General features: G+C 51.0%; 5 protein-coding genes and 1 pseudogene across 9 annotated transcripts in view; 4 read left to right on the top strand and 2 right to left on the bottom strand.

Moving 5' to 3' along the window:
- The window catches only part of LOC121167582 (patr class I histocompatibility antigen, B-2 alpha chain-like), a 7,072-nt gene extending 6,467 nt beyond the window's left edge, over positions 1-605 (top strand). Inside the window, exon 8 of the mRNA XM_040997082.1 lies at positions 582-605. The gene's annotated coding sequence lies outside the window, so the exon portion shown is untranslated. The remainder of the gene's footprint in view (positions 1-581) is intronic.
- A 19,783-nt stretch (positions 606-20,388) lies between these two features.
- On the bottom strand, positions 20,389-24,100 carry LOC121167686 (annotated as a pseudogene).
- A 16,875-nt stretch (positions 24,101-40,975) lies between these two features.
- POU5F1 (POU class 5 homeobox 1) lies at positions 40,976-46,091 on the top strand. Its single transcript, XM_040997232.1, has 5 exons — positions 40,976-41,380; positions 44,568-44,688; positions 44,910-45,040; positions 45,232-45,390; positions 45,572-46,091. The coding sequence occupies exons 1-5, from the start codon at positions 40,976-40,978 to the stop codon at positions 45,836-45,838; spliced, it is 1,083 nt and encodes a 360-aa protein (XP_040853166.1). The 3' UTR covers positions 45,839-46,091.
- Positions 46,092-46,844: 753 nt separating this feature from the next.
- Positions 46,845-49,986, bottom strand: TCF19 (transcription factor 19). Of its 2 annotated transcripts, XM_040997216.1 has the most exons (4): positions 49,902-49,986; positions 49,056-49,569; positions 47,922-48,474; positions 46,845-47,593 (listed from the first exon to the last, which is right to left on the bottom strand). In XM_040997216.1, exons 2-4 carry the CDS (start codon positions 49,291-49,293, stop codon positions 47,353-47,355), a joined length of 1,032 nt encoding a protein of 343 aa, XP_040853150.1. In that variant the 5' UTR covers positions 49,294-49,569; positions 49,902-49,986; the 3' UTR covers positions 46,845-47,352. The 2 variants fall into 2 exon arrangements, with proteins under 2 accessions (XP_040853150.1, XP_040853157.1); XM_040997223.1 differs by lacking the exon at positions 49,902-49,986 and having other exon boundaries at positions 49,056-49,782.
- Positions 49,987-50,972: 986 nt separating this feature from the next.
- On the top strand, positions 50,973-64,656 carry CCHCR1 (coiled-coil alpha-helical rod protein 1). 4 transcript variants are annotated; one of them, XM_040997042.1, is made up of 18 exons: positions 50,973-51,185; positions 51,472-51,538; positions 51,623-51,830; positions 54,389-54,692; positions 56,792-56,955; positions 57,062-57,197; positions 57,353-57,463; positions 57,653-57,802; positions 58,264-58,374; positions 58,480-58,586; positions 61,517-61,629; positions 61,759-61,804; positions 61,950-62,098; positions 62,239-62,427; positions 62,520-62,621; positions 63,625-63,776; positions 63,954-64,083; positions 64,306-64,656. In XM_040997042.1, exons 1-18 carry the CDS (start codon positions 50,973-50,975, stop codon positions 64,428-64,430), a joined length of 2,577 nt encoding a protein of 858 aa, XP_040852976.1. In that variant the 3' UTR covers positions 64,431-64,656. The 4 variants fall into 4 exon arrangements, with proteins under 4 accessions (XP_040852976.1, XP_040852968.1, XP_040852984.1 ...); XM_040997034.1 differs by having other exon boundaries at positions 63,912-64,083; XM_040997050.1 differs by having other exon boundaries at positions 51,472-51,547; positions 51,734-51,830; positions 63,912-64,083.
- Positions 64,657-67,326: 2,670 nt separating this feature from the next.
- Positions 67,327-68,217, top strand: PSORS1C2 (psoriasis susceptibility 1 candidate 2). Its single transcript, XM_040997203.1, has 2 exons — positions 67,327-67,378; positions 67,859-68,217. The coding sequence occupies exons 1-2, from the start codon at positions 67,327-67,329 to the stop codon at positions 68,215-68,217; spliced, it is 411 nt and encodes a 136-aa protein (XP_040853137.1).
- The last annotated feature ends 469 nt before the right edge of the window (positions 68,218-68,686 follow it).

Raw genomic sequence — 68,686 nt, 5'->3', positions numbered from 1 at the left:
GGATTGTCTCAGCACTGGCCGTTATAGCCACTTGGGGAGTGAGCCAGCAGATGGAAGATCTTTCTCACTGTATCTCCTTCTCTCTGTAAATCTGCCTTTCCAATAAAAAAAAAATTCTTTTTAATCACATCAATGAAAGAAGTAGAAGAGACAAAACAATGGAAAATGTATTCCAATATCCAGGCTTAGGAGAGGTAATATGATTAAATCATCCATGGTGCTCCAAGCAACTTACATATTCAATTTGATCCCAGTAAATTTATCAAGGACTTTGTCCACAAGGAAACAAGCTCAAACAAAACTTCAGATTAGCAGATGAGAAATAAGAGGCAGAGCCACATAAGTGAAAGCGAAACTAAGAGAAGTGTGAAATATTAACCAAAACAAAAAATGGCTTGAGAAAAATAAGATAGTCAAATATTTAACCAGGCTAACAAACAGTGTTATAAAAACTCTGATAAGTAAAATTACAAATTAGGGCCCAGTGTCGTGGACTAGTGGCTAAAGTTCTAGCCTTGAACACCCCGCCAGGATCCCATATGGGTGACGGTTCTACTCCCAGCGGCCCGCTTCCCATCCAGCTCCCTGCTTGTGGCCTGGGAAAGCAGTCGAGGACAGCCCAAAGCTTTGGGACCCTGAAGCCACATGGGAGACCCGGAGGAGGTTGCTGGTTCCTGGCTTCGAATCGGCGCAGCACCAGCTGTTGCGGTCACTTGGAGAGCGAATCATCGGGCAGAGGATCTTTCTCTCTGTCTCTCCTCCTCGCTGTATATCTGACTTTGTCATAAAAAATAATTAAATATTATTATTATTATTACCCTCCTCCAAAGCAGGGTCCCAAGGCTGTGGGCCATCCTCTACTGCCTTCCCTGGCACAATCAGGGAGCTGGATGGGAAGTGGAGCTGCCAGGTTTAGAACCAGTGCCGATATGGGATCCCGGCTCATATAAGGTGAGAACTTTGGCCACTAGGCCACCGTGCCGGGCCCAAAAACAAATCTTAAAACAAAAAAACCCAGAAGATCCTGGTGCTGTACCCTAGCGGCTAATGTCAGAAATCCCACACCCACTGGTTCACTCCCCAGATGGTCACTGAGCCAGGGCTGCGCCAGGCCAAAATAGGATCCACCAGCTTCCTCCTTCTGCCTGATGGCTGCAGGATCCCAGCAGTCAGGCCAGCTTCTGCTGCTCTTCCAGGCACAAGGGCAGGGAGCTGACTGAGAAGTGGAGCACACAGGACTCTGTTCAACAGCCACATGGGACACTGGCATTGCTGGCAGCAGCTTTCCATGTTACACCACAATGCCAGCCTCTCATAAGAAATCTTGAAAAACAATTAACTTCTTCTACTTGTAAGTTTGATGCAAATAAAAATAAAGCCCCCAAGTCTGAGAAGGTTTATGGCTGATGACACCTGAGTACTGTAAGTGATATTTGAAGGTCAATCAAACTTGGGGTATCAAAGCATCTAACAGACCTGCAGCAATGTGAGAGAGACAACACTGAGTAATACAGGACAGCACACCAGCAGGTGCACCTTGCAGGTGCCTGAACAAACTCTCCTCCTACCTGCTTCCTGATTGTAAGGACCCAGGGAGACCCCCAAGGGTCCCTTGTCCTCTCCTGCTCCCAGGCAGGCCCTGGTCCACTCTTGCTGCAGGCTCAGCTCCTCTCCCAGCTCAGGCTGCATCACAGGAGCTCTCTGCCACCACTGCCTGAACTGGGAGGGGCTTGTCCCTAAGCAGCATCCAAAAGAAGCCAGGAGCAACTAGGACCAGCAGGAAAGGACAGTGACCCCTCCCGCCCACACAGGTTGACCCAGAGGCGGCAGCTGCTAGATTGCTTCCTGTGTGTCCACCTCATTCATTCCTCACTCATTCAGTCCCGCCTCCCATCAGGGCACCTCCCAGGAGCACTGACCCTGCTCTTCAGCACCAGCATCCCAGGCCCTGTCCCCACCTCACAGGTCACCCCAGCTCTGTTCCAACACAGGAGCTGTCTTGGGGTGGGCGACTCTGGAACACAAGTCCTAAACCACACCCAGATATCCCTGCAACAGCACCAGCCCCTCCTGCTCTGTAGGACCCTGTAGCCCTTGTCGCTGGGGCCTGCACAGACTCCTGCACCTGTGTCACCATGGAAATGGACCCTGCCTCTGCCCCATCCTCACGCCTGTCCCTCCGGACAAAATGGTAAGATGCCTGCCAACACAAACATTTCCCCATCATACACAGGGATACACACGTCATGGATAATCCACATGGCACAGCTGCACTCACTCATGATTGTGACTTCTTTAATCCACACTGACACATGGAGAAATACAATTCCTTCATTTTGTTGCCTTGATTTCTTTATTTTGGTTGTAAAAGGGATACCTTCATAATAAGAACAATCTTAACACACTATATCTCAGGCTGGCATCTTTTTTTTTTTTTGCTTTTTAAGATTTTTAAATAAACATTTATTATTTTTAATAAACATTTATTAAAGGCAGATTTGCAACCAGAAAAGGACAGATGGAGAGATTCTTCCACTTGCTAGTTCACTCAGCAAGAGGCCTCAATGGCCAGAGCTGAGCCGATCTGAAGCCAGGTGCCAGGATCTTCATCAGGATCTCCCATGTGGGTTCAGGGGCTCCAGGACTTGGGCCATCATCTGCTGCTTTCCCAGTTCGTAACACGGAGCCAGACTGGAAGTGCAGTAGCCAGAATACTAACCGGCACCCATATGGGATCCTGGCATTACAGGAAACAATTTTACCCAAAGTGCCATAATGGCTTCCCCCATTTTTTTTTTCAGTTAGGAAATAAGGAACTTGAAGTGCTCAGGATTTGTTGATGAGATCACAGCATGAGGGGCATCAGGCCTCTCTCTGCAGATGGTAGGCTACCTCAAGTGGAACCAGGGGATACAGTAGACAGCATGGCCTGCCAGCTCGGATTTCTCTTGGCATGGTCTCATGGCGCCACCTGCTGGTCAATTGGGACAATGGCTCACAGACTGCAGGACAGAGCACCAATGTTCCAGGGAGGCATTTTATCCACTCTGGACCTCCCCCTCCCTCAGCTACTCAAAACTCACATCCAGAACTCCTGGGGAGGACGCTGACATCACACAAGAGCTTGTATCAACCCCTTTGTCAGCCCTGGCTACTCTCATGCAGCACTGTCCACATGGAACCCTGCCATTACTGTCACAACAGAGCAAAGGAGCTGAGGGCCACAGGGTGGAGGACAAGACCCAAGAGCAACCCCCCACATGTCCACAGGGCCTTGAACATGTAATCCTGGTCCACAGAGGGTCACACTCACTCCTTCTGCTGGAGCCCCTTCAACAGGCCAGGCCATCTCCCTACTGCGATGCCCCCTCGCTGCACTCAGTCTCTTCTCCCTCCCCAACCCTGAGCCAGCCTCCCCCTCCAACAGAGCTCAGCAGGAGGCCAGGCCATCACATGCCCAGAGCAGCAACCCTGGGCTGCCTGAGATGGCCCTGCCCTGCCTTGGAAACCCCAGGATAAGGAGGTTGCCAAGCTCCACCATGCCACCTTCCAGGCTGCACTGCATCCACCTACCCCTGCAGACAGGTGCACCCACAGGATGCTGCAGGCCTGAGGCTCCACAGCTGTCCTGCCCTGCCCTAGCACAGACCCAGCCAGCCCACAACCCTCAGTGGATTCTCTTTCCCGTGGAGACTGGGGGATTCTGCCTGCTTTCCACACCCTCAATCTGCCATGGCCACCCTCAGCACAGACACCCTCCCAGACAGAGATTTCCATACTGAGTTCCTGATCCATTTCTTCTGCTCACAACCTTGGTGATGGAGAACACCCTAGGTGACCTGTCCCCTGAGAGAGGGCCTTGCAAAGGCCACCAGCATTAGAGCAGGAATCCTGAGCAATCCCTACCTCATTGCACACTTTTCCATGGGGAACCAGAAGTGACACGTCCTCCATGGGAGAGGCCACAGAGAAAACAGGAACCACCTCACACCTGCCCTGACCTTCCGGAGGTGTTATCCGGACAAGGATCACTGGCTGTGACACAGAGGCTGTGTCCTGTGGTACCTAGGCCACCTTGCTGCCTGATCATGGAGATGGGGTCATGGATGAGAGAGTGTAGGGGGCAGCCCACGCTGGAGGAGACCCCCACACAAACCCAGGCCCATGGCCCTGACCCATGCCCAGCCATTCCCCACACTGGATATACACTGGCACAAACCTTCCTAGAACTTGCCAATCTTATCCCTCAGCCAGTCTCTTTTTTAATTTTTTTAATTTTATTTTTGAATTTTATAGTACCTTTATGTATAGTCTGGGATTCCCCTCCCCCAAATTTCCATCCCCTGACTGATTTTTCCCATAGTGTCACAACAGTGCATTTCTTCATAAGGAGTTACAATTCCATCAGCCTTCTATTTAAGTGTGCCCCAACATTGCTGGTAGACAGACAATGTCAGACAGTCCATTATCCCATTGTCTAAATATGTCCAACACTTTCATGGGGAGTCCATCTTTTGTTTGGAAGTAGAGATGCATGTTGCATTGTGTCTTCACATTTAGATATGGTAGTCTCCTTTACTCCATCACTATACATTCCAATTTGCATGATGGCTTCCTTAAATTAGAGAGAACAATATGGTATTTGTCTTTGGGGGATTGACTTATTTCACTAAGCATAATGGTCTCTAGTTGGGACCATCTAGTTGCAAATGGTAAAATCTCTTTCTTTTTAATGGCTGAATAATATTCCATAGAGTAGATGTGCCACAGTTTCTTTAGTCACTCATCTTTGAATGGGCATCTGGGTTGTTTCCATGTCTTTGCTATTGTAGACTGTGCTGCTGCTGAAAATATAAGATTACAGATCCCTGTCTGATATATAGTTTTAATTTATTTTGTGTATATTCCTAGCAGCTGGATAGCTGGATCATATGACAGATTTATTTGCAATTCTCTAAGCACTCTGCATACTAATTTCCACAGTGGTTGTACTAGCCTGCACTCCCACCAGCACTGAAGAGGGATACCTTTCTCCCCACATCTGCACCAGCAGGTGTTGTTAGTTGAGTTCTGAATGTAGGCCAGTCTCACTGGAGGTAGGTGGTAACTCAGTGTGATTTTCATTTTATCTCTGGGATGTTTCGGGAGCCTGAACAGCTTTTCATAGGTCTGTCAGTCAATTGAATCTGTTCTTCCGAAAAATGTCCATTTCCGTTGCCCAATTTTATTACAGATTTTTTTTTTTTTTACTCTCCCTGGGTTTCTGAAGCTTTTTGTAGATCCTGGATATTAGTCCCCTATCACTTGTGTAGAGTGCAACAATTTTCTCCCATTCCATTGCTTGCTTCTTGACTTTGTTGATTGTTTCCTTTGCTGTTCAGAAGCTTCTTAGTTTGATGTAGTCCCATGTGTTCATTTTGGCTTTGACTGCCTGTACTTTTAGCATCTTTTCTAAGAAGACTTTCCCCATTCCTATTTCTTGGAGAGTATTTCCTGTGTTTTTGTTTAATAGTTTGATGGTTTCTGGGTGCAGAATTAGGTCTTTGGTCCATTTAGAGCTGATTTTCATATACTGTGACAGGTGAGGGTCCTGATTCTTTATTCTGCAAACTGCTCTCCAATTGTCCCAACAGTTTCTGTTGAATAGACCAGGCTTTTTCCCTGGATTGCTTTCAGTTTTCTTTCAAAGATTAGTTGTCGGAATCAAGATGGTGGAGTAGGGTAAGGACGTGTTTAATCGGATGGAAAAACATTTAATCAGGATGAAGCAAAGAGAATACATTCCAGGAAATAGGAGAGGACAGAGCAAGAGAGGGGTACCTGGAGACTGACACACACAGGAGAGCAGTGGACACAACAGTGTGGTGCTGCAGTGACTGATACTCCAGCAACATTCAGCCAAAAGCGATCTGAACTCCACCAACAACCAGATGGGAAGGGACTTTCACTGGGAGCTTGAGAGGTAAACCCAGACAAAGAACTGTCCGTCCTGCTGGTTCATTTGATTTGACCAGAAGCAGAGACAGAGCAGCAGATCATAGAAGGGCAGTGTGAGAACAGCGTGCATTTCACAGCCCTGTCAGCCCCTTAGAGCTGAATTTGGTGCCATTTTACTTAAGGAGGAAAGTGCAAGGGAAAGGACTGAGCATGCACTAAGCTGGGAGTGAGCTCATTACTGACTCAGTGAACTGCATCAACGTGGCATTCTACAGGTTCCACCCAAGAGAGGTCTGGGTAGCCCTCAGATCTGACAACCAGCAGATCAAGAACTATAGTGGTGGTACATCAGGTGCCATTTTTGTGCACTGTGGCAATAGCTTTGGGACTGCAGGGGAGAACAGTGAACTGCACATGTGCTGAGCTCGTGAGAACTCACTGAGTTCAGTGAATTGCACTGGTCCTGCAGGAAAATAATATCAGCTGTGGCATCCTACCGGTCAAAATAGGTCCGTGTGACACCCAGACCTAACATCCAACAGGTTCCAGCAAGATCAGCGCCACCAACAACCTAATTATATAGGACACCTGGTGTCTCGCTAATCCTGGGACCTGCTCCAACCAGAAGTGGGAGAAAGGTTGCAGAGACAACGGTGCAGCCTCAACACTGTATCACAGGAGGTGGAGAGTGGTAAGCCAGGGGCTGGGGCTGTGGAGGCCACGGTGGAAATCTGACATAAGAACCCAGACCTGGAACTCGCTGGACATTGTGGCACAAGTTACTGCAAACAAAGAGTTATGTACCAACTGCAATAAGTAAAATCAAACTGTAGACCTGCAGAGCTTAGAAACCTGCCCCAAGGAGAAGAATATGCTAACCAGAAGTGCAATGACTAAGAGCAAAAGAAGAGACAAAGGCACAACGAATATTACTGAAAACTCCCCTGCAAAGGAGCAAAACCCTATGCCAACCTCAGAGTTAACTAAGGAAAACATTGAGAAATTGGGGGACAGAATTCAGAAAACTCATTATAAAGCTTCTTATCAACAACAAGAAGCTCATGCAAGAATTCAAAGAATTTAAGGAAGCAGTAAAACAAATCAAGGCTGATATAGCAGAAATTAATAACACAGTAGAGCAAATTAAAAGTACAGTGGAGAGTCTCCAAAGCAAGCAAGCAGAAGCAAGCAGAAGAAAGAATCTCAGACTTGGAAGATATTTCCTGTCACCAGGGGGAAGCAAACAAAAAGCTGGAAGCAGAGCTGGATCAGGCCAAAAAAAGTATTCAAGAATTGAAAGACACTATTAAGAGGCCAAATAGAAGAGTTATGGGAGTCCCAGAAGGTACAGAAAGAGAAACTGGTTTTACAAATATATTTAATGAAATAATAAAGGAAAATTTCCCTAATCTAGAGAAAAAATTGGGAAACAAGATCCAGGAGGGGCACAGAGCTCCCAACAGGCATGATCAAAAGCGATCTTCACCAAGACTCATGATCATCAAGCTCTCTTCAATTGAACATAAGGAAAAGATCCTTAAATGTGCACGTGAAAAAAAAATAAATTGACATATAAAGGAATGCCAATTAAACTCACAGGAGATCTCTCTCAGGAAGCTACAGGCTAGAAGAGAATGGAGTGACATATTCCAGATTCTACAAAAAAAAAAATTGTCAGCCTAGGATAACATATCCAGCAAAGCTTTCTTTTGTCTTTGAAAATGAAATAAAATTCTTCCACAGTAAAGAAAAGTTAAAAGAATTTGCCTCTTCCAAACCTGCCCTATAAATGATACTTCAAGATGTTCTCTTGATAAAGAGGGATAGCACCCAACAAAACCAAAGGCAAATGGGAAGAACATCCCAGTAGAATGACAAAAGAAGACTAAACCAATGAACAACCCATTGCTAAATTGACAGGACCAAAGTATCATCCATACATACTGAATTCTGAATGTAAATGGTTTAAGCTTAATCAAACCTCAAGAATTAGTAGACTGGATTTAAAAATAAAACCCATCTGTTTATTGTCGGGAGGAGACACACTTCAACAAAGATCAGCGGAAACTATATCACATGGGTTTTGTTATTTTCTGTTGGTTTCATCTCTTCAAAACACCTTCTTCTGATTAAATCATTCAATGACTTGTAGATCATGCAGTAGCATCATATTCTTCAAGAAGGTTCTTGATTTTCATTTCTTCAGCTACACATTAGTCATTTAGTAGCTTGTTATTTAATTTCTTGGTGTTATTAATTTCTTTTTTCTCCCTGATGTTGATTTTGTTTTGTGGCTCTTCATTTAAGGGGATGTATAGTAGCTGTGTAGTGGAGAATGTCATACCTAGTAACATGTCATTTAACTTCATGACATTGAAAATTTCTATTTTTCTTCCTATTGTTGATTTTGTATTATGACTTTTCATTTAAGGGGATGTACAGTAACTGTGAAATGGAGACTAACATCCAGATGTGAGGATACAATGTAGTATGCATTTCTACTTCCAGACAAAGATGGACTTACAACGAAACTGTTTACTATATCTTGAAAATAAGATGCTGGACTCTCTGCCATTGTCCATGTCCGCAATGATGGACATATGACTGTGTATGAAGAACTATATGCTAGTAATGATATAGAGGAACTAGATGGGGGGAGGGAATTGGGAAGGGGATAAGGGAACGTGGAACTGTATCATAAAATGATAATAATAATAAAATATTAAAAAAAACCCACATTCAACTAGAAAAAAAACTTATGGAACACAATGGAAGCAGTATTAAGAGGAAAGTTCATCTCAATGTTTATGTTAAAAAACTAGAAAAGCATCAAGTAAATCGGCTAACCTTACAGTTGAAGGAACTAGAAAAACAACAGGACCTTGTGTTTGTCACCCATGTGGGAAACGTAAGAGAATCTCCTGGCACCTGACTCCTAACTGACTCTTCTCTAGCCATTGTGGCCGTTTGGGGAGTGAGCCATTGCGTGAAAAATCTCTGTCTCTTCCCTCCTTGTAACTCTTTCAGGTAAAAATAAATCTTTAAAAGAAAAATAGTGTGCCCAATAGCACTATTCTTTAGATGCAAGGAAAGATAAAGACTTTTTTTTAGATAACTGTGAGCCATGCTGACCTTGCCTCTAAGGGACATGCAGGAAGCCACTCCCCGCTAAGACACCCACAGAGATTGTTGGTTGTCATTTTCTCCACTGCAGAGTAAGAACAGGGAACTACTAGGGAGCACATCATTTACCCCATCTAAGGATACTTCCCTCCTGAGTCTGTGACCCCTGAAAGCTTCAGGAAGGTCTCCCAGCTCAGTTCCTGGACCCCCTGCCAGAGCAGAAGCAGCCAAACTCCCTCCCAGCCCCACATCAAATGGTTTTTATTTTAAAATCACAACTCTTCTCAGTATTTTTTCTTTCAGAAATTTTTAAAAGATTTATGTATTCTGTCATCAGAAAGGCAGCATTATGGAGAAGGAGAGAGAGATCTTCCATCTTCCATCTCTTGGTTCACTCCCTAAATGGCAACAATAGGCAGAGCTGATCTGTTCAAACCAGGAGCTAGGAGTTTCTTCAAGATGTCCCACATGTGTATAAGGGGCCAAGGTCACGGGTCATCCCCATTGCTTTACCTGGTATAATAGCAGGGACTGGACCAAATGGGGCATCTTGGACTCAAACCAGTGCCCATATGGGACGCCAGTGTTTCAGGTAATGGCTAAAGCTGCTGTGCCAAAGCACTGGCTCTGAAATGTCCTGTTTTTAAGATATTTAACAATCTTATTTTAAAGTCATAGTGACAGAGTGATAAGGGGAGAAACAGAGATCTCCCACCTGCTGGTTCCCTCTGGAACTGTCCACATTGTCAGTCTCAACCTGCACACATGTGGAAGTTCAGGAAGAGTCTCCTGACTTCAGATGACTCTGCTCTGCCCTTACAACAATCTTGGATGTGAACTAGTAGATGGAAGATGTTTCTCTCTTTACCTCACCATGAATCTCTCTTTCAAATAAAAATTTATTTAAAAAAATTGTTTGCGGATCCGGTGTGGTAGCCTAATGGCTAAAGACCTTGCCTTGCATATGCCAGAATCCCATATGGGTGCTGGTTCATATCCCAGTTGCTCTACTGTCCATCCAGCTCCCTGCTTGTGGCCTGGGAAAGCAATCAAGGTTGTCCCAAAGCCTTGGAACCCTGCACTCATGTGAAGAAGCTCCTGGCTCATGGCTTCACATCAGCTCAGCTCCAGCATGGTAGTCACTTGGAGAGTGGACCAGCAGATAGATGATGTTTCTCTCTGTCTCTCCTCTCTTTAAATATGACTTTCTGGGCCCAGCCACATGGCCTAGTGGCTAAAGTACTCGTCTTGAATGCACCGGGATCCCATATGGGCACTGGTTCTAATCCCGGCAGCTCCACTCCCCATCCAGCTCCCTGCTTGTGGCCTGGGAAAGCAATCAAGGACGGCCCAAGGCTTTGGGACCCTGCACCCACGTGGGATACCCAGAGGAAGTTCCTGGCTCCTGGCTTTGGATCAGCATAGCATCAGCTGCTGCGGTCACTTTGGGAGTGAATAATCAGACAGAAAATCTTCCTCTCTGTCTCTCCTCCTCTCTGTATATCTAACTTTCCAATAAATAAATAAATCTTTTAAAAATAAATAAATAAATAAATATGACTTTCCAATATAAATAAGTAAATTTTTTAAAATTTATTTAATACTTTTTATTTTTACAATCTTTACATAGTTAATTTGGGTAAAAAGGTTCAAGGCTACAGGAAAGTGGGTAAGACTATTATTTTTCCCATATTGCTTCCTTCATGTATCTGAGGTAAGTGGGGATATTAAGGAAGAATCCCCACCCAGTTTCCCACCCACCCAAGTCCCATATGTGGGCTTGCTCTGAGATACTCGCTCAAGTGGTTTCGACAGTTATGATTTGCTGCCAATCTGCCACTCCAAGCACTATGAGGTCCCTGGAAAATCCACTGATTGACATAATCCATCATAGAGTCTCCGTTTGCCCCGTATTTCATTGCCAACATATAGCTGAGATGGTTGATCGACTTGTTCCGTCTTCTGTCCTTTCATGGTTAAGGTTCTGAGTCCGGCAGTTCGACTGGGGAGATCCCCAAAAAAACTTCATCTGAGGTGTTCCCAGATCAGAATCTTGTATGCATCAGCAAGTACAGGGCCCAGCACAGTCCATCGCCCCGATCAGCTGGTGGTGGTTGCAGTTGCTGGGTTGGTTCTGTTTTCAGCCCCGCCTTCCACTGGAAACAACGGGTGTTGCAGTCCAGCCTGGTTCTGCCCACACACACTTGGCCCTCACATAAACCAGTGGGAGCTGCAGCCTAGTTGGAGCGACCCACAATAACCCCCACCAGGCCCGCCCCCTAACCTGGTTTGCCAGTATGTGTAGCAGACCAGTCCAGTCTGTCCCACATCCCCTTTGGCTCTCATACATGTCAATGGGTATTGAAGCTTAGATCCATCTAACCAGCTCAACAATCAAGCCCTCACGGGTGTTGTTGAGTGCCTCTCTGTCTACCACCCCAGCCCCTGTCCTAGTCTTCATGCCCTCCTGTGGTAGTGGTAACCCAAGAGGGATAAGCCCACTATTTCCCTCCCAGGCCTCTCCCACTTCAGGATTATGCACTCTCCAGATAGTTCTGTGGTTTGACTTGACAGAACTAGCCCCCTGTGCCAGTCTCTGCCAGCTGATGCTACAGCTAAGCCTAAACAACCCTCACCCACTCTAATTTATGCTTGCACCAGTAGGAATAATCAGCCCAACCTGGCTTTTCCCTGTTCTAGCTCACATGAGACGCACAGGTGTTATAGCCCTGCCTAGTCTGGTCTGCCCTCATCCCAGCTCATGCTCTCCAGTGGGAGTAGCTGTCCAGCAAAGGAACCACCCCTATTCCCCTGCTGGCTCTGCACCCTCCCTTCCTGGTTCTCACGTGTACTAGACAGGCACTGTAGACATATCTGGTACAGGCAACCTCACATTGGCATTCTGTATTGTGCACTAGTTTTATTGTGACCAAATCCGGCTCGACCCACACTGTTCTGGTGCTTGAATTTGCCAGTGGATGATGTGAACTGATTCAGCCTGGTCTGCCCCCGACCCCTACCAATTGTATGCCAGTGGGTAACTTTCCATGGCCTGTTCTGGGCTGTTTCCATTCATACTTCTTACGCTTACCTGCCAGGTCTGTGTCCTGCCAGAGGAGTTGCCCAGGCTCCTCCATCAGAACCTCTCCCAATACCAAGTTTCACGCTTACCAGTGGGTCCATGAGCCAGCCCTACTTGGTCCACCTCTTGTCCTGGCAGGAACAGTGGCTTTTCCTGACTGGCCTTCAGCCCAAACTGGTCCTTGCTGTTGGATGTTTCAGCCCAGCCATAGTTTGTCCATTCCCACATATGGCTCACACATGGTTCAGTAGGGGGTTGAAACCTAGCCTAGACCATCCTACATCTACCCTGGTCCTCCAGGACACCAGAGGGTGTTGGGGTCTAGCCCGGTTCGGTGCATCCATTCCCAGTCCACACGTGTGCCAAGGGAGACTACAACTGTTTCCTAATCAGAACACAGCCCCCTTTCCAGGTCATATGCCCCTTGGTGGGAACCTCAACCCAGCTAGAGTTGTTCCCTTAGCTCCCCAACTGGGCCTGTTCCCAACCATGGATCACGCACATGCCACTGGTTGCTCTGACTCAGCCCCGCACTTGTACCAGCCCCTCACCTGTCCTGACCTCTGCCTTAGCGTTCCTGGCTTGTGCAGACTAGTAGGTGCAACAGCCTAGCTCGGCATGACTTGTGCTCCATCCTGGTCTCTAGTTTTGCTTGTGAGCTAAGGTTTGCTCAGTGCTGCCTGATCTACCCTGTTCCATTAGCAATTGACACATTTGCCAGCTGATGGAGCTACTTTGACCAGCTTGTCCAACCCCCCAGGTCTGGACCACATGTTCACCAGCAGGAGCTATGACTTGCCAGGGGAGTTTCCCAAGTTCCTCCACTTGATCCACTCCCAGACTCAGTTCTCATACATGTCATTCAGTTTAGGCCAGGTTCCGGTGCAGTCTGGCCTTCCATTTGGCCTTGTATGAGCTGGTGTACATTGCAGCCCGGCCCACCCCAGACCCAATTTAGGATGCACATTTGGGTGCTGCTGCCTAGACCAGTCCAGACTACTGTGGGTTCCTTTACCTGTGATTGACCTTTGGTCATCCTGAGCTTATTCCATCACCACCCTAACTCTTGAGCTAACCAGTGGGGCTAGAATTTCCACAGGGTTTGGCCTCCACAGCCCCCACAGAATCTAACCCTGGATATGGCTCTCGAGTGCTACTTAATGTAATGATCCTAACAAAAGTGACCATTCTCCTGATCCCTCATCATGTCAGGTAATAGGATATGATTCTGCTGGACAAGCCCCGAGTCATAGGTTTTGCATGGACTGGTATTTGGTGGTCAGCATTGTTCAGTGATTACAAGTTCTTCAAAGGAAGAGTTACTGTCATTGGAAATCTTTAGGATAGATTCACATCCCAGAAGCACAGTGGGTTCAACCTGGATCCACCTAAGCAATGATTCAAAGACCAAAACCCCGGATGTCCAGTCCGGGCGGCCAGCAGGTGGAGCCTGGCGCTAAAAGGTGCACTGGTCGCCCAGGGACAGCTCACCACATGCACGTTTTGGCTGGTGTCTGGGGTCCAGGCATGAGACACCCTGTCCTGAGACCCACCAGCAGCCAAGAGGCTGCTGGAAGTTTAACCTCCCAGGCCCAAGGTTACACCCCTCCCCAATCCCATTCACCGCCCAATGAGGGTGGTGGGTGGGCCCCACCTGCCCAGTCATGGAGACCTCCCCCCTCAGTGTACTTAGCCCAAAGGGAGCAGCCCCCGGAGCCCAGGCAGGCCCAGGGACAGTTCACCACATATATATTCTTTTCAAATTAAAAAAAAAAAATGAATCTTAAATAACATGACAGCTAGCAGAAGACCAGCTGTCACACAACATTAACCATCTCACCATCTCCAACCCCATATACACAGGAGGCAGCTGGGTGAGTTCGCTCATTTTCTCCGTTTGCAAGTCTGAGTTTTGGAGATCCCTCATGCCTGGTTCAGGTCCTCCAGAAATACTGAAAGGACTCCCAGCCTGTTACGGAACCCACACAGGCCTGAGGCTGACACTGCAGAGGCCTCTGAAAAATGGGAAGAGCGATTGCAGGGTCAAGCCTCTACATGGCTGCTGGCACCACAGTGCACACAGAAGAGGGACTGTGGTAGGAGCCAGCTCCTTCCTGCAGCCACAGGACCCGGTACTCCTAGGACCAGCTGTAGCTTTGCTACTGCACATGCTGAAACTGTGCTTTCCTTGTGAGCAGGCTTCTCCTCGGGGATGGAAACATGAAAGCATTAGCTGTAGAGCCATCCCTGCACTCTGAGTGACATCCAGTGGGGTAGCTCCCACCTCCCACTGACATTAGAGCTGCCACTGAGCATTTAAACCCAAACAGGAAATCATGTGGGGATTGGGTCTGGCTGACCTGGAAGGTACTTCTGCAAAGGGATTCTGGGAAGGGTAGCTTCCAAAAGGGACTCCGGTGAACCCTGAGGCCAACCAGGGATTGGCAAGATCTCCAATCCGTTTTGGCTTCAACTGCTTTCCCATCCTACTTCCTTGTCTACTGAGCAATCCCAGGCAATCCCATCATTTTGGTAAATATTAGCCAAACTCCTCTGGAAAGTGCTGGAGCTGAGATAAAATGAACCAAACCCTGTGTTCCCAAGATCAACCCAGTCTTGCTCAGGGTGAACTCAGTAAGGGGATGATAAGCGGGCAGGGGGAGGTGCAGGTTTCCCTGTACTTGTATATACAGACCATCAGCTCTGATCAAGGAGTCACAGAGCTTCATGCTGGAAGTGAAGTGGAGCCCACAAGGCACTGGGACAAAAGAACATTGCTCAGATCCTAGCATCTGAATCCTTTCCCCAAACCAGAATTCAGACTGGGAAGTCAGTTTGTTCCTGGTGAGAGAACGTCTGACATCTGATTAATCAGAAGTCACAGCTGGCCATCATTGGGGTCTGACTGAAAGAGGAACTTGAAAGACAAAATTCAATAGAGCTTGTTAAAATGCAAAGTTTTTGGGCCCAGCACGGTGGCCTGGAGGCTAAAGTCCTCGCCTTGAATGCGCAGAGATCCCATATGGGCACCGGTTCTAATTCCGGCAGCTTCAGTTCCCATCCAACTCTCTGCTTGTGGCCTGGGAGGGCAGCTGAGGATTGCCAAGGCCTTGGAACCCTGCACCCATGTGGGAGATCTGGAGGAAGTTCCTGGCTCCCGGCTTTGGATCAGCGCAGCACTGGCCATTGCACTCACTTGGGGATGGGAAGTGGAACTGCCGGGATTAGAACCGGCGCCCATATGGGATCCCAGTGTGTGCAAGGCAAGGTATTTTTAATAGTGTTTACATAGTTGGGCATGGCATGATGACCCAATTAACTAAATCCTCCTCTTGCAAGCACCAGGATCCCACATAGGTGCTGCAGATTTTTAAAAATCTGCTTCCCAATAAAAATAAATATTTTTTAATATCTATATGCACACCCATGTAGTCCTCTGATTAGAGTGGGAAAGGTCAAAGGACAGAGGAAGGTAGGTAGACAAATGTTTTTATTCTCCTTTGTCCACAGCTGGAAGGTGAGAGAGCCATTCCTTGCTGATACACTGCATCAACACTTGTGGTGGGGAATGGTCACTGATGACACCTTAGAGACCCCAAAGTGGAGAATATTCTGAGGGTATTACTTGAGTAGTTTTAACAGTTCTGAGAAGTTGCTGGTCTCATTGCTCTAAGGTTGAGAAAATCTGTCCAAGGTCTGTCAGTTGATAAAGTCCACCTCAGTGCAGCCACAGATCTAGACACTTGCTACAAAGCTTGGCCAGAAGAATGATCCAACCTGTTCTGCTTTCCATCTTCTGACAAGGTAGTTGACATTTCCTGCTGGCCTAGATGAGCTGGCTTTCACGTCCCCACCGTGTGTATCTGGACGTGCTGCCCATTGCACAGGCATCAGCAACTGAAAAGACACAATCCCAATACGTGCACTCTAAGGTTGGACCACATGCACTGTGTTTTTTCCTGTGACCAGGATTTGAGTCCATCCACCTAGATGGAGAATCCCCCAAGAACCCTTGCCTGAGGTGACCTCAGACTTGACTCATGTGTGCCAGCTAGCACGGGTGTTCAGTCTGCCAGCTGTACCAGTCAAAGCACACATCAATGGATAGCTGCACCACTTCTAATCTTGCTCTCCTAAAATGCACCAGGGAAATCACTGGAAGTTGGCCCAGTGCTTGGGCTGTTGCACCCATATGGGAGACAAGGATGAAGTTCTGAGAGCCTTGCTTCAGCATGAACCAGCCTGGGATTTTATGGCCATCTAGGGAATGAACCAGTGGATTGAAGCTTTATCTTTTCCTAACTCTGTCACTCAGACTTTCAAATAAATCAAATATTTTTTTTAAAGTGCAGAATCGCTGATTTGGTAAATCTAGGTAGGGTTTGAAAATTGCATTTCCATTACATTAACTAGCACTTAAGAACCATAACCGGGGGTAAATTCTGTGAGGGATGTGTGGGCTACATCCTGCGAAAATTCTAGCCCCATTGGTTATCTCAAGAGTTCGGGTGGTGATGGACTAAGCTAGGTGTAACCAAGGAGCCTGCCATCAATCACAGGTAAAGGAACCCCCAATAGTCTGGACTGGTCAGACAGCAACACCCAAATGTGCATCCTGATTAGGGTGTGGGGTGGACCAGGCTGCAACGTTCACCAGCCAAATGGAAGGCCAGACTGCGCCGGGCACTGGCCTAAACCCAATGACATGTATGAGAACTGGGTCTGGGAGTGGATTAAGTGGAGGAACTTGGGAAACTCCTCTGGCAAGTCATAGCTCCTGCTGGTGAACATGTGGTCCAGACCTGGGGGGTTGGACAAGCTGGTCAAAGTAGCTCCATCAGCTGGCAAATGTGTCAATTGCTAATGGAACAGGGTAGATCAGGCAGCACTGAGCAAACCTTAGCTCACAAGCAAAACTAGAGACCAGGATGGAGCACAAGTCATGCCGAGCTAGGCTGTTGCACCTACTAGTCTGCACAAGCCAGGAACGCTAAGGCAGAGGTCAGGACAGGTGAGGGGCTGGTACAAGTGCGGGGCTGAGTCAGAGCAACCAGTGGCATGTGCGTGATCCATGGTTGGGAACAGGCCCAGTTGGGGAGCTAAGGGAACAACTCTAGCTGGGTTGAGGTTCCCACCAAGGGGCATATGACCTGGAAAGGGGGCTGTGTTCTGATTAGGAAACAGTTGTAGTCTCCCTTGGCACACGTGTGGACTGGGAATGGATGCACCGAACCGGGCTAGACCCCAACACCCTCTGGTGTCCTGGAGGACCAGGGTAGATGTAGGATGGTCTAGGCTAGGTTTCAACCCCCTACTGAACCATGTGTGAGCCATATGTGGGAATGGACAAACTATGGCTGGGCTGAAACATCCAACAGCAAGGACCAGTTTGGGCTGAAGGCCAGTCAGGAAAAGCCACTGTTCCTGCCAGGACAAGAGGTGGACCAAGTAGGGCTGGCTCATGGACCCACTGGTAAGCGTGAAACTTGGTATTGGGAGAGGTTCTGATGGAGAAGCCTGGGCAACTCCTCTGGCAGGACACAGACCTGGCAGGTAAGCGCAAGAAGTATGAATGGAAACAGCCCAGAACAGGCCATGGAAAGTTACCCACTGGCATACAATTGGTAGGGGTCGGGGGCAGACCAGGCTGAATCTGTCCACGTCACCCACTGGCAAATCCAAGCACCAGAACAGTGTGGGTCGAGCCAGGTTCAGTCGCAACAAAGACTAGTGCACATTACAGAATGCCAATGTGAGGTTGCCTGTTCTGGAAGGGACCGCAGCGCCCAACCAGCGTGAGAACCAGGAAGGGAGGGTGCAGAGCCAGCACCGGAATAAGGGAGGGTTCCTTTGCTGGACAGCTACTCCCACTGGAGAGCGTGGGCTGGGATGGGTCAGACCAGACTAGGCAGGGCTACAACACCTGTGCGTCTCATGTAGACTAGATCAGGGAAAAGCCAGGTTGGGCTGATTATTCCTACTGGTGCAAACAAAATTAGAGTGGGTGAGGGTTGTTTGGGCTTAGCTGTAGCATCAGCTGGCAGAGACTGGCACAGGGGGCTAGTTCTGTCAAGTCAAACCACAGAACTATCTGGAGAGTGCATAATCCTGAAGTGGGAGAGGCCTGGGAGGGAAATAGTGGGCTTATCCCTCTTGGGTTACCACTTCCACAGGAGGGCATAAAACTAGGACAGTGGCTGGGGTGGAATGGGGTGTGGGACAGACTGGACTACTGCTACACATACTGGCAATCCAGGTTACGGGGGGCAGGCCTGGTGGGGGTTATTGTGGGTCACTCCATCTAGGCTGCAGCTCCCACTGGTTTATGCAAGGGCCAAGTATGTGCTGGGAAGAACCAGGCTGGACTGCAACATCCATTGTTTCCAGTGGAAGTCAGGACTGAAAACAGTACCAACCCAGCAATTGCAACCACCAGCTGATCGGGGCAATGGACTGTGCCGGGCCCTGTACTTGCTGATGCATATAAGAATCTGGTTTGAGCACACCTCAGACAAAGTTTCTTTGGAGAAATGCTGGACTCAGAACCCTAACGAAGAAAAGAATGAAGACAGAACAGGTCAACCAACCATCTCAGCTATGATGGACTATGTCATACAGTGGATTCTTCAAGAACCTCATAGTGCTTGGAGTGGCAAGATTGGCAGCGATTCATAACTGTTGAAATATCAAAACCACTTGAGCAAGAACCTCAGAGCATACCCTAAATCCAGGACCTGGGGAGGGTGGGAAATTGTGTGGGCCTTCTCCCTTAATACCCCCCTTTAAACATGAAGGAAACAATATGGAAAAAACAATAGTCTTACCCACTTTCCTGTAGCCCTTGAACCTTTTTACCCTAATTAACTATGTAAAGATTGTCAAAAAAAAAAAAAACTTAAAAAATAAAATAAAGTTCATAAAGAAAAAAGAAAATTGCATTTTTCACAATCACTCAGGTGATGCCCATGTTGCTTGTCCTGGGACCACACTTGGAGAACCACTGCCCTGGGCCAATCTCTCTGCCTGTTGGTGTCAAAGAGGGCCAGGAAAAATATAGGAAGTGGAGGGCAAGGACAAGGGTGACTACATCCAGCCCTATGTAAAGAGCTCTGAACCCCAAGTTCCCAAGACCCCACAAATGCAGAACACCCAGCAACACGCACCCAGGTGTGTGGGGTCAAAGGGTGACCCCAAAAAAGGGTGACCCAGGGGTGAGGCTTCCACAGATCCTGGGGTTCCTGCAGCCCCTCACACAGGTTCTCTTAGCCTCCCACAGTGCTGACCTCCAGGCCGTGTTCCTCTGTTTCCTGGCTGCTGGGGGCTCTAGTTTGACCAGACTAGATCTGAGGGTCTTGGTGATACAGACATGGATGACATGGTCTGACAAGTAGGAGAAAGCAGGGTGTGAGGGTGGGCTAATCATAAGGACTCTGAAAGGCTGGTGACTGGTTTCCAGCAAGTGTCTGGCTGCTTTCTAAATGTCACCTCCTTGAGGCTGGCACAATAGCTCAATTGGCTAATCCTCTGCCTCCAAGTGCCAGTACCTCGTGTATGCACCAGTTTGTATCCCAGCTGCTCCACTTCCCATCCAGGTCCCTGCTTATGACCTGGGAAAGCACTGGAGGATGGCTCAGAAGCCTTAAGACCGTGCACCTGTGTAGGCAACCTGGAGGAAGTTCCTGGTTCCTGGCTTTGTATCAGCTCAGCTCTGACCATTGTGGCAATTTGGGGAGTGAACCAGTGGATGATATTTTTCTTTTTATAGAATTATTAAATTCATTTAAACAATATTTACATTTTTAAGTTACAGTTTTGAAACTAGAAATAAAGAACAACTTAGATTTTACAACAAAGAAAACATAGGGCAAAAATAGTTGACACTAAAAGATTTATTTATTTATTTTTATTGGAAAAATTTAGAAGAAGAGACAGAGAGAAAAATCTTTCATCTACTGGTTCACTCCCCAAGTGACCACAATGACTGGAACTGAGCTGATCCAAAGCCAAGAGCCAGAAGCCTCTTCTGAGTCTCCCACCTGGTGCAGGGTCCCAAGGCTATGTGCTGTCCACCACTGCTTTCTCAGGCCACAAGCAGGGAGCTAGCTGGGAAGTGTAACATCTGAGACACAAACCAGTGCCCATATAGGATCCTGGTACTTGCAAGGTGAGGACTTTACCCACTAGGTTACTGTGCCAGGCACACAACTGTTCATTCTTAATGTAACATACAGAACCTTGTCAGAGAACTACATCTTCTTAATCTGATTGCCCAAATCATCAAAATATGGATGATAAGGATGATTTGGTACCATTTTCCCAGAAATCCGTTTGGCAAGTCATGGACTAACATTTTCAAGAGAAAAATCCAAACCATCTTCATCCAAATTCTTAACATGGGATGCTAATTCCTGGTTTCTGCTTAGGAAATGTATTCTTGGTCTGCACTTCTGACCATACTTCATTATTGCGAGTGCCTTAGGCGCTGAAAATCCTGAACCAATCGATTTTTGAGCCTCCATGGAAACATGGCTACCTGGTTGTTAATTCTGTAACTAGGGTGCCTATGCTCCCAATGTCAACTGGAGTTGAATAACAAGCTGATCCCAGCAATACTTTTGGAGACCTATACCAAAGAGTTACTCCCTCAGGAGCCTACATTCTAATAGGTATTCCAATAGCCCTGGCAATGCCAAAATAAAGCAACTTACTAGTTCCTTTGTAAAAATCAATCAGCTTTAAGGTTTTAAGTCTCAATGAAGAACTCATCTAAGAAATGCGACAAAACACAATCCCCTGTAGGATCTGATACAAGTCACTCATAACAAGTGAGGAATCAAAAAACAGACCAGTAGGAATTGAGTCCATGTATTTCTTAAGATCCATGGAAAGGAATTCAAAGATGAGATGTAACCTGGGATCCTGAATAAGTATATCCTATAGACTGTATGTGGATGGCAAATGTTCTGTTTTTGTTTGTTTTAAAGATTTAGTTATTGCACAGTCCCCGCCGATTGCGGCGGGGGCAGGGACCCCGGCCTTCTCCTGGCCCGGGAGCAACTAAGCCCCCTCGCGGGTGAGTACCCGCGGGGGCTGGCGGGGGGCTGGGGGTGAAATCCTGGCTCTCCCCTGTCCCCGCCAGCCAAAAGCTGGCGGCAGGACAGGCTGGGCGGTTCGAGTCTCAGGACAAGGGGCGGGTTCAAACTCCCATCGAGGTGGCGCTCGGTGGGAGCGCCTCTTCCGGACCGAACCCTGCCGGGGTCTCAGCCACAACCCCCGTCCGTCGCGAGACGGGGGCAGAGACCCAGGCCTTGGGCGGCCAGTGCACCAAGTGGTGCCAGGCTCTGCCTGCTGGCCGCCCAGCGGCGAGCTCTGGGGTTTTGATGATATGAAATAGGTGCTTTGGGACACCCAAAAGTAAGACCAGCGTTAGTGTAGGTGAGACACTAATTTCTGGTGATTCCCAGGAACCGGGACATGAAACCTTAATGTAAGTGCGGGACTGAGAGATGAATGTTCGGACTAAGCAAACCTTAGTCCACTAGTATGACTGGAACACAGGGTGCAACACAGGACATGCCCAGCTTGGATTTGGCTCCAACTGGTCCACATTAAGCACAAAGTTGAGCCACAGTGTCTAAGGCAGGGGTCATGACAGGTGGATGGGGCTGCGGCAGGGTCTGGATACAGCTGTCCTCTCCCTTGGCACAAATGTGGATTGGGAAAAGATGTACCGGGCCGGGCCAGACACTAACACCTTCTGGTGCTCTGGAGTACCAGGGTGGATGTGGGACGGACTAGGCTAGGTCCCAACCTCAACTTAGCCATATACGAGCTATATGGGGGCATGGATGACCGTGGCTGGGCTGAAACACTCTACAGCAAGAACCAGAACGGGATGATGGCCAGTTAGGAAAGACCACTGTTCCTGCTAGGATAAGAGGCGAACTGGCACATGGACCCACTGATATGCGCGAAACCTGGCACATGGAGGGGTTCTGATGGAGGAGCTCAGGCAACTCCTCTGGCAGGACACAGACCCTGCAGGTCAGCGCAAGGAACATGCAAGGCAACAGCCAAGAGGTCATAGAAAGTGTCCCACTGGCATGCATTTGGCATGGGTCGGGGGCAGACCAGGCTGAATCTGTTCATGTCATCCACTGGTAAATCTGATCGCCAGAACAGAGTGTGGGTCGAACCAGGTCCGGTCGTAACAAAAGCAACACACAAGCTGGAATGCCAAGGTGAGGTAGCCTGAGCCGGATGCAGCCGCAGCACCCAACCAACACACGTGAGAACCAGGAAAGGAGGCGGCAGAGCTGACAGGAGAATAAGGGGAGGTTCCCTAGCTGAACAGCAAATTACACTGAGGAGCGGGAGCTGGGTGGGGGGTAGACTAGACCAGGCAGGGACACAGCGCCTGTGCACCTCATGGGGACCAGATTGGGTGAAAACCAGGCTGGGCTGACTATTCCCACTGGAGCAAGCTACAATCAGAGTTGGTGAGGGTTGTTGGGGCTTAGTTGTAGCACCAGCTGGCGGAAGCTGGTACAAAGGGTTAGACACGTTGAGTTGAACCACAGGGCCAAATGGAGAGGGCACAACTGGAATGGGAGTGACCTGGGAGGGAAATAGTGGGTTCCTCCCTCGTGGGTCATCACCTTCCACGGGAGGGCATGGGAACTAGGACAGGGGCTGGGGTGGCTAGACAGACACCCAACAATATCCGTTAGGGACGGTAGGAGGAGATAGTTGGATGGAAGTAGGTGGCAACACCTGTTGGCAAGAATATGAACAGAAGGGTACTTGGGACAGACTGGGCTAGTATGCCATATATACTGGCAAGCCAGGGTAGGAGGTGGGCCTGGTTGAGGCTACTGTGGGCCGCCCTGACTGGGCTGCAACTCCTACTAGTACGTGCGAGGGACAAGTGCGTCCAGGGTGGAACCAGGCGGGACTGCAAGAGGACACGGGTGGAGACAGAACCGGCCCAGCAACTGCAGCCGCCAGCTGACCGGGGCGGTGGACTGTGCCGGGCCCTATGCTACTAAAACAGCAGGAATCTGGACTGGGAATACCTCAAAATTTCTTCGAGGATCTTCCCATTCGAGACACCGGACTCGGAGTCCTAACCAGGGAAAGACAGGACAAATCAAGCAACAACCTCAGCCATCTGTTGGCAGCAGAGACTGGGCAAATGGAGACCCTAGAAGGGGCTGTGTCAATCAATGAACTCTTCAATGACCACATCATGATTGGGGTGGCGAGACTGGCAACGACCCATGAATGGTGAACTATTGGAACCACTTGATCGAGTATCTCGGAGCGTGCCCCACACCCGGGACTTGGGGCGGGCGGGAGACTGGGTGGGGCTTCTTCCTCTATATCCCCCTTTAGACCTTGAACCTTTTTTACCCCAATTAAATTTGTAAGGATTGTCAAAATTTAAAAAAAAAAAAGATTTAGTTATTTTTATTGGAAAGTCAGATATACAGAGAAGAGGAGAAACAGAGAAGAAGAAAGATCTTCCATCCGATGTTTCACTGCCCAAGCAACTGCAAGAGCCGGAGCTGAGCCAATCCGGAGCCAGGAGCCAGGAACTTCCTCTAGGTCTCCCACACGGGTGCAAGGTCCCAAGGCTTTGGGCCGTCCTCAACTGCTTTCCCAGGTCACAAGCAGGAAGCTGGATGGGAGAGGAGCAGCCAGGATTAGAACCGGTGCCCATATGGGATCCCGGCACATTCAAGGTGAGGATTCAGCCACTAGGCTATTGAGCCTGGCCCAGCAAAGGTTTTGTAATAAAGAAATTTCCCGAATTGCAATGCTAAGAACAACTTCCTCTTCACTTTATAGCTTGATTTTCACCATAGCTGCCACTTGACCTATAGTTTTGTGTCTGCCCTCACACACAACCCCATAGGCACCTGCCCCAATTTTTTCTATTTTGGTATAGCCCTCCATTGTTAATGGTACCATGGATCCTGGTTTATTATCTCTGCTGTGACTGTGCCTCCAGATACCACATTTGCAACGTTCTTTCTTCAGCTTCCATGAGCAAGCTTTGAAACTAAATGTCTAAAATTTTTCTCTCTGTCTCTTCTTCTTTCTATAAATTTGTCTTTCCAATCAATCAATAAATCTTTAAACATGTCATCTCCTTGAACCTCCACAGACACTAGAGGGCGCCCTCAGCCCGCTGAAGTCATACACGTGGCCGACTCATGTAAAATCTTTTGCAGGTGGGACTTTCTCACCAGATGAAGATTTGCTCAAGGACCAGGTGCGATGGCTCAATGGCTAAATCCTCATTTTAGAAGCTCCAGGATCCCACAGGGGTCAGGTTCCCGTCCCACTGCTCCACTTCGATCCAGCTCCCTACTTGTTGCCTGGGAAAGCAGAGGTGGAAGATGACCCAGAAGCCTTGGCTCCAGATCAGCTCAAAATGTCCTTCATCAGGTAAATGGCATTTGTTAATTAATTATGCTTTACAGAGATCTTAGATGAACCAGCAAGTAGAAATAAGTAAATAAATGAAATAAAAAACAAAACAAACCCTGTAACAGGTCATTCAACTGATTAGCTATCACATCTGGAAATACTTAAGACACAGCGAGGGGGCAATGTCTCCAGGTGAGAATGAGAACTGCTTCTGTCTGTAAATGTAATCTAACAACATGAATGAAAATACACCCTGAGCCAGCGATCCAGGGTATGAACCTGTGGTGGCACAGCGGGCTGAGCCAACGCTAGGCATACCTACATACTTACCCCAGTGCCTGGGTCCCATGCCGCCAAGGCACCTTGGAGGCAGCAGATGAATGCTCAGGTAAGTGAGGTCCTCACACCCACATGGAGGATATGGGTGGAGGTCCTGTTTCCACAACTGGGGCTGGTCCTGTTCCAGCTGTTGTGGCATTTAAAGAGTGAACCAGCAAATGGAAGATCTTTCTGTGTGTGTCCATCTCTCTTTCTGTGTCACTTTGACTTTCAAATAAATGTGAAAAGGAAGGGAGGAAGAAAGGGAGCAAGAGAATGGAAGGAAAAGGGGAAGGAGGGAAGAAGAGGAAAGGAGAGGGAAGGAAAGTGTGAAGGAGAGAGGGAGGGTGAGGAGGAAATAAGGGAAGGGAGGGAGAGAGAAAAGGAGCAAGGGAAAGAGAAGCAGAGAAGAGATAAAGGAAGGGAGGAACAGAGGGAGCGGGAAATAGAAAAAGAAAGGGAGAGAAGAAAGAAAGGATACAAACGTTTGATGCAGGCCCAGCACAGTAGCCTAGAGGCTTAAGTGCTCACCTTGAATGTGCTGGGATCCCATACGGGTGCCAGTTCTGATCCTGGCGGCCCCACTTCCCATCCAGCTCCCTGCTTGTGGCCTGGGAAAGCAGTCAAGGGCAGCCCAAAGCCCTAGGATTCTGCACCTGTGAGGGAGACATGGAAGAGGCTCCAAGTTCCTGGCTTCAGATTAGCTCAGCTCTGGGTGTTGCAGTCACTTGGGGAATGAATCATCTAACAAAAAGCTTTACTCTATGCCTCTCCTCCTCTCTGTATATCTGACTTTGCAATAAAAATAATAAATAATTTTTAAGTTTGGTACAAAGTTAAGCTCCCTTGCAATGTGCACACCCCATAGCAGAGTGCCTGGATCCAAGTCCCGGATGTGCTCCTGGTTCCAGCTTCCAGGTAATGTGCACTGTGGGAGGCAGCACCTGGTGGCTCAAGTGCTTTGTCCCTGCCTTTTCCTAAGGGAGGCTCATCTAGTTCAGAGTCCCTGGCTTCTTCTTCCAGACATTTATAGGGTGAGCCCACAGACAGATGTTCTGTCTCCCTCTTTTAAATAAACAAAAATTTAAAAGAAAGATGACTGAGGGTAAGAATACTCAAGAATATTTATTGTAGCTTTATTTGTAGTGTTCAATTGAAGAAAAATCAAGTATTCATCAACAGTGAAAATATTAGACAAATTGTGATATAGCTGTTCTATGGGCTCTTTGACAATTTTTAAAAACTAGGAATTCATGGGCCCGGCGCAGTGGCGCAGTGGCGCAGTGGTTAAGGTCCTCGCCTTGCACGCCCGGGATCCCATATGGGCGCTGGTTCTATCCCGGCAGCCCAGCTTCCCTTCCAGCTCCCTGCCTGTGGCCCGGGAAAGCAGTTGAGGATGGCCCAAGGCTTTGGGACCCTGCACCCGCGTGGGAGACCCGGAAGAGGCTCCTGGCTTTGGATCGGCATAGCATTGGCCATTGTGCTCACTTGGGGAGTGAATCATCGGATGGAAGATCTTCCTCTCTGTCTCTCCTCTCTGTATATCCGCCTTTCCAATAAAAAAATAATAAAAATAAATCTAAAAAAAAAAAAAAAAACTAGGAATTCAGAGGCCAGCAGTGCATGCTGTGAGTCAAATCATGGCTTGTGATGCCAGCATCCTATGTTGGAGTATTGGTTTGAATCTAAGCTACTCCACTTCTGATCTAGCTTCCTGCTAATACACCTGGGAAAGTGGAAGATGGCCCGAGCACTTGGATCCCTGCACCCACAGGAGGCATCTAAAAGGAGTTCCCAATCCTGACTTCTGCTTGGCCCGGACTTCACTGTTGCAGCCCTCTAGGACGTGAACCAGCAGAGTATCTCTTTCTCTCCTCTTCCTTCTCTTCTCTATCACTCTGTCTTTGAAATAACATCTTCAGGGCCAGGCACAATGGCCTATGGCTGAATCCTCACCTTGTATGGGATATGGGGATCCCATTGGGGCTCCAGTTCCTGTCCCACTGCTACATTTCCCATCCAGCTCCCTGCTTGTGGCCTGGTAGGGCAATGGAGAATGGCCCAAAGCCTTGGAACCCTGCACCTGTGTGGGAGATCCAGAAGAAGCTCCTGACTTCGTAATGACTCAGCTCTGGCCATTGTAGCTTCTTGGGGAGTGAGCCAGTGGACAGAGGATCTTTCTCTCTGTCTCTCCTTCTCTCTGTAAATCTGCCTTTCCAATAAAAATAAATCTTTAAAAAAAACTTCAAAAATAATTGAAGAAAAATAGAAGTAGGAGTTGAAATTAAAGGGAAGAGAATAGAGATCCCAGAAATAAACTTACCCCAGTTTATCTGATACTGAACAAAGATGCTGAAAACACACCCTGGACAAAGCCCAGACTTTTCCATTACTGGTTCTAGGGAAACAGGATATCCACATGCAGGCAACTGAACCTCCTCACACTCCCTATCCCATCTCAGCTTAGACAAGAATCCACTGATAACTGAAAGACTTAAATATAAGACCTAAAATTATAAAGGTGCTAGAAAAGACAGCATAGGGGAACATCAATATAGGCAAAGAGTTTATGGATAAAATGCCAAACACAAAGACAACAAGAGCAAAAACATGAATGGGTTTTTTTTAAAAAAGATTTATTTATTTTTATTGGAAAGACAGATTTTTACAGAGAGAAGGGGAGGGAAGGAGAGAGAAAGAAAAACATCTTCCATTCACTGGTTCAACCCCCAGATGGCTATAACTGCCAGTGCTGAACTGATCCGAAGCCAGGAGCCAGGAGCTTTTTCTGGGTCTTCCATGCAGATATAGGATCCCAAGGCTTTGGGCCATCCTCTACTGCTTTCCCATGTTACAAGCAGGAACTAGACAGGAAATGGAGCAGCCAGGACAGGAACCAGTGCCTGTATGGGATCCCAGTGCTTAGCCAATTGAGCCATCATATCAGCCCCTAAGGGCCAGATATTGATGTGGGAAAGACCCCATATGCTATCTCTCAGTCTAAGAAGAGGTCTTTAAGCTATTAACCAATAACCATTACATAATATATGCATGTATTAAAACTATTCATATTTTTCAGATTCAGCAACTGTGAAATAACTAATCTTTCTCTGGCATTGCCACCTCCCATTTCCATCTGTAGCTGTCAGAACTCTGGCAACTTGATCAGGATCAGAGAGAAGCAAATTACTAACTTACATAAATCTATTTCATATAGGAAATACCTGAGGACCCACTGCGGGCTGCTCATGATCCTATCCTCCATAAGTCACCTTACAATAGCAGCACCTTAGGAACTCAAAGGCAAGGACACATTATCTCTAGTTTCCCAGTTGAGGAAATGGAGGTTAATTGCCATTCAGTTACATTTTGCTGTGAGTCTACGGCCTTTAGATGACAGTGAGATTTCAGGTTTAAATATGACAGTGCTTCCCTGATGCAGACAATTGCCTAAATTGCTTTGTACCTAGGCAAGTGTTACACCGCTGGGAGAAAAACAGCCAGTAGTAGACAGGCATTCTGGGCCAGGCTAATGCCAAAATGTGTTCGTTGTACCAGTATGCCAGCATAGTTTGTTTTTGTTTTGAGTTCTGTTTGTTTGCTTGTTTTGTTTTGTTTTTTGTTGTTTTCTTTTAAAGATAAATGAGAAAGGTGGGAAATTCTAGGCTGGGACATGCCACCCCAGCCCCCAGGTGGGAGAACTACAGATTGCCTGAGGAAGTGGGGAGGTATTAGAGTGGGAGTAACTGAGGGCATGTTTGAAAAGGAAGGAATGACTTCAATGGAACAAGCCACTGCACTTATAGATGGCAAGGGAGCTGAAATGGAGTAGTTTATAGATGGGAAACTGGAGGGCATGTCTGCATCAGGCCAAGGCACCTGCCCATATGGGAGACTTGGGCTGAGCTAAATAGTATCACCTGCCATATCCACTGCAGCTCACCAAAGCTGGGGCTGAGGGGCATGCCTGGCTGGTTTGATGCAAGACATATGCAAGACATAACACTATGCATAACACTTGCATAACACATATGCAAGACATAACACTAGGAATGGGCCTGGTAGGAGAACTCTGGGGACTCTCTTGCTGGGCTATAGATCCCACTGGTGAGTGTGAGACTCAGGGCGATGGGCAGACTAGTCTGGGTAATACTTCAGCACCCATCAGCATGAGCCAGGTCTGGGGATGGGCCAAACTGGACTGAGCTCTAACACCCACCGGTGCTTGAGAGAACTAGAATGGGTATGGATCACATGAGAGCCTGATCTGGGAGTGAATCAGGCTCTGCTAGGCTGTCGAATCCATCAGTGAAAGCCAGAATAGGTGTTGGCCAGTTAGGCTAGGCCACAGTACCCACCAGTGAATGCCAGGACTAGGAGCTAGCCATGTCAGTCTGGGCAGTAGCACTCACCAGCTTATGCAGGATCTGGAGCTGGGAGTGGATCTGGTGAACTTGGAGAACTCCATGCTAGGCACAGCTCTCACTAGTGACTATGAGAGCTGGGATTGGGAGCCGGCTAGATCAGGCAGGGTTATAAAAGCACCTTTTGGCACATGTGTGAGTCGGCTGGGGGCTGGCTGTGCAGAATCATTTCACAGCACACACTAACATAAGTGAAAACTAGAACAGAATGCAGGCCAGGCTGGGTTGAACCACAAGTTCACATGATGGCTAGGAATGAGCCATGCTGGGCTAGGCTGCTGTGCCCACCAGTGAGAGGTGGGACTGGCAGAGGGCTGGGATAAGCCAGGTTGTAGCATCTGCTGGTTAATGCTGAGACTGAGGGTGGGCCATCTCAGACTGGATTGTATCTACTGGCACATAGAGGATCCATGGCTGGGAGTGGCCTCGTAGGGGAACTTCAGGGATTCCCTTTTTGGGCAGCTGTTTCCACTGGTGAGCATGGGAGCTGGGACTAGGGTGGGCCAGTCTGGGAGTAGGCTAGACTCAGCTAGGCTGCTGTACCAGCTGGTACACAAGAACCAGAATGTGTACAGGCCAGCCAAGCTAGGCTGTAGCACCAGCTGACAAGTGCTGAGTGTCAGTCATGACAGGCTGGACCACAGTACATCTTGGCAGGTGCAAAATCTGGGGCTGGGAATATACCTGGCATGGGAAGTATGGGCACTCCCCTGCTAGGCTGTAACTACTGCTGGTGAATATGAGAACCAGGACTGGGGGTAGGCCAGGCTGGATAAGGCAGTGGCACCTGTAAGCAAATGTGAGGGCTGGGTTTGGCTGAGCTAAGCCACAGCACCCAATGGCATGCACAAGAGCCAGATGGGATGTGGGCTGGGCTGGGCAAAGCCACAGGAGAGGCTGGTATGCATAAAAACTGAGTCTGGGGTGAAGCCTGGTAGGAGTTATTGGGGATCACCCCAACTAGGCTGTGGAACCCACTGGTATGTGTGAGGACTAGGTCTGTGATGGGCTGGTTGGGCCGGGCCACAGCACCTATCAGCTCATGTGAGGTATGGGGCTAAGGCAGAACTAACCAGGCAGCTAAGTCCACCAATATTTGAGTTAGATGGTACAGGTGATAGACCATGCCTGATCCTAAGCTTGTTGGCGCAACAAGAGTCAAGTCTGAGGTCTCCTCGACTGGACCACTGAACTCAGACCCTGGCCACAGGAAAAATCACAGGATATGTGGTCAGATTTGGGATTGCATGTGTTGAGACGGGGTCTCCTCAGTTGCTGATGCCTGAACAGTGGAGCGTTTGTCCAGTTGCACATGGTGATCATGACAGATAGCTCATCTAGGCCAGCAGGGGGCACTAACTGCCTAGCTACAAGTTGCAATGCAGGACAGGTTGAACCATTCTCCTGGCCAAGCTTTGTTTGCAGCAATTATCTGGGCCTGTGGATGCACTAAGGTGGAATCTGGCAATCAACAGACTTGGAAGGATTTTCTCAACTCTGGAGCAACAAAAAGCCAACGTCTCAGGACTATCAAAACCATTCAAGTGACACTCTCAGAACACTCTGTCCCATATCGGGGTCTCCAAGGCATCCTCAAATGATAGTCCCCAATTTCCGGGTGCTGAATTTATTTGACAGTCAGGAGAGACCCTATCCCCCTCCTCCCCTGTGAACACAGGAGAAAAAGAGAGAGAGAAATTGAAACACTTGTCCCAACCACCTGGGAATTCTCTAGAGATACAGGTAGATTTTGGCAGGAGACTGGATGTAGTGCTACTTCCCCAATCCAGGCTGGTGGCAGGATACTGCCTGTGTCCCCTGGATCTGGTCTGCTTTTTTTATCAGTCCTTGTTATCTGTGTGCACCCTCTGGTTCCTGATTTCTGTTTTGTCTGTCAGTGAGCATGGCAGCCACTTGTCTATCTTGGTGTCTGTCTTGATGTTCATCCTTTTAAAAGTACTTGGTTTAACAGACTCAATGCTGTGATAATGACTAAGATGCTGTTTTACAGTAACACTGCTTGGCCTTAGTGCTCCTTGAGATTGAATGAGAAATTGCCTTGTAATAGATCTTATTCTTTTTTTTTTTAAAGATTTATTTTTATTATGTTTTTATTGGAAAGGCAGATATACAGAGAGGAGAGACAGAGAGCAAGATCTTCCATCTGATGATTCACTCCCCAAGTGAGCACAATGGCCGATGCTATGCCGATCCGAAGCCAGGAGCCTCTTCCGGGTCTCCCACGCAGGTGCAGGGTCCCAAAGCCTTGGGCCACCCTCGACTGCTTTCCCGGGCCACAGGCAGGGAGCTGGAAGGGAAGCGGGGCTGCTGGGATTAGAACTGGCGCCCATATGGGATCCCGGGGGTGCAAGGCGAGGACCTTAACCACTGAGCCACTGCGCCACCACGCCAGGCCCAATAGATCTTATTCTTATGCCACTCTCTTTCCACTAGAGTTGCTTTATGAAAATTTCAAATTCATTAGCATACATTACTGTCTGTGTTTGCTGGTCAGGAAATATTACTAAGTATAAACTGGGCAAAGGTAAATCAGGCAAATGTTTCTGAATGCAAAAGTAATTATTCCTAATCTTTGAATTCTATGAAAAGACTACATGGTTGCAAACTTGAAAATGTGTTATCAGTGGGAAATAAAAAGAATTAGAAAAGAATTCCTCCCTTTCAAATCTGTTTATTTGATTGTTTTTAAAGATTTATTTATTTTTATTGCAAAGTCAGATATATACAGAGAGGAGGAGAAACAGAAATATCTTCCAACTGATGATTCACTCCCCAAATGACCACAATAGTCATTGCTGTACTGATCCGAAGCCAGGAACCCAGATCCTCTTCCAGGTCTTCCACATGGGTGCAGGGTCCAAAGGCTTTGGGCCGTCCTCCATTGCCTTCCCAGGCCACAGGCAGGGAACTGGATGGGAAGGGGAGCCACCGGGATTAGAACTGGCGCCCATATGGGATCCTGGAGCGTTCAAGGCGAGGACTTTAGCCGCTAGGCCACGGTGCTGGGCCCTCAAATCCGTTTAAAAATAGGTTTAACTCTTCTGATTTTGAAATTTCCAGAGGAGCCCCTGGAGTCTCAAAATCAGGAAGAATGCATGTCAAAGGCTGTCTTCCTTCTGGTTAATGAAGACTCCTTGACTCTGTAGACGGCTCTAGTATCACATGTCGGATGAAAATCCTTCAGTTCTTTTCAGTGAGCACAAATGATTTTCTTTGCCACCCATAGTAGAAACAGATCCCAAATGAGCCCTAACAGGGAAGTAGTTATAGGCATTGGAATTGGGCCTGATGCAATGACGCAGTAGTTAAATTTTTACCTGGGATGTGGCACCAGTTCTTGTCCCAGATATGGATACCAGTTCCTGTCCCAGATGCTCCAATACTCATCCAGCTCCCTGTATATGGCCTAGGAAATCAGTAGAAGATGCACTAATGCCTTGGGACCCTACATCTGCATGGGAGACCTGGAAGAAGCTCCTGGTTTTGGAGTGGCTCAGTTGTGGCCATTGTGGCCGTTTGGGGAGTGACCCAGCAGATGAAAATCTCTCTCTACTTCTCTCTGTAAACTTGATCTGCTTTCTGATAAAAATAAATCTTGAAAAAAAAAATTGTAATCAGGTGAAAATAGTGTTGTCTTTTTTTTTTTTTAACATTACTTAATTTTTTATTGGAAAGGCAGATTTACAGAGAGGAGAGACAAAGATCTTCTTTCCACTGGTTCACTCCTCAAATGGCTGCAACAGCCCAAGTTGAGCTGATCTGGAGCCAGGAGCCAAGAGTTTCTTCCAGGTCTTCCATGTGGGTACAGGGCCCCAAGGCCTTGGGCCATCCTCTGCTACTTCCCCAGGCTATAAGCAAGGAGTTGAGTGGAAAATGGAGGAGCCAGGACACAAACCAGAGCCCATATGGGATGCTGGTGCTTGGAGGTGGAAGATTACCCAGTTGAGCCAATGTGCCAGCCCCATGTCTCTCTTCCTGAAGAGAGTTGACCAGATCAAGTTATTACAAGTTGACCAGACCTTTATTACAAGGTCTCCTTGTCCCTGTAGAGGGAACCAGTATCACATGTCGGATTTGGAAGATGCTGGCCCATTACAGTTCTGAGAGAGTCCCTGATAAAGGAAACACATCTAATTTGGAGTCATAATACTCACTTCTTCAAATTTGTACATTATCCACAGTGGGGAAACCTGTGTCTAGGCCTGATCTTGTTTCTGTGGAAAAGTTTATGTAACCAGCAAAACCAGCTTTCAATTATGTTTATGTTGACTTTGATGTGTGTCTTTTTGAGCTTTGTGTCTATTGCCTGTCAGAATTACACAGAAGCACAATTCTAGCAAGGTGATGGTGGCCTAGCACTCTCAGATGGTTGCAGAATAGATGACAATCAGCATGAGGTGAAGTTAGCATAAGGACCATTCCTCCTTAAACCTCTTTGCTGCTAAATGTGGCTTAAAAGGTATAAGACACTGACACCTTGTTGTCAGCTATTTCCCTCCCAGTGTGGGACTGGATCAACAACCTGGTCAAATCCAACCTGGAAATGAGGAAACATGAAAAAAAAATTTTTTTTTAAGGCTTCTTACTTCTTACATGAAAGGGAGAATATGGGCGCTGGATGGTAGGAGCGCTGCTGATGCTGGGGTGTGTAACTGATGAGGCTGGGTATGAGCAATGCAAGCTGGGACCTCAGGAGGGAGCCACTTGCTGCAGGGGATGGAGGACGGTGTGCAGCATGACTTTGCTGGGGCTGCGCATGACAGAAAAGCTGTGTCCTGGAGAAGGAGTGAGGGTTTATCAAGCAGAGAGGGGAATTCTAGGCATCTTGGAAGGTGATGGGAGTGGTGGTAAAGAAAGCTTGTATTTGGCATTTGGTGTTTGGGAGCCACACAGACCAGGATAGTCTGTGAGTTGCTAGGAAACCACAGCCCCTGGAGGCACTAATGGTGCAGCCATGATGGTCAGGTCTTCCTACTAGTATGTTTGAGTCTTTTACCTCCAGCAAATGCGAGCCAGAAACAAACAGGGCCACAGAAGGGGGGATGGAAAGGAATAAGTATTCCTAATCTGGAGCTGTGTTTCCTTCTAGAAACACCTGGAAGTCAGGGCACGGTGGAGGCAGGATGGATGTGATAGGGGTAGGAAGAACAGGACAATGGGCAGGTAGAGGAGGAAGGACACGGAGTGTGGGAAGGTAGGACCTCAAGCCCTGTTTCCTTACCTGCATGCACAGTTTCATTATCTACCCACCTAGTCCTGCTGCTTCTGTCATGTGTACCTGGTGGTGGGTTCTTTCTCCAGAATTTTAGGGTCTGATCCAGAGTGGGACTTCACCAAAAATCATCATGAACTGTGGTGGGAATGATGCCTGGGTGGCCGCACAGCCTTGAGGTATGGGACATTCAGCAGTTTGCCAAGACCAGAGACAGCAGGTTTGCCTTGGTCTATTAGGTCTGAAGTCTCCTTTGCTATGCCTGTTCCTCTCCTGCTTCTCAGCATGAGCCCCTGGGGTAGAACCCATCTCAGCATGTGGGCCCCTGAACCCTGATATCCAATAGGAGCTAATCTATCTGAGGGGTGGGCTGCCATGACCCCTGGGCTATGGCGCTGCTCAAGGCTGGCTGTACTCTGAGATCCCAGCCCGATTCTGGGTCCCAGCAAAACCTCAGATGCACAACCAGATAATCATTGGTCTGTCAGCAACCACACACTCTCTTGCTAAGTGCCCCAGTCTGGATTTTCTGTGGGCTCTCGGTCTCTGCAGTGGTCATGGTATTAGGTCAGCAGGTATACTCGGGGTTAAAGCTTCAACATTCCAGCATGCCTCAGTCTGAGAGGTTGGGGCCCAGAGGGGCAACCTCACAGAGGATGAGAAGGGCGAGAACAGGTTACAGGTTCAGATTTCTGTTTCCTCTCCAGCACTTGACCAAGGCTGTTGTCTTCTCCCGTTCCCATTAAATCCCTTTTTCCTCCCACCCCCACTTTCTCTTGCCCTATATTATTCCCTCCCTTCCTACTGCTGCCTTTCTTTTTCTTTTTCAAGTTTCATTTATTTGAAAGGCAGAGAAACAGAGAAAAGGGGAGAGAACGATCTTCCATTCTCTAGTTCACTCCACAAATGGCCACATCAGCCATGGTGAAACCAGGTAAAAGCCAGGATCCAGGAACTCCACCCAGGTCTCCCACATAGGTGGTGAGGCCCAAGCACCTGGACCACTTCTGCTACTTTTTCATTAGCAGGGAAGCTGGACAGGAGTGGAGCAGCTTTGATTTGAATAGGCAGCCTGATTTCAGGATGCTGGCATTTTAACCTGCTGCAACTCAATATCAGCTCACCTATTGCTTTCTTATTCATAAGAAGTTGCACTCCCATAGTGGCTCAGTTGGCTAATACTTCCCATCTAAGCACTAGGATCCCATATAGGCGCTAGTTTGTGTCCCTGCTGCTGTACTTCCCATCCAGCTCCCTGCTTGGGCCCTGGGAAGGCAGCAGAGGATGGCCCAAAACGTTGGGACCCTGCACCTGTGTGGAAAACCTGGAAAAAATTCCTGAGTCACGGATTTGGATTGGCTCAGCTCTGGCCATTGTGGCCATTTGGGGAGTAAACCAGCAGATGGAAGATCTTTGTGTTCTTCTCTCTGTAAATCTACCTTTGTTAAAAAAAAAAATCTTAAAAAAATAAATAGGAGGGTTGGTTGGGTATGGGAGGTGGGGTTCAGGGGATCCCTGTCTTCCACCTGTTCTATCATAATCTCTCTTTGCAGGTGCACAGGCAGGAGTCTATGTTCCATGCTAGTGAATGATAAAGATGAACAGGATGCTGTATGGAACCGGGAAAACAATTTTATGTGAGTTGGAAATGACATTTAGGGATCATTTATTCCAATTCATCTTTTGAAAAAAAAAATATTTATTTTTTGTTTGAAAGGCAGATTTGATAGAAGTCTTCTATCCACTGTTTCTAGCCACAAGTTGCTGTGATGGCCAGGGCTATGCTGATCTGAACCTGGAAGGCAGGAGCTTCTTCTGGGTCTCCCACACAGAGGCAGGAGCCCAAGGACCTGGGCCATTAGCAGGCAGCTGGATCAGAAGTAGGGCAGCCAGAACATGAATCAGTGCCCAAATGGGATGCTGACATCACCGGCAGAGGATCAGCCTACTGTACCACTGTACTAGCCCCTTCAGTTCCTCATTCAAAAATGTATCTATTTTCACTTTTATTGAAAGATAGGGGCAGGCACAATGTCATAGCACATTAATCCTGCACCTGTCACACTGGCATTTCATACGGGCACCAGTTCTGGTCCTGGTTACTCCACTTTTTTTTTTTTTTTAAGATTTATTTATTTGGGCCCGGCGGCGTGGCCTAGCAGCTAAAGTCCTCGCCTTCAACGCGCTGGGATCCCATATGGGCGCCGGTTCTAATCCCGGCAGCTCCACTTCCCATCCAGCTCCCTGCTTGTGGCCTGGGAAAGCAGTGGAGGACAGCCCAAAGCTTTAGGACCCTGAACCCATGTGGGATACTCGGAAGAAGTTCCTGGATCCTGGCTTCAGATCAGCATAGCATCTTTTAAAAAGATTTATTTATTTTTTATTGGAACTGCAGATATACAGAGAGGAGGAGAGACAAAGAGGAAGATCTTCCATCCGATGATTCACACCCCAAGTGGCCGCAACGACTGGAGCAGAGCCAATCCGAAGCTAAGAGCCAGGAGCTCTTCCAGGTCTCTCACACAGGTGCAGGGTCCCAAGGCTTTGGACTGTCCTCAACTGCTTTCCCAGGCAACAAGCAGCGAGCTGGAAGGGAAGTGGAACTGCTGGGATTAGAACCAGCGCCCATACGGGATCCTGGCGCATTCAAGGTGAGGACTTTAGCCGCTAGGCCACAGCACCGGGCCCCCCAAAAACAACTTTTTTTTTTAAAGATTTATTTTTGTTGGAAAGGCAGGTATACAGAGAGGCAGAGAGACAGGCAGGAAGATCTGTCTGTTGGTTCACTGCCCAAGCAGCCACAATGGCAGGAGCTGAACCAGGAGCCAGGAGCTTCTTCCAGGTTTCCCACGCGGGTGCAGAGTCCCAAGGCTTTGGGCCATCCTTGACTGCTTTTCCAGGCCACAAGCAGGGAGCTTGACTGCTTTTTCCAGGTAAGCATGGTCGCTGGAATTAGAATTAGCATCCATATGGGATCCCAGTGCATTCGAGGCGAGGACCTTAGCCGTTATGCTATTACACCAGGCCCAAAATAAATTTTTAAAAAATAATTGCTGTCTGCTGGTTTGCTCCCCAAATGCTTGCAATGGCCATTACTGGGTCAAGCCAAAGCCAGGAAGCAAGGATTCCACCTGGGTCTCCCACGTGGGTGGCAGGCACCCCCACACCTGCTGCCTCCAGGATAAGGTCAACAGGAGACTGACTCACCCTGGGCCCACTCCAATATGGGCAGTGGGTGTTCCAAGGAATGGCTTAATCTGCAGTGTCCCAACACCCACCCTCTCAATTAATTTTGGGACTACTGGCTTTTGGGGTGGCTCTCTGATCCGAGAGGATCAACTAGCCAGTTCATATAACTCAGCCCAGCTTCCAGTCTCCTCCAGTGCTGACTTTACTGGGCCACTCCGGAGGGAGCTGCCTTTGGCGAAAATGAAGCTGCCTTCCCTTTAAGCCTGAAGGAGAATGGGGGATGGGGGCAGCATGCCTCAGCTTCCTGCTGGCCCAGAGCACCCCTGGATGGGGGCCTGTGAGGACTTTGGGCAAAGGTCACTTGACACTGAGTTTCAAACTGCAGGAAAGTTTGGTGCTGTGCTGGCTCCAGGCAGCCAGGGATCCAGGTTCCCTGCACTCCATTGCGTCCCTCTGGGAATGTATGTCTCATGTAGGGCAGAAACTGCCACCTGGAGCAACTACAAAGTATAATCTAGGAAGTAACAGGGCACTCCAGCACACTCCAACCAAAACATGGAATCAACCTGGCTTCCATCATCAGATGCACAGATAAAGAAAATGTCACACACACACACACACACACACACACACACACACACACACACACACTCACCTAATACTCATCTATTTAAAAAAAAATTCCTACCTTTTGCACCAAAATGGTTGAACTGGAGGATGCCATGTTGAGTGAAGTAAGAAAAATACTCCATATTCTCCCTTTTTTGTGGGAGCTGAAATTGAAAGAAATAAAGAGAAATGGCCGTATCAGTTTTGCTGCAAATAGTGTTTTGTCAAACTTTAAATCTTTGTCAAACAATTTCTTGACATTTATCTACGCTAGCATAGTTTTAATGATTTTGTGACTCTTAAAGTCTATGAGTAAAATTAAACATCTTTTCATTTGCTTGTTTACCGTCTGCCTATTTTTCTGCTGAACTGTATATTTTATTATTTGTCGAATAGTTTTAGTGGAGAATTATACCTTTAATTGTGCGTTAAAAAGTCATCTCAAAAATAATATTATATAAAAAAACGAGCGAGGGAAATTGTGGAGGAGGACACATGGACGAGCAGGGGTTCTCTGGAATGGTGTGCGTAGGCGACCCAGGGCCAGGCAAGCTAAGGCCTCACGGGAATGGGGGAGTTCAGCCCGCTCCTCCCCCTCTGAGAGGTCGTCTTCTCCTCAGACGGCGGATAAATGCATGACAAAGGTGCCCGGGAGGGCTCCGACCTGGGGTAGAGGAGATGGCTGGGGAGGGGCTCCTTCTCCAAAACCTGTCTCTCCACCCCCACCAGCCCCTTAATCTACTTGCCTTGGGGCACTTTGTGGCTGCAAGGGGGCACAGCCGCTGCACCTCTGACCCTGAGATCTTAAAACCTGCGGAAAGTACTGAAGCCCTTGAAGCTAGTCTGGGTCCCCAGGGACGAAGCACGTGGCAGGCGGGCAGTGTGATACACTTTCCAGACAGGAAGAAGGCAACAGGTGTGGAAGACTACCCAAGCAGACAGCTGGCCAGAGAGGGTTAGGAGGCCGCCCGCGGGATGGCTGCCAGGGCCACCGAGCGACCCCACCAACCACCCCAGACAGAGAGACCTAGAAGAGGAGGTGTGTCGGTGGCCACAGATCCTCAGCCTCAGCCAGGGGTTGGGCTCAGAGCCCAGCAGTGACCCGTCATAGCCCGGAGCTTTCCTTTAGGGCGCCTAGTAGACAGACAAACACCCAAGCAGACAGGCCATCCGAGGACTATTCTCTTGCAAACGCGTTCAGGCGCTAAGTCCCCAGCCTGAGCTCCCCGACAGCACGGACAGCCCAGACCCAGCAAAGCCGACAAGCAGGGGAAGCTTTAGAAGGTTTCTTGCGCCCCCTCCCCCAAATGGCTCTCTACACCTCCCTAGTAACTTTCCACCAGCCAGCCCCCCTAAACAAAGCCCCTGGGGGCGGGATGGAGGATGAGGAGGCTGGATATCTGACTCCCCCCACGGAAGAGGGAGTTGGAGACCTAGCTCCCAGTGGGGGGGCCCCTGGTGCTGTCTGAGGCTCTGGCTTTGAGAGGTGCTGGGGGTCAGCAGGAACCCTTTTTAGGCACTCTAGAGTGGGGAATCCGGGTGAGGGGATTGGGCCTGAGGTGGTGGGGGGCAGGAAGCTGTCCCCAGGGGAGCCATCCTGGCCCATTCAAGGGTTGAGTACTTGTTTAGGGTTAGAGCTGCCCCCTCTGGGGACCGGTATCGTCCAGGCAAGGCCATTGTCCTGCCCCTTTCCCCCCCACCCCTCAGTCCCTCCCAGGCCTCTTTGAACCTGAAAGTCTGGTATTTTTTTCCTCTTACATTCTCTGCTTGGTTTTCCCCACAGAGGCCTGGGGCTGGAGGCCTGGGCTGTGGAAGTGAGGGAGGGAAAAGTGGGAGCTTTGGGACCAGACGTGGGGGTCCCAAAGGAAGGAGTGAGAAGCCAGCGACCTGAGTGCAGATCTTGCAATGGGGGTCCCTTAAGCCCAGCAGGGGGTGGGTGCATGGGTGTCAGATCATTCAGTCTGTGCAACAGGTTGGAAAATTCTGGCCCAGTCCGTCTGCGGCCTACCTAGAAGGGTTAATGGGAGTGGATTGCTGAGCCTGGTAGATGAGGAGGAGCTGGACCCCAAGAATCAAGGCTGGCCATCAAAGTGAGTAGGTGGGTCCTGGGCCTTCCCCACTGACAGGATTTGGTCAAGATCTTGATGTGGAATGCAGTCTTTCCAAGAGGAGGAGGCAGCTGGCCTGTGAGCCCAGCTACTGTTAAGGAACTATGGGGGAGCCCAGAGGTACTTGAGATGTGCATGTTCAAGAAGGATCCAAGGCCAGTGGGCTCCAGTGAGTGGGCAGTGTCTGGGTATCTGGAAAAGAGAAATCAGGCACTGGGCCCATGAACAAAATGGGGCAGGTGGGAGAGGCGTCGCCGCCGAGGGCCGGATAGCCCGTCGGGAGCAAAAAGTAAAAATCTCCCAGGGCTCGGAGGAGACCCTAGTTTTCGCCTTAGACGCCGCAGCCACCAGGCAAACATTCTCGCCTCAGTTTCTCTCCCCCCTCCTCCACCCACCCAGGGGGCGGGGCCAGAGGTCAAGGCTAGTGGGTGGGGTTGCGGAGGGAGAGAGGTGTTGAGCTGTCCTGTGGAGAGCCCTCATTTCACCTGGCCCCCGGCTCGGGGCGCCCAGCTTCCCCATGGCGGGACACCTGTCTTCGGACTTCTCCTCGCCCCCTCCGGGGGATGGCGGCGATGGGCCGGGAGGGCCGGAGCCAGGCTGGGTGGACCCTCGAGCCTGGCTGAGCTTCCAAGGCCCTCCCGGTGGGCCCGCCATCGGGCCGGGAGTTGGGCCGGGGTCGGAGCTGTGGGGGCTTTCCGGGTGCCCCCCGCCGTACGACTTCTGCGGAGCCATGGCGCACTGCGCACCGCAGCTCGCCGTGGGCCTCGTGCCTCAAGGCGGCCTGGAGAGCTCTCAGCCGGAGGGCGAGGCAGGGGCCGGCGTGGGGAGCATCTCCGAGGGGACCTCCCCGGAGCCCGGCGCTGCCCCACCTGGTGCCGCCGTGAAGATCGAGAAGGAGAAAATGGAGCAAGCCCCTGAGGAGGTGAGTGAGCTGCGACGGACTTGGTGGGGCTTGGTGTGGGAAGGTGGCGCGGCTGGTGACCAGGGCGGGCAGTGATGGCCTGCTGCCGCCGAGGCCTGGGACCCTAGAGAGGGAGCGGGCAGGGGACTGCCCTGGGTAGAGAAAGTGTGTGGTGGCTGCAGGGAGGAATGGGGCACGGGGGCGGTCTAGAGGGACAGAACTGCAGCTGGTCGCAGGAGCCGGTCCGGGCCCGGCCCATGAGGTTCTCGGCTCCCGCTCTTCCTTGTCCTGCTCTAGGTCAGATGGCTCACCTACCTTTGGGTTTGTTGGAGCCCCTTCTTCCATTTTCACGTCGTTTCAAAGCTTTAGTCCTTGTCAGACTCAGCATCATGGCCTGAGGGCGAAGTATGGCCTGAGGATACAAACGGTGCTTATCCGGGGAGTAATTGTTCTTGAAAGTGCAGGGTGTGACTGGTTTCTGATAGCCACTACTTCTGTTTCTGATAACCTAGACTGTGTGGGCTTGGTTTACCTCCCTCAAGTTTAAGGTTGATCTGCTCTTCGACCTCAGCTTGAGGCCAATGTGTCTTCTTCGATGGGCTGGGCAGCCTGGCAGCCTCCTAAGGGGGAGCTGGAAGTTGCGATTTTGGTTGACTTCAGACTCAATTCCTTGAAGTTGCAAACCAGGAAAAAAAAGTGAAAGTTCTAAGGCCATTCCCCAGTGGGGAGTTGAAGGCCTCCAACCCTGCTTCCTAATTCAGCTTTTTCAGCGCTCCCAGGGACCAAGTGTGAGTGATTAGAGATTAAGGCCAGAGCCTGTGGCCTTCACCGAGGGTCTGAGTAGTTACAGGTAGGAGCAGGGCGGTTTGGCGCAGGGGGTGGCTGTTGAATGACCATGGCAGCCGGCCATGGTCCCTTGGCGAGCACCGGCTGTGTGAGGTCTACACATCTCATTCATTATCTCATTAAGTCTCCCAGGGCGCCGCTATTAGCTATTTCACAGGTTTTCACTGCTAGGTGATGGAGGTATGCTTTAAGCCAGAGTTTACCATTGTGGGAATTTGGAAAGACTGGGGAGAGGGCATGCCTAGGTTTGGCTGAGTCAGAGTTGGAAATGAAGACGATTCTGTTCCAGTTTGATAACAAGCGAGCCCAGTGGGAACACTGTCCTTAATGCTTTTTTGCTTGCTCCCCGCTGCTGCCCCTCAGGCCACTTGGCAAGCTCCACTGCATAGAAGTGTGCCCTGGGGCTCAGTCCTTCTACCTCTCTCTCCTTACCCTTCCCTGTCACCCACCCCACCCCAACCCCCCGAGGCGTAAATACTTAAACATTTAGACCTCAGTCACCGGGCCCATTTTCTGCCTCCCACCCAGCACGGCTCCCTGGATTGCCCCGCCCCACCTGTAGCTTAAGGCCAAAATCTCTTTCACCTGCTTTGTCCATCCTGGGGGAAGTTCTGCTATCTCCCTTCCCAACACATCCTAAATCAATCACAGGCATCCTCCTGGTCCCAGCCATCATCACCTAAGCATCTTACAGGCTGTTGCCAATACATCAAGTAGACCCCACTGTTTTAGTATATGAGTGACCATTTCGCCCCGTGGAATTCCCAAGGCTTCCGATTTCTCCCTGAGTAAGCCTGAGTGGTCACGCGGCATTCACGGGACCTGTGCAGCTGCCCTGCACTGCCCTGCCCTTGGCTGCAGCTGCCAGAGCCTTGGCACTTGACTCTTTGATATCACCCTCAATATCTTTATTGAACATTGTCACCCTTCTTACGATCTGCTGCTCTGCTCTACTCACTGTATCCTCCTTCCTGGTATTATTGCTGTTGTGTGGGATAATTATTGCACAGAACAAAGAGATGCAGTGTAAAAAAAAAAGAGTATAACAACTTTTTAAATCAGTTTTTCCATGAACATCATACACAAAGTACTTTTCAGTCACACTCTTAGTTCTGTTACTTCTGATGTGTGTTGACTTCTGTGTCTACGTGTCTTGATGCGATTTGTGGACCTTAGAACAAGCTGAGGGAAGTGTATGAATCTAGAATCAGGAACAGGAACATGGGACCTTTTCTTTCACTAGCCTCAGCTGGAGTGATACATGAGTCAAAGAAACTTCTCAGGGTATGAAGTGAATTGGCAGGAGGGAGCTCAGGGTGACTTTGCACCTTGCGTGATGTTCTGCATGTACTGGAGGCGCAAGTTTCTGGAAGAGCTTCCTTGCCTACCTCCCACCCCTGTCACATGCAGGAGGCATGCGAGAGCAGTGGGTGGGTGAATTACTTGGTAAATAACTTTTCTCGATGTTAGGTAGGCAGTCTGGGATAGTTCTCAAGGTTACAGTCAGTTACAGAGAGTGAGAGACATCTTCCATTGCTATTTCTTTCTCTAAACAGCCACAATGGCCAGGCAGGAGCTATCCGTGTCTCCAGTGTTTGTAACCAGGTCATTCTAGTCTGCTTTCCCAGGAGGAGGCTGGTAAATCAGAAGGTGAACAGCCAGGGCTAGAACTGGTGTGTCACAGATGGTGGCTTTCCCTGTACCACACCACAGTGCCACCCCCACAGGCCGCCTTTTAAATATAATTATTATTGGAAAGGCGGAGATACAGGAAGATTTTCCATCTGCTGATTCACTCCCCAGGTGGCCACAATGGCCAGAGCTGAGCTAATACAAAGCAAGGAGCTTCTTTTGGGTCTTCCACATGGGTACAGGCCCCAAGACCCTGGGCTTTCTCAGGCCACTAGCCAGGAAGCTGGAAGGGAAGTGGAGTAGCAGCCTGGATATACACCAGGCCCCACAGTCTTTTTTTTTTTTTTTTTTCTTTATCTTTTTATTGGAAAGTCAGATATACAGAGAGGAAGATCTTCTACCTGATGGTTCACTCCCCAGATGGCCACTATAGCTGGAGCTGAGCCAATCCAAAGCCAGGAGCCAGGAGTTCTTCCAGGTCTCCCACGCTGGTGCAGGGTCCCAAGGCTTTGGGCCTTTCCTCAACTGCTTTCCCATGCCACAAGAAGGGAGCTGGAAGGGAAGCAGGTTGGCCGGGATTAGAACCGGCACCCATAAGGGATCCCAGTGTGCTCAAGGCGAGGACTTTAACCATTACGCTATCGTGCCAGGTCCCACAGTCAAGATTTTTGAGCCCTAACTAGAAAGAGGAGGTTCGCTCTCACACATTCTCTGCCTTTTCTTCCTGCAGTCCCAGGACATCAAAGCTCTCCAGAAAGAACTGGAACAGTTTGCCAAGCTTCTGAAGCAGAAAAGGATCACTTTGGGATATACCCAGGCCGACGTAGGGCTCACCCTTGGAGTTCTCTTTGGTGGGTGCTCACCCTATAGGGGCCACATCTCCCCTGGGAGGAACATTTGTTTAACTAGGGGATTGAGGGGAGGGTATTTCTAAGGCAGGCTCCACTTGCCTGGGCCTTGAGCCCTTCTGGAGAGGGGAGCCTGGTTAGGGTTTGGGGTGGGAAGAGGCAGCTAGACCTGGTCCCAAGGGCCTACCTGCTCCTTCATGGTACTTCTACCCGGCCTCCCCCAGGAAAGGTGTTCAGCCAAACGACCATCTGCCGATTTGAGGCTCTGCAGCTCAGCTTCAAGAACATGTGTAAGCTGCGGCCCCTGCTGCAGAAGTGGGTGGAGGAAGCTGACAACAACGAGAACCTTCAGGAGGTAAGGGAGGGGGTAAGGAGCTCTGTGACCTGCGGGCAGCCCTCCAGGGAAGCCCTTCCCAGAACCTGGCTCTGGTGACACATCCAGTCTGTGCCCCCTTACTTAGCAGCTTGCTGTCACATCCCTGACCCCTCAGTGTGCTGTTGGTCAGCAGGTGCCAAGCCTGTTGTCATTCTTTTCCCACTGCCCAGATTTGCAAAGCTGAGACCCTGGTACAGGCTCGGAAGAGAAAGCGAACTAGTATCGAGAACCGAGTGAGAGGCAACTTGGAGAGCATGTTCCTGCAGTGCCCGAAACCCTCGCTGCAGCAGATCAGCCACATCGCCCAGCAGCTGGGGCTTGAGAAGGATGTAAGTGCCCTACTGTTCCCTCACCACCATACAGCTCTCCCTGTCGCCCACATTCCTTCTCCTGGCTTGCTGACTGCTTGAGGCTGTTTTGTTTTCGTTGGCTTTGGGTGAGTAACGCTGCACAGCCTGGTGGCTCCCTCTTCCAGAGCTTACAGGGTAATGTCACTCCCCCCCTTCCCAGGTGGTCCGAGTGTGGTTCTGTAACCGACGCCAGAAGGGCAAGCGATCAAGCAGTGACTGTTCCCAACGAGAGGAGTATGACGCCGCTGGATCTCCCTTCCCAGGGGCACCTATCTCTTTTCCTCTGGCTCCGGGGCCCCACTTTGGTACCCCAGGCTATGGCAGCCCTCACTTCACCACGCTGTACCCCTCGGTTCCTTTTCCTGATGGGGAAGCCTTCCCTGCAGTGTCAGTTGCTGCTCTGGGCTCTCCCATGCATTCAAACTAAGCTGCCTGCCCTTCTCTCCCAGGAATGGGGTGGGCAGAGGTCAGAGGAGATGCTAGGGAAAGAGCACCTGGAGTCTGCAGCTGGGGCTTTGGGGATCCAAAGTTCTTCATTCACTAAGGCAGGAATTGGAAACGTGGAGGGTGGGGTAAGGAGTTTTCAGGGGGAAACTGGTTTGAGGGAAGGTGAAATTCAATGATGCTCTTGATTTTAATCCCCACATCACTTTGATTTTAAATAAAGAAGCCTGAGACACTAAGCATTTTTTTAGTCCTCCTTTATGAACCAGTGGGAGTTAGGGATACCCAGTAATAGGGACCCCCTGCTGTCGGGCTCCTGAGCCCAAGGCACCACTAAAGCTGTTTGAAGTAACTGATAACCAGTTGGGATTAGAGCTTGTGGAGAGCCCTCACAGGCCTGGGCTGGTTCCTCGGGAGCCTGTTCGTGGGTGACTGGAGAAGATGTAAGCCAAATCCCATCCATCCTTATGCTTACAGAGGCAGTCACCATGTTCTTCAGAATCCTAAAAAATTATCCAGATGGTATCAACCATCTGCTTTCTTAGCATTAACAAGGAGGTAGAGCTGAAGTCGAGCAACGGGAACTCAGAGACAGTAGTTGTATCTGAGATGTCAGTACCACAAGCCACAGCATAAAGCCTGCTGTGCCATACCAGCCCCACTTTGTTTTTCTTGGCAGCAGGGTCCACCTAGTTTCTTTCCACTTAAAGTTTTAACACACCCTATCCGTAAGTGACTCACTGCCACTAGCTAATGAGGGGCCTTTGCTGTTGGGGGAAAAACTGTCAAGCAAGAAGCTGACAGCCAGATTGTAGTTGCATAGAAGTGATGCTTTGTCTTAGCTCTAGAATGTTCTGTGTACCAGCTGGGGTTAGAAGGTTGTTCCTTACAGCTGGTTTATAGGTTTTCTTTCAGGGATTGGGGGAGCGTAGGTGAAGCCTGTGAAAGTTTAAGAATCTTCTAAGAAATGTAAGAATAACCACCAGGGGGAGTGGAGCTGTTTGTGCTTTATTTAGAAATACAAGCGAAGCTCTGTAAAGCCAGGTTGGTGGTGGCAGCAGGACCAGCCACAGTGCAAAAAGTTAATGAGCCTGCCCCTATGTTTTCCCAAGACGCTTTTGGAGACACCATTCAATTACATTAACAACCAACCCTGTCTCCCACAGCTTCCCAGGCCTGGTTTCTGCACTTGATGTGTCACTCTGATCATGTTTTCTGTTGCCCATGGTCATAGGGCTATACAGCTCCTAACAGAATGTCCAGGTCACTGGCAACTTCCTGGAGGCAGCAAGGTCTCTGACACAGCACAGTATCTAATGTCACCTTGGCCACAAGGCCCTGAATTGACATAGCCATTAGCCATTAACCACCTCCCTGCAGTCACTCCCTGCTAAAGGAAGAACAGCAGTATCTCTTGGGACCCAATTTGCATCCACTGTGTCCACTCCTGACCTGGCAGAGCCAGCTGTGTGTCCTCCAGTGTCCTGCCAGTGGTCCTTAGGTCTGGATGCCAGCACAGCACCTCGGGCACCGAAAGTCGGCCTCCACGGCAGCTTGGATGCTGCAGCCCACGCAGGTCACGTGGAACCAGATGTCACAGCTGTCACACTGGACCCAGGCCACTGTGTCTTCCTGGGGCAGGCTGCAACAAGGGGCTGCACAGGGCTCCTTGCCCCTGCCAGTAGGGGGCAACATGGGAGCAGGTACTGGATGCTTCCGGGGACGACCTCTGCGATTTCTGAAGGAAGTGACAAAAAAAAAAAAAAACAGGAATCACGGAGAAAAGGAAACCTCTGGGAGAAGTTTAAGACTTTGCCCTAGGATGAACCTGTGGGGGGTTCCCTAGACCAGTACAGACCCAATCACCTAGTGGTGAGCCTGTAAGTTCACTCTGAGGGTGCACCCTCAGGCACTGGGAGTTGGGGCTAAGGTCATCTGAATGCCAGTAGGAATACCCAGTATGCCAACAGCCCAGTACCCCCACCCCAACTAAGCCTCTGCTCTGGCTACTCCAGCTCTGTTCTTTCTGCAGTCATAGGAGTGGGACATCCCCCACCCCATCTTACCCACTGGGTGTCAGTGGGGCTTTCTCCACGCACAGTTTCTTCCTGGGCTCCAGGAACACAGGCAGGAGATTGTCAGGAGCATCCTCTTCGTCATCCAGTTCTGCCAGAACCCGGTGAGCTGACTTCCTCCGGTTTCTCGGGGGTGGAGCGGAGGGGGTGGCCCCTCCAGGTGGGGTGGCAGCAGGCTGGTTCTGCAGCCCACCGCCACCCCGGGAAAAGGTGAGGGGCTGTGGCCGAAGCTTGCTGAGGCTGCCAATGGAGTTGAGGATGAGTGTGGCCTTGGGGGTAGGGGACAGGGAGCTGAGGGGCCGCTGTGGGGCTCCCTGCGAGGGCAGCATCGGCCGGAAACCGGCTCCAGCCCCTGCCTCACCCCTAGACCTGGGGATGGTAATGGCAGCAAAGTCCTGAGGTTTGACCCGGACTTGTTGGAACATGAAGTAGAACTCCGAAGGGCCGGTTCCAGGTGCCCCTTCAGGGCCGAAGGTCAGGAGGTCACCGTCACTCAGCTCCAGCCTGTGGCCCCTGGGAAGTCGGACATTATTGACCAAAGTCCCTGTGGATGGTGGGGGGGCAGACAGGAAGAAACACGCACATGAGTGCCCAAGAGGACAGGGTTTGGTTTTCAGGGAACATGGCGAAGAACACGACTCCCGACAGCAGACGCCCCCTCATTCTCCACCCCTCTTAGCCTCTGAGCACCTTATTTTCCTGGGCTGTAAGGCTGGGGGTTTGTCCCAGCCACCCTCCTGCAGTGCACTTCAAACAGGGCCTGCCTCATTCACAGTGTGCACTACTTGAACTCAGCCACTCTATAATCCCCTCTTTCCCCAAGGGCAACTTCCCCGACCCTTGTATTTTATTTGAGTGTAGTGACAGGCCTGAGGTTTTGCCAGCACCCAGGGGTGAAGCTCCCAGGGCCATCTGGGACTCCACTGCTGATTTAAGAGGAAAATAGAATCACGGGTCCTTAAAGTACACAGGGGCCTCAGAATATCCCCACCGCACCTCTCCCATGATGCCTTAGGCCCCAGGTTTCCAGCTGGTTCTGTCTGAACTAAATTGGATGTGGGCTGGGCCCTTTGCTCTGTCCAGCCTGGAAGGGCCAGGGCCAAGGCTGCCTTGCTGGGAGCTCACCATGGCTGCTGTGGTCCTCCAGGCTGACCCTCCAGTCCTCGCCCTGGCGATCGGCATGCAGCTCGGCATGCACTCCCGAGATGAGGCCGGGCTCCTGTTGGGGCCGCAGGACCACATCGCAAAGGTCAGCCCTGCGGCCCAGGCGGTAGGTGCAGCCGGCGCCTGTGGGAGGGTGGAAGGTGTAGAGATCCCCGCCGTGGCCGCCCCCGATGCGCAGCAGTTGGAAGCAGGGCAGCATGGGCAGCGCCCCTTCCGCACCGCTTGTCCCCTTCAGCAATCCATCGCGGTGCCCCTGCCTGGAGCGGGTGCCAAGGCCGGAATCTCGCTTCAACTTTGGGCACTTCTTGGGGAGTGCAAGTTCAGTGTGTAGGCAGCCTGGCCACGCAAGGTCAAGTGAGGCAGATTCGCAGCAGAAAAACCCAGGAAGGACACGGTGCAACGGGAAAACAGAAACGCGTCCTCTCCTCTGGCTTCTTGGTTGAGCTGGGCTCTCTGACCGCCTAGAGCCTCCCACCTGTGCAAGGCGAAGGGAATATTAGGCAATTTCTCGGGAAAATGCAAACTGGAGGTGTGGGTGGGTGGCCTCAGTGTAATTCTAAGTTTCCGTCAAACCTGCTTACCCGAAAACAACACCCCTCTGTCGCCTGCTATCCCACTCCTAACCCCTCAGAATTTAGCTTGCATCCCGGGGAGCAGTTCCACCCACATCCCTAAATAGCGTTGCAAACAGCTCCCTGGTATCCCCAGCAAGCAGGTGAAACCCATGCTCCCTAGCTTCCTCGGGTTGAGTTCCTGGCGGTCGCGCAAATGAACGCCCTCCCGGCCCCAGCCCCGTTTCGGGTCTACCCGCGCGATGCAGCCTTGCAGTGGTGGTCTCTCGGGCGACGCCAGCCCGAGCAGCTGCCCTGGTCGTCCCGGGCTCCAGGCGCGCCTGTTTGACAGCCGGGCAGCCGAGGCCGGGAGGGGCGCGGCCTGAGCGCGCGGGCAGCGCAGACCCCTCCTTCGGAATTCCCGGGTCCGAACTTCGCGCCCAGAGAGCCCGCCCCTTGGATTGCTCCTGATTGGCCAGTTCTGCACCTCTCTTGCTTTCCATTGGGCCGCGCGCTGGGCGGGTCCCCGATCTCCCGCCTTCCGCTTTTTCTGATTAGCTCGAAGGTTTTCCCGGGTTCCCGAAGTGGGGCGGGGCAGCCAGGGCGCGCAGCTGCTAGGACGCTTTAATTGGGCTGGTCCTGAGAGGGCACTGCGCCTGCGTGTGTTGTCGCCCGCTCTCCTTCCCGGACGCATCAGGGCTTTCCAAGCGGCCCGCCAAGCCGCCCGCCCGGCGCAGGCGTAGTCGGGGGCGGGCCGGGCGGGGGGCGAGGTGTGGGTGTGGTCCGGGGCAGAGGGGGCGTTCTCGCGCCGGGTAAGGGGCGTTCGGGAAGAGTCGGTTGGGGGCGGGAATGGGCAGAGTGGGGGTGCAGGGGACCATAGTGGGGAAGAAGGGCACAGGGGCTGGGTGAAGGAACGGTTGAAGTGGTCTGGGCGGCCTTGGAGCTCAGGGTCCAGCAGGGGTGGGGGTGTAACCGGGAGAGGGGGAGAGAGCAGATACGGGCTGGGGTAACTGGGAGGGAGGCGGGAGCTGGCTGGGACAGGAGCGTGATGGGGATGGACCAGAGTGATTCCTTTAGGAAAACGCACTAGGAGGCAGGAAGGGAATCCCAGATTTGGGCACAAATAGGTGTGAATTCAGGTGTTGGGGGGGGGGGTAAGCTGGTTAAAGGCCAATTCAGCTCCAGGAGCCCAGAGAAAAAAGTCAACAGGAATGGACAGCGCCCAGGGGGTGGGCTAGAAGGCAGTTGCAGGAAGAATTTGGCTCTTCTGCCGGGGCATTTAGGTCATCTGCACTCCTAGGGGCCCTGGGGAGGTGCCTAGCCCTCCATGTGGCCATACGCCTCGGCCAGGCCTTGGGCCAGCACTTTGAAAGGAAAGGCCTGGTGGAGAGGCATGGCCTGGTGGTGTCTGGATGGGCTGCCCCAAGGCCTGGCCGAGCCGTGGAGAGAACTCTGGAGACTGAGCTCTGGGCCTGTGCACTGTGTACCCACTGCATCCTCTCCAGCCAGGAGCAGCAGGGACAGTAGGAACCTGAAGAGGGTAAAGACTCTGCTGCCCGGAGCCTCAGGCCTGACTGAAACCCCATAGTGCCCTCTCATCCTGTCTCTGTACCCTTTCTCCACCTCATGGTTGTTGCCAGGAACTGCATTAGGCCAAGCGGACAGCTTTGAGGGTGGTGGGGTGGGGATAATCTTTCTCTGAGAGAAGTCAGCCAGGAGGAGCTGGCTGTAACTTCGGGATTATGACTTTGCTGTTGTAGGGGCTTTCTCTTTGGAAGGTGACCTGAACACTGAACTGGAGTGTCCTTGTTTCTCCTATTGTCCAGGGGAATGTAGATGGCTGGAGACAGAATCTAGAATCTGCAAGTCCCATGGATATGTTCCAGCCTTCAGGTCAGCAGGGCCTCAGGGGCCAGGGGCTGGCGCCCACCTTCACTGCTACCTGGAAAGCTGACCGGCTGTGCTCTTGTTCCTCAGGTCTCTCTGGCTTGATCCCTCCCTCCCACTTCCAAACCCGGCCCATATCCACCCGGTCGAGGATGGCCCCCACCTGGGCTTCAGACAACCCCCTTGTCCAGGCCCCCCCAGACGTGTCACAGAGGCGGCTGGAAGCCCACCGACACCAAGTGGCCATGTGGGATCGGGATGTTTGCGGCGATGGACAGGAGCCAGGGCAGAGAGGCAGGTAGGGGCTCCTGGTCACCTCATTCTCAGACATGATTCTTGTGAGCTTTCTTCACTGAAGCGGATTCCATACCTTATTGCTGCTTCTGATTCCAGACTTGTTCATTTGTACATGAGCAACGATTGTTACCCACAATGCATAAATAATAATGCAGCATATCAGACCTGAGCATGGGGCAAAGGAAAAGGAACAAGAGAGATCCTGACCTAAACTTGATCATGTTTTGTAAAAAGGTATTCATTTATTTGCAATGCAGAGGCAGAGAGCTTCCATCCGCTGTTCATGCCAATGCCCACAGCACAGGCAGGGCTGAGGCAGGTCAAAGCCAGGAGCCTAAAACTCAACCTGGGTCTCCCACATGGGTACTAGTTTGTACTGGATCATTCTACCACCACTGCTGTCAGCCATTGAGTGGGAACACATCATAAAGGAGGGACCGTGATGAGGAAGGGAGCAGGCCAGTGTCAGAAGGCAGACTCAGGCCAGTGTGATGGCTCAATTGTCTAATTCTCTACTTGAAAACTCTGAGATCCCATATGGGCACCAGTTCATGTTTCAGCTGCACCATTTCTCATCTAGCTCCCAGCTTGTGCCCTGGGAAAGCAGTGGAGGACGGCCCAAAGCCTTGGCACTCTACATCTATGTGGGAGACCCAGAGGAAGCTTCTGGCTCCTGGCTTCAGATTGGCTCAGCTCTGGTCGTTGTGGCCATTTGGGCAGTGAACCAGTAGATGGAAGATATTTCTCTCTGTAAATCTGACTTTCCAATAAAAATGAATTAAAAAAAACTTTCTATTACCTAGGAGATCTTGTGCAAGTCTTCCCATTTCCCTAACCTACAGATCACTACTCTTTACTTATTTTGAAGATTTATTTATTTGACAGGCAGAATGACATGTGAGAAAGATGCTATCTATCTACTGGTTTACTTCTCAGTTGGCCAAAACAGCGAGAGGTGGGCCAGGCAGAAGCTGGGAGCTACAAACTGCACCTGGGTCTCCCACATGGGTGGCAGAGGCCCAAGCACTGACCACTTCTACCAGGCAAGTTAAACAAGGAACTGGAGTGAAAACAGAACAGCCAGGATTTGAACCAGTACTCTGATAAGAGGATGCAATTGTTGCAAGTGGCAACTTAACACCCTGAGCCACCATGCTTTCCCCAGATCCCTGCTATTTAAAAAGGAAAAAGAAAAAAAGAAAGTCTTGTGGTTTGGGCTTGTGTGACTCATGTTCCAAGTTGGTTTGAGCTTTTGTGACCCCTATAGACTAGGTGAGGAGAATGTATAATTCCAAAATCTTTTTGCTACAACGTAAACTTTTTTTTAAAAGATTTATTTTATTTTTATTGGAAAGTTAGATATACAGAGAGCAGGAGAGACAGAGAGGAAGATCTTCCGTCCAAAGATTCACTCCCCAAGTGACCTCAACGGCTGGTGCTGTGCCAATCCGAAGCTAGGATCCAGAAACCTCCTCCTGGTCTCCCACACACAGGTGCAGGGTCCCAAGGCTTTGGGCCGTCCTAAACTGCTTTCCCAGGCCACAAGCAGGGAGCTGGATGGGAAGTGGGGTTGCCGGGAATAGAACCGGCGTCCATATGGGATACCGGCACATTCAAGGCAAGGACATTAGCTGCTAGGCCACACCGCCGGGCCCACAACATAAACTTTTTTTTTTTTTTTAAGATTTATTTACTTTTATTGGAAAGGTGGATATACAGAGAGGAGGAGAGACAGAAAGGAAGATCTGCCACCCGATGATTCACTCTGCAAGTGTCCGTAACAGCTGGTGCTGCGCTGATCCGAAGCCAGGAGCCAGGAACTTCTTTCCGGGTCTCCCATGTGGGTGCAGGGTCCCAAGGCTTTGGGCCATCCTCCACTGCTTTCCCAGGCCACAAGCAGGGAGCTGGATGGGAAGCGGGGCCACCAGGATTAGAACAGGCATCTATATGGGATCCCGGTGTGTGCAAGGCGAGGACTTTAACCATTACACTATTGCACCGGGCCCACACAACATAAACTTTTAATTCCATTTTTTTCATGAACGTTTTGAGATTTCCTACTGCTATCCAAAGATTTGGACTATACTGTGTACTGACATACTACCTTCTAGACCCTCCTGCAGCTCTTGTCAGTAAACGCCGTTAGTGCCAGCCTTGCCATGTAAAGACTGGAAGAAGCTTCCTGCTTTCTACCCCTGTATTTGCCTCCCACTTTTCCTTTCCTTTCAGTAGGATTCCAGAGTCTCTGAGTTTTTCTAGCCTCTGCCCACAGAACCCCCTGGCCGCAGGATGTGCACATTGGCTATTGACTGCATCAGCCTGTATATACATGCCAGTGGTGTTTAGGTCCCCGAGCCAGCTGGAACCTGCTAGGCCAGGTGGGGCCTGGATGAGTGATAATGGCTGTGCTATGAACTTGGAGGGCTTCATGCCCCAAGCTCCATCCCCCACCTCCCTTGGCAGAAGCAGGTAGTCCTCTTCCTCCTGACCCCATATGTGCCTTGGGCTACCTTCCCAGCCCCAAAGACGCATCTCACCTGCACCAACTTATCTTTGAAGGTCGCTGGAACTGGGAGGGTCACAGGCCCTGAGCCAGCAAGCTGAGCTGATCTCTCGGCAGCTGCAAGACCTGCGGCGGCTGGAGGAGGAGGTCCGGGTCCTGCGGGAGACCTCGCTGCAGCAGAAGATGAGGCTGGAAGCCCAGGCCATGGAGCTGGAGGCGCTGGCTCGGGCCGAGAAGGCCGGTCGGGCGGAGGCTGAGGGCCTGCGCGCGGCCTTGGCTGGGGCAGAGGTCATCCGGAAGAACCTGGAAGAGGGAAGCCAGCGGGAACTGGAGGAGGTTCAGAGGCTGCACCAAGAGCAGGTGATCCTGGAGGCGGAGAGGGGCCAGGGTCCTGGCAGGGTCACAGGGCAGTAGCTCTCTGGCGAAGGGCAGGTGTTAAAGAGACCCCCATGTGCCATGGCACACTGAGGTGGGTGGCTTAGCCACAATCAGATTATGCTTTTCCTCTAAGACTTAGGTGACTGCCCTGTGCTCCAAAACCCCTTCATCTTCAGTAGGAAACTTGGCTCCTTCCTGCTGGTGCCCAGCAGTGAGGGGGTGGCTGTGGGGTCCCAAGGGGGCTGGGTTGTTGTCAGTAAACATTTCTCAGTTCTTGCACTTCATTGTCTCCAGGTCAGAAACCAGACCTCAGCAAATCGCCCTGAGTGCCCCACCTTGCGACAGCAAAGTCGGGGACACACAGGCCCAACTGTGAATATAGTCACAAGTAACTTACCGCAGTTGGGAGAAATGCCTTAACGGGGATAGGGAGGCCCTAACGCAGCCTGGGAGGGTGAAGGAGGCCTCCTGAATGAGCCAGCAGGGGAAGGAAGCCATGAAGGTGCTAAAAAGAAGATGGTGGATCCTTTATAGCTTTAGAGAGGTCAAGGCATGTCCACCTGTGTGTGACTCAGATTCCAGCAGCTGCGACTCAGGTGTTTGATGTCATGATGAAGAAGTCCGTGAAGCCACTGTGACCCATCCCGGAAGGCCTGGTGTGGCACTGGGTTCTGACCCCTGACTTCAGCTTCCTGCCAGTGCAGACCCTGGGAGGCGGAGGTGATGATGGCTGAAGGAGTTGCTTCCAGCCACTCAGATGAGGCCTTTGGATTGAGTTTCAAGCTTCTGGTTTGATCCCAGCTGTTGCGGAACATGCATTTGGGGAACCAAGTAGCAGACAGGAACTCTCACTCACCTGCTTTCTCTTTCTACCTCAAAGAAATAAAGTAAGAATAATGTATTTAAAAGATTTATTTTTATTATTTTTTTATTGGAAAGGCAGATATACAGAGAGGAGAGACAGAGAGGAAGATCTTCCGTCCGATGATTCACTCCCCAAGTGAGCACAACAGCCGATGCTATGCCGGTCTGAAGCCAGGAGCCTCTTCCAGGTTTCCCACGCGGGTGCAGGGTCCCAAAGCTTTGGGCCGTCCTCGACTGCTTTCCCGGGCCACAGGCAGGGAGCTGGAAGGGAAGCGGGGCTGCCGGGATAGAACCGGTGCCCATATGGGATCCCGGGCGTGCAAGGCGAGGACCTTAACCACTTGCGCCACCGCGCCGGGCCCAAGAATAATGTATTTAAAAGAATCTGGAAGCCATACAAGAAAATGTTGGTATATTGGTTTTACAGTATTAATACCAGGAGTGACAAAAACAGAACAAATCATCAGTTCGAGAAGCATGCATATAGCCCATAACACAGGAAAAGGCTAATATACCTAATATCCAATATATGCCTGGAAGTGGGTAAAAAGGCCACAGTCCTTGGGGCCAATGCAATGGTTCAATTGACTAATCCTCTAATTGCATGTACCAGCATTCCAGATGGATTCTGGGTTGTGTCCCTGTTATTCCGCTTCCTGCTTATGGCCCGGGATAGCAGTGGAAGATGGCCCAAAGCCTTGGGACCCTGCACCCACGTGGGAGCCCTGGAAGAAGCTCTTGACTCCTGGCTCCCACTTTGGATCATCTCAGCTCCAGCCATTGCATCCATCTGGGGGGTGAACCAGTGGATGGAGGATCTTCCTCTCTGTTTTCTCTTCTCTTTGTAAATCAGTCTTTCCAATAAACAAATCTAAAAGACAAACAACAACAACAAATAAATAAATGAGGCAGTCCCTCTGGTTTGCCTTTTAAAAAAGAGTGACTGCAGTCTGGGCAGACAAGGAGAAGGAAATAGATGGTCTGTAGGACCTAGGAAAACAGCCTTTTGATTAATGAAAGCAGCGTGGTAAGAAGCAGCTGATGCCTGTGCTTAGTAGGACTTGTTGCTGAAGGGGCATGTGGGGGGCGAGAGGAGCTGGAACACACTTCTGGAGGGTGGCATGTGGGAGCCTGGAGTGGAAGGAGGCCCAGAAGCTTGAGTGCAGGAATGGTGGGATGGGTAGCTGCTGCCACTGAGCCCTGGCCTCTCTCCACAGCTGTCCTCCTTGACCCAGGCTCACCAGGAGGCTCTTGCCAGTTTGACCCAGAAGGCCGAGGGCCTGGAGAAGTCCCTGTGTAGTCTGGAGGCCAGACGGGCAGGGGAGGCCAAGGAGCTGGCCGGGACACAGCGGGAAGCCAAGCTACTTCGGGAGCAGCTGAGGTCAGTGGCCAGGCGGGGAGTGGTGGTGGCCAGCAAGTCAGGGATGTGGGTGGTGCATCTTAGGAGTGCCCCACTGATAGCTGCCTGGTTTCCATCCCAACCTTAGCAATACCCAGAAAGACCTGGAAGCTCATGTGACTCTGGTGGAGAATCTGAGGAAATATGTTGGGGAGCAGGTCCCTCCAGAGTCCTGCAGCCAAGCCTGGGAGCAGGAGCGACAGGAGCTTCTGGAAACCATGCAGGTGGGAGAGCACATTAGGGTTTGTTCCTCTATGGAGGGGAGCACAGGGGATCAGGTTGAGGTAAAGGGACAGCCGGTGAAGGGCCCAGGCTGGCTGCTGCCTGAGCGCAGGCACAGAGGCCCTGTAGACATGGTTGCTTTTCCCTTTGCCTGCAGAACCTGCAGCAGGACCGTGACAGCCTGCACACCACCGCCGAGCTGCTGCAGGTGCGCGTGCAGAGCCTCATGCAAATCCTCACGCTGCAGGAGGAGGAGCTGGCCAGGAAGGTGGGGCCCTGTCCAGAGTCCCTCACCCTATGTAGTCTCAGGCCTCCTATCTTGTGGGGTCTTTCCATGAATCTTCTGGCAGGGACTACTGGGACTTGGGCAGGACAAAGGGAAAGCAAAGACACCTACTCCCTCCTCTACCACCCAGACACATTTCCTCTTCTTATCTCCTCCTCTTCATTCTTCCAGGTTCAACCCTCGGATTCTCTGGAACCTGAGTTCACTAAGAAGTGCCAGTCCCTGCTGAACCGCTGGCGGGAGAAAGTATTTGACCTCATGGTGCAGCTGAAGGCCCAGGAGCTGGAGCACCGGGACTCTGTGAAGCAGCTGAAGAGCCAGGTCTCTGGGCTCTCTGTTCCTCCCTGTATCCCTCCCCACAGCCCCGTGCTCCTTGGAGAAGAACATTTACTCAACACAGCTTGTGAGCAAAGACAAGTGCCCACTCTCACAGAGCTCACATTCCAAGCAAGCGAACTATCAGGAAGTGTCAACTCATGATGCCTGCTATAAAGAAAATGTTTATGATATGACAGAGACTGGTGGGTCAGCCATAGGCAGGCCGGGCAGCATCAGGGTGGGTATGAATCAGGGTGTGTGCATGTGGAACATACTCCCAGGAGGAAAACCAGACTTGGCATTCCAAGTCCCAGGAACCTATGTGTTTTGTCTTACTGTATGGCATTCTTTCGGAGACCTTTCTACCTGCCCCTTTGGTCCCAGTGCTTCTGTTGGGTACAGCTGGGCGTGCGGGACATGGCTGGCTCCTGGTGTGCCCTGGCCAGCTCCATCTCCTCTCCCAGGTGGTCGAGCTCCAGGAACAAGTGACAGCCCAGTGCCAGGAGCACGCCATCCTGCAGCGTTCCCTGCAGGACAGAGCTGCGGAGGTGGAGGTGGAGCGAATGGGTGCCAAGGTCGGTGTGTGAGACAGGCAGAGGCTAAGGTGGGGGGTGGGAGTGGGGCGGCTGCAGGCTGGGTCTCAGTCAGAAGGAATCCTGTCCTTTCCTGCATCTCCTCAGACTCTGAAGATGGAGCTGAGCCGGGTCCAGGAGGCCAAGCACCGGCGACAGCAGCAGACAGCCTCGGCCGAGGAGCAGCTGAAGCTTGTGGCCAAAGCCATCAGCAGGTGCCTGGAGTGGAGGGGTGAGGGAGGAGCAGCTGTGCCTCCCCAGCTTCTTGGGCACCCGGCAGTTAGAGCGCCTCCTGCAGGAGGAGCTTGGAAGGAACAGCTGGAGAACATGGGGCTAGTGGAGCTTTCGTGCCCCTGGAGAAGCTGCTGGGTTTGCTTATTCCCTGGGGGCAGCTACCTGGACAGTCACACCAGGTGGCTTGTTAGGAGCTTTTCCTGCCTGTGCAGCTGGAGAGGCAGCACTTCCTCCTCTGGTTCAGTCTGGTAGCAGCTCGAGCTAACACAGAACCCCGAAAGGTCTCCATCTTCAGAGCTATCCAAGGATGGCGAACAGAGAGCTGCTTGCTCTCTGTCTCTTTCTGTCTGTATATAAAATTGCAAGGCCTGCTCTGTTCATTGTTTAGTTGGGACAACACAAAGTGAAGCTGCACGCCTGCTTGCTGTATCTTCTGCCTACAGGGCGTATTTGAAGTCAGTTGCAGCCCATGTCCCTCCCACCCCCTTCGTAGTTGTCTCGTTGCTGAGGTTGTTACACAGCCTTCGGAAAGAGCTGCTTTATGCTGGTAGTGACCACTCCTCAGCCGCGGACACTGGGTCTTGCCATGGGTGATCAATGTGACACTCTTGGTGCAGGGCAGGCTTGCAGTTTGTGCTGTGTGAATATCCTCTTGGGGATGGCCCTGATGCAGCCGAGGAGTTTGGGGGTTAGCTGAATTAAACGCAGGATGGGTCATTGTGGATTTGTTCCTCAAGACCCATTGGGTTGACCTAGGCTGGGAGACATTAGGAACTCACACAGCATGGGCTTGGTTGTGATGAACCAGGACCCAGATTCAATCTACTGCACTGCCCCACCCCCAGAACAGGAAGAGACACTGGGGGCAAGCTTTACTCTGGTACCGAGAGGGCACAGAAAGGGTTTTTGCTGGTTTGTTTCCTAGCACACCCAGGCATACAGCTATGCTGAGCTGTTGCCAGGTTTGTGAAACAGATATCTAGGTGACTTGATGACTTTTTCAGAAAATAGCTTTAAAAGTTTTTCTTAAATTTATCTTTATTGAAAATCAGAGAAATTGGGCCCGGTGCGATAGCGTAGTGGTTAGGATCATCCTTGCCTTGAACGCACTGGGATCCCATATGGGTGCCAGTTTGTATCTGGTAGCCCTGCTTCCCATTCAGCTTCCTGCCCGTGGCCTGGGAATGCAGTCGAGCACAGTCCAAGGCTTTGGGACCCTGCACTCACGTGGGAGACGTGGAAGAAGCTCCTGGCTCCTGGCTTTGGATTAGCTCAGCTTCAGCTGTTGCGGCTGCCTGGGGAGTGAATCATGGGACGGAAGATCTTCCTCTCTATCTCTCCTCCTCTCTGTATATCTGCCTTTCCAATAAAAATAAATAAATCTTCAAAAAAAGAAAAAAAAAATCAGAGCAATTGAAAGAGAGACAGAGCTCTTTCATTTGGTGGTTCCCTTTCCAGATGTTCTCACAGCTTTGGGACTTGGCCTATCCGAAACCGGGAACCCAGAACTTAATCTAGGTCATCCCTGTGGGTGGCAGGGACCCTCGCTCTTGAGCCATCGTCTGCTGCCTCCCAGCGTGAGCATTAGCAGGAAGCTGAAATTGGAGGTGGAACTAGGGCTTAAACCCAGGCATTTTGAAATGGATTACGGGCATCCCAAGTGGCATGTTAACCTCCCTACCAAATGCCCATCTAAGAAAGTGGCTTTCCCGGGAGCCACGGTGGGGGTTGGACACTCCCACTAAAAGTTTCTAGAGAAGAGTGATTTTTTTTTAAAGATTTATTTTTATTCTTATTGAAAAGGCAGATTTATAGAGAAAAGGAGATACAGAAAGATATGTAGGATAAGCAGGGAGCTAGGTGGAAAGTGGAGCAGCTAGGACACAATCTGGTGCCCATATAAGATCCCAGCATGTGCAAGGTGAGGATTAAGCCACTTAGCATCGTGCCAGGCTCCAAGAGAGATTTTTACTGTACCTTAGGGATACAGGTGTCAGCTTCTGTCATCACTTATGTTTCTGTCTCCTGAGGAAGTTCCAAGTTTGTCCCTCGATCCCCCTGGGGCCCTCCTCCGCCGGGGATCCTGTTTCAGCTTCTCAGTTTTAGTGAGCTGTGTTCCTTCTGCTCCTGGGCCGCCCAGCTGAGGTGGCACACGGACTGCCGTTCCCCGGTGTCACCTGCTGTCACCCTGGCCTTGTTTGTCATAGTGCTCAAGAGACAGGTGTAAGAAATAAGCTTCACAGTTTGCCTGAAAAGACAAGTCATTTAACACTTTAGTGAGGGGCCAGGTCCCCTTAGAAAATGGATGGAAGCTTTATTAGAAAAATGCACATAAATTTATATACCCTAAATGTGGCATGTCACAGCAGGCCCAGGAACATCCCATCCCTGGAGACCCACCCACAGTCTGCCGGGGACAGAGGCCAGGCCAGCTGGAGATTAGTCACATGGAATTGCTGTTACTAAGCCCGTTGCTGGCCTGTGGTGTCCAGGTTCAGAAATGATTCTGTGACCTTGTGGTCCCTGTAGGGCTTTTATTAGGGACACTTGTTTTCAGGACCCTGAGGGAGGCTGACCATAGATTTTGGCACCAGGAATAGCTATGCTTTCTCTCTCACTCTCTCTCTCTCTCTCTCTCTCTCTTTTTTTCCTTTTATAAACAACTAGGTAGTATTTATCTGATGATCAATTAGGGCTAAAGCTTCCCCACCAGGTTTTTTTTTTTCTGTCTGAGAAGGAGCCAGGCTGCGAGGCTTTGTCACAAGCGCCCCAGATCCTGCCCCTTCAGCTTTTGGTTTCCTTTGCCCTGCTGCGTTTCTCCCTGTGTGTCAGAGAGGGAGTTGTGTGTACAAATCTGTGGCTCCTGTTGGGGAGGTGAGGGTGGTAGATAAGTGGCCGGTGCCTCCTCCAGCTCTCAGGTCTGCCTCCAGAGCACCATGGCGAAGGTGGAGGAGGCAGTGGCCCGGCTGCCCAGCCTCAGCAACCGACTCAGCTATGCTGTGCGCAAGGTCCATACTATCCACGGTGAGTCCAGTGCCCAGCCTCCGATCCCACATCCTCCACCTGCTCCTGGCCCCACGGCCCTTGCATTTCTGAGGCTACAAGTCCCCTGAATCCCCTTTTCTTTATCACTTTCCACCTCTTCTCCCCCAGGCCTGATGGCTCGAAAGCTGGCCCTTGCTCAGCTGCGCCTAGAGAGGTAAAGAGTGTGAGTGTGTGTGTGTGTGTGTGAAGGAGTGGGGGAGTGTGTTGTTGCTGGGACTCAACATGAGACTGAGGAGGGGTGGGCTGTCCAGGTGGGGCACTTGTGAGAGCCCCTACCTCTGCCGCTCCTTCCTGGCCAGCTGCCCTCCACCCCAGCCTCCACCCCAGCTAATCGAGGACGCGAGCCTGGAACTTCAGCAGCTTCGGGAAGAACGGAACCGCCTGGATGCTGAGCTGCAGCTGAGTGCCCGCCTCATCCAGCAGGAGGTGGGCCGGGCCCGGGAGCAAGGTACACCTGGTCTTGGGATTTAGGTGCTGGGGGCCAGTGGGCATAGAGTGGGGGAGGGGGGCGGGGAGGAGGAGATTAAGGGAAGACTTGGGATCTAGGGTGCAAGTGTAGAGATGCCTGAGCCCCAGACCTGCTCACAGGCGAGGCGGAGCGACAGCAGCTGAGCGAGGTGGCCCAGCAGCTGGAGCGGGAGCTGCAGCAGACCCAGGAGTCCCTGGCCAGTGTGGGGCTGCAGCTGGAGGCAGCCCGCCAGGGCCAGCAGGAGAGCACCCAGGAGGCGGCCAGCCTGCGGCAGGAGCTTACCCAGCAGCAGGAGGTCTACGGGCAAGGTGTGTGGGCAAAGCAAGGGTTACTACTCAAGAAGAAGGGAGTTGGGAGGAATATCTCCTTGCAACCCTTCCCATCGGCCTCTTCACACCAGCTCTGCAAGAGAAGGTGGCTGAGGTGGAAACGCGGCTGCGGGAACAGCTGACGGACACGGAGAGGAGACTGAACGAGGCCCGGAGGGAGCACGCTAAGGCCGGTGAGGTTTGCTAGGGGCACGTGGGCCTTCCAGGAAGGTCATTATCCCTCTCACCCCAAACATTTGGAAAAGCTCCGGTTGAAGTGAGGCATGCAGGTAGTGAAGGAAGTATGCTGTATGAGGGGATGGCACAGGAGAGGTCCCCAGTACCCTCTCAGCCACTGCCCCCAAGAATGGCCGCCCCATTCCCACGTCCAGCACCAGCAGCTGCTGCCTCCTGCCACAGCAGACACTGCAAATATGTAGCTGAATGAGCAGGATTGTGCAGGTAGTACTCATGTACTTTTACTGGGTCTTTAACTGGATACTGCACAGCACATCAGCCACATGTGATGTCTTCACTGAGTAGACACGTATTTTTTTTTTTTAAGATTTATTTTTTATTGCAAAGTCAGACAGATAGGAGGGGAGACAGAGAAGAAGATCTTCCATCTGTTGATTCACTCCCCAAGTGACCGCAACAGCCAGAACTGTGCTGATCCGAAACCAGGAACCTGGAGCTTCTTCTGGGTCTCCCAGGCAGGTGTAGGAAGGCTTTGGGCCGTCCTCCACTGCTCTCCCAGGACACAAGCAGGGAGCTGGATGGGAAGCGGGGTTGACAGGATCAAAAACGGCTCCCATATGGGATCCCAGCATGTGCAAGGCAAGGACTTTAGCCGCTAGGCCACCACAACGGGCCCAAGACACATATTTACAAACATTTAAAGTGCACTCCACAAATTGTTCAGCTGCATCTCCCACCACTAGGAGATTCTCTGTAACCTCAGTACCACTATCGCCCTGCAAAAAAAATGAGCATGAATTGTACAAAGTCTAGCATTCGGATCCCCCCTAAGGAAGTAGGGATGGAGAAGGTATGTAGGGGTCGCAGATCACAGGGTCCTAGAGCTCAGCTGTCCAGCTTTGTGGGGACATACCGAGCCAGCTCCGCAGTGCCTTCACAATGCCCACCTGCATCCTGGCTAACCCACCCATGCCCTCTTGTGCACTGTCTTGTCTTCAGTGGTCTCCCTGCGCCAGATCCAGCGCAAGGCCAGCCGGGAAAAGGAGCGGAACCAAGAGCTCAGGCGTCTGCAGGACGAGGCCCGGAAGGAAGAAGGGCAGCGGCTGGCTCAGCGCGTGCAGGAGCTGGAGAGGGACAAGAACCTCATGCTGGTAGGGAACACCCAAGACCACTGAGACTGAAGCCCCCAGGCCCTGTCTGGGCTGGGCTGCCTGCGGTTAGCAGTGTAGACAGAGGAGGGGGAGGCTGTGCCCCGGCTAGGTGGCCTTTAACCCTCTCCTTCCCAGGCCACCTTGCAGCAGGAGGGTCTCCTCTCCCATTACAAGCAGCAGCGACTCTTGGCAGTTCTTCCTTCTCTGCTGAACAAGGAGAAATCCTCGGAGTATAGGCTCCGGCCTACAGGGTCCTCAGCATCCACCCCTCCAGCAGGGTCGTCCTGCACCAAGACCTCCACAAAGGGTAATGGGCGAAGCTGGGAAACACCAATGGAGAGCGCTCCAGGGTTCGCTCCAGGGTTCACCCCAGGCAGTCTGCTCCACTTGGGGAGGCCTCAGGCCTCTAGATCTACACTATCTGGAGCCAAAACCATCCCTTCTTATACTGTTGTCTGCCCCACAACCCTACACAGTTGCCCTGAGAACCTTCACTGGCCTGGTATCCACCCCTCATCTTCTTTCCCAGCATCCATCTCTGTCCTGTTGGATAACCTGCAGGGCCTGAGTGAGGCCATTGCCAGAGAGGAAACTATCTGCCAAGGAGATAAACCCGAAGCCTCCTCCTCCTCCAGCCTGCATCTCAACAGCTAAGCAGCTAAGAGGACAGCTAAGAACAAGGGCCCCAGGGCTGCCTTGGGGCCGGCCTTGGGGCCTGTCCTGGAACCTGCCCTGGGGCCCCAATCCCTGGAGAATGTTGGAGAAGCAAGACAGGAGCCAGCCCAGCCTTCTTCCCCACCCAGCTGCCCAGCCCTCTGATACCAGCTGCCACCACCTGTGGACTATCCTGCACTAAATAAAGACAACTACAGCAAGCTGAGCCATGGTCTGGAGATGTCACCCAGAGGGTCACTGGGGAGTCCTTTGTATCCATCACACAGCCCCTTGGTGTTGCCTTCATGAGCCCCCTTTCCTTGGCTTTTTGTTTTTAAAGGTTTACTGAGTTTTATTGGAAAGGTACATCTAAGTTTATAGAGAGGAGATAAAGATCTTCCATCCAATGGTTCACTCCCAAAATGGCTGCAATGGCCAGAGCTGAGCCAATTCAAAGCCAGGAGCCAGGATCTTCTTCCAGGTCTTCTACATGGGTGCAGGATCCCAAGGTCTTGGGCTGTCCTCCACTGCTTTCCCAGGCCACAAATAGGGAGCTGGAAGGGAAGTTGAGCATCCAGGACATGAACTGGTGCCCATATGGGATCCTTGCACTTGGAGGTGGAGGAATAGCCAGTTGAACTATTGTGTCAGACCCTCCATGGCATCTTGGCCAGGGTTTTGGGAAGCTCTTGTTTTTCCCCTCATCCTAGCATTAATTTACAATTCTTTGGAAGATGATAAATGCCAGGTGAGGGGCAGAGAAAACCTGCACTCTTTGAACTGGTTCCCACAGGGGCAAGGCCTGAAGGACAAGACCCCTGTGCCCATGGTACTTCCGGTGGGAGGCAAGCCATAGACAAGAACAGGGGGTGTCTCACACACTTAAGTACCAGGAGGAGAAAGCAAAATGCTAGAAACTGGGGGGAGGGGAGGAGCCCAGGGACAGGACTCCCTGCAGAGAACCTAGTGAGGGAGCCTGTGTGTATGTGAGTGTGTGTGTGTGTGTGTGTGTGTGTGTGTGTGTGTGTGTGTAGACCCCAGGCCAGGGTCTTCGTGGGGTCATTGGGGGTGCTGGAGAGAGGCTGAGCAGAGACAGTAAGGACTCCGAAGTCCATCAGAAGCCCATGGAGTACTTCCTAAACAGGAAAGCAGGGACATAATCTGATTGACATTTCAAAGAGGTATGGAAGGTCCAGTACAATAGCCCAGTGGCAAAAGTCTTTGCCTTATGTTCCTGGATCCCATTTATGTTCCTGGATCCCATATGGGTGCCAGTTCACATCCTGGCTGCTTCACTTCTTTCCAGCTCCCTGCTTGTGGCCCAAAGCCTTGGGATCCACCTACGTGGGAGACCCAGAAGAAATTTCTAGGTCCTGGGTTTGAATTGGGTCAGCTCTGGCCATTTCAGCCATTTTGGGATTGAACCAGCAGATGGAAGATCTTTCTGTCTCCTCTGTAAATCTGACATTCCAATAAAAATAAAATCTTTTTTTTTTTTAAGATTTATTTATTTTATTGGAAAGTCAGATATACAGAGAGGAGGAGAGACAGAGAGGAAGAGCTTCTGTCCGATGATTCACTCCCCAAGTAAGCGCAACGGCCGATGCTATGCGGATCCAAAGCCAGGATCCAGGAACTTCTTCTGGGCATCCCAAACTGGTGCAGGGTCCCAAGGCTTTGGGCCGTCCTTGACTGCTTTCCCAGGCCACAAGCAGGGAGCTGGATGGGAAGTGGAGTTGCCAGGATTAGAACTGGCACCCATATGGGATCCCAGCACGTTCAAGGCGAGGACTTTAGCTGCTAGGTCTGGCCTCTGGGACCAAAAATAAAATCTTTAACATACACAAAAATAAAAGGTGTGGAAGGTCAGATTTTGGTATGGGGAGTAAACTGGGGGTTTGCCAGTGGGGTTTCAGGATCAGGGTGGCTGGCTGGCCTGGCCTGGGGGAGAGGAGAGAAGCAGGTTTCCTTGTGAACTGTGTGGGGTGGGGAGACACTGCTGTCCCTTTGGGAAGCAGGCCGGGCAAGGAGCAAATGAGGGCGTGTTACACCTGCACAGGCTTCCAGAGCTCCAGGCAGCCTGGAAAGGTGACCTTGAGTGAGCCAGAGGCCTGGAGGTGGGACCAGGACAAGGGAGGGACAGGGAAGAGGAAGAGGTCACAACTTCCTGAGCCTCAAGCCCACTGATGCAACCTGTGGTGCGTGGTGGGTGGGGAAAGAGGCAACCGGGATATCCTGCTGTCCCCTTCCTCCTATGCTGTCACCCAGGCTGCTCCAGGCTGGATTCCCCAACTGTCACCACGTGGGAGGTCCTGTGTTCCTGAACAAGTCACAGCTAAAAGAGCAGCAGATCAGAAAAATGAAGCCCCCCAAAGTCGTCTGTGGGGTGGGTGGGAGGCTGGGGTCCCAGCTGACACTGTCACAGCCGCGCCCCAGACTCCAAGAGCACGTGCTTTTCCACTCCCCTGCTCCCCCCACCACCCAGCCTGGACGTCCTGCTTGCTGGCCCTGTAATTATGGTGCTTCCCCACGCCAGGCTGCTCCCATTCTTTGGCTTCCAATAGCTGCCAGGGATGAAAGCTGGTCATCCCTGTGATTATGGAATGACAGTGGGTACTGACTGCTGCTGGGGTGTGGCTGGAGGGGGCAAGGAAACAAAGGGTGGGGGCACTCAGGGTCCCAGGTTAGTGGCTGGGTCCTGGGCCAGGGGACTAAAATGAGAGACGCCACCATCACATCGGCCATGGCCTTTAAAACAGGTTTGACCAGTTAGATTCTGATGGGATTCTTTGTGTCACTGGGCCGGCCCCTCTTCCTCCTTCCCTATAAAGCCTCTTGGAGATCCCGGTCTCCCAGACTCAGCCGCCCCACCTGTGGGGGCCAGTCGACAGCCATAATGCTCAACTGGAGGCTACTGGGGATCCTGGTCCTTTGCCTGTTCGCTGGGGGTGAGTTGGGAACTGGAGTTGGAATGGGGTATTTGGGATGATTTGGGGGATTTGGTCAAGGTGACAAGCTGGGCACAGCCGTGGTGGAGATCCTGGGACTGGGCACGAGGGGAAGAGTTAGGGCGCCTGGGGATGCAGGCGGGTGATTTGGATGGAGCTCAGCTGTGTGGGCGAGTGTTCAGTGGAGCTGGGTCTGAGGTGTGGTGTGCTGTTGGTGCCTACTTAGACTTGGATGGGGCTGTTTTGGGGGGGATGCACAGTCATTTAGAGTTGATCAAGTCAATGGTTCAGACCTATTATATGACTTTGGGATTCTGTAAATGGGTGGACGATGCTTTGGAGTTTGAGGTTTCCTGGCGGGATCAGCCCAGGCTCTGTCCATCCAGAGGGGCTCTGCCTGCTGGGCCTGTAATGGGGATGAGGGTGGGCACACAGGTCTGTGCCCTGCCACCTCTGACCTCTCCTTCCTTTGTCCTACAGGCATCTCGGGCATCAGGGACCACCCTTCTCCCCAACCCACAGAAGCCAGCGAGGAGGAGAGCACCCCGACCCTGCCTCAGGGTCCCCCAATCCCTGGTGATCCCTGGCCAGGGGCACCCCCTCTCTTTGAAGACCCTCCACCTCCAGGCCCCAACCGTCCCTGGAGAGATCTACCTGAAACTGGCCTCTGGCCCCCAGAGCCCCCCAGCACTGAGCCCCCTCAGCCTCCCCTGCCTGATGACCCCTGGCCAGCAGGAGGACCCCAGCCCCCAGTAAACCCCTGGCCACCTGCCCCTGAGGTGGACCACGAGCCTCAGGAGGAGCCAGACCTTGACCCACCCCAGGAAGAGTATAGATGAGAGACCCCCCAAGGCAGCTCCTGTCCCCAGGCACCCCAGGCGTGCAGGCGAAATGCACCATGTTCTCCTAGCTTTCTGAGTCCTCTTCCATCCTTCCCGATTTAGCCCAACTTCCCAAACCCTTCCCTCATTCCCTCAACTTTATTCTGAAGCCAGCAGGTGTCCTTAATGATTCTGGGCCCGCCTTGAGATCCATAGCCAGCCCCGGGTTTCCCCCCCTTGTTTTCTCAGGCATCAAAGCACACACTCCTACCTCATGTTCAGTCCTCCCCCTGCTCCTGCGGCTCCTGCCCTCCTGCTCCATCCCCTGCCCTGGCACCCTGGCACCCTGGCACCCTGGAGGCCGGCTAGCTGCACTGCGCTCTCCTCTGCCACCTGGTGGCTTCCAGCAAAAGCTGCAACAAAAATAAAAGTCCTGTTTTCTTAATCCTGACTGAAGGCTGCTGATTAGGTTTTGACTATTCTGATG

This window comes from Ochotona curzoniae, unplaced genomic scaffold (assembly GCF_017591425.1).
Source record: "Ochotona curzoniae isolate NIBS_2020 unplaced genomic scaffold, NIBS_Ocur_1.0 contig_1221, whole genome shotgun sequence".
Taxonomy (NCBI): Eukaryota; Metazoa; Chordata; class Mammalia; order Lagomorpha; family Ochotonidae; genus Ochotona; species Ochotona curzoniae.
This window is presented reverse-complemented; position numbering and strand designations above follow the sequence as displayed.

Coding starts and splice junctions, on each gene's coding strand:
- POU5F1 (XM_040997232.1), top strand. CDS start 40,976: ATGGCGGGACACCTGTCTTCGGACTTCTCCTCGCCCCCTCCGGGGGAT. Junction 45,041..45,231: donor ACAACGAGAACCTTCAGGAG/GTAAGGGAGGGG, acceptor CCCACTGCCCAG/ATTTGCAAAGCTGAGACCCT. Junction 45,391..45,571: donor AGCTGGGGCTTGAGAAGGAT/GTAAGTGCCCTA, acceptor CCCCCTTCCCAG/GTGGTCCGAGTGTGGTTCTG.
- TCF19 (XM_040997216.1), bottom strand. CDS start 49,293: ATGCTGCCCTGCTTCCAACTGCTGCGCATCGGGGGCGGCCACGGCGGG. Junction 48,475..49,055: donor GGAGGACCACAGCAGCCATG/GTGAGCTCCCAG, acceptor CACCATCCACAG/GGACTTTGGTCAATAATGTC. Junction 47,594..47,921: donor GCCCCACTGACACCCAGTGG/GTAAGATGGGGT, acceptor CACTTCCTTCAG/AAATCGCAGAGGTCGTCCCC.
- CCHCR1 (XM_040997034.1), top strand. CDS start 50,973: ATGTGGCCATACGCCTCGGCCAGGCCTTGGGCCAGCACTTTGAAAGGA. Junction 54,693..56,791: donor AGAGGCTGCACCAAGAGCAG/GTGATCCTGGAG, acceptor CTCTCTCCACAG/CTGTCCTCCTTGACCCAGGC. Junction 64,084..64,305: donor CACCAAGACCTCCACAAAGG/GTAATGGGCGAA, acceptor CTTCTTTCCCAG/CATCCATCTCTGTCCTGTTG.
- PSORS1C2 (XM_040997203.1), top strand. CDS start 67,327: ATGCTCAACTGGAGGCTACTGGGGATCCTGGTCCTTTGCCTGTTCGCT. Junction 67,379..67,858: donor CCTTTGCCTGTTCGCTGGGG/GTGAGTTGGGAA, acceptor TTTGTCCTACAG/GCATCTCGGGCATCAGGGAC.